This window comes from Phodopus roborovskii, unplaced genomic scaffold (assembly GCF_943737965.1).
Source record: "Phodopus roborovskii unplaced genomic scaffold, PHOROB, whole genome shotgun sequence".
Classification (NCBI taxonomy): domain Eukaryota; kingdom Metazoa; phylum Chordata; class Mammalia; order Rodentia; family Cricetidae; genus Phodopus; species Phodopus roborovskii.
The window spans coordinates 62,718,597-62,790,685 of NW_026126418.1; the positions used below are offsets into that span (position 1 = coordinate 62,718,597).

A 72,089-nucleotide genomic window follows, 5' to 3' on the forward strand; every position below is an offset into this window, starting at 1 on the left:
CAATTTATAGCTGTCACTATAACAATTCAAGTGCAGGCAGGGGACAGCCACTTCAGGAGGGAAATTGTAGAGGAGATACAAACAGAAGACAGAGTTGAATGAGATTATGGTTAATTTTTGTATTCTATCACAGGGAGACTGTATTTTTATTTCCTGGGGACTGTGCTAGAATCCAGAGTTGTTTGAATTAAAATGAAATTTTTATATGGAAAATGAAACTGTAGTTTTAAAGGGAGAAGAAATTGGACTAAATGGTTTCACTGGGATGTGTTTAAGCCAGACCAAATAAGTGAAGAAATTTGGAATCTGTAGGATGTTGCTTAGTGGGATAGGAGAATGATGAGATAATAAACTAATATAAGATTTTCTTTTGGTTTTCTTATTTTTTTATATTTTTTATTTAAATTTGAAACAAGCTTGTTTTATATGTCAATCCAAGTTCCCTGCATCCTTCTTTCCTCCCCTGCTCCCCCACCAACCCCTATTTCATTCCCCTTCTGCTCTCCAAGGATGGTGATCCCTTCCATGGGGAGTCTTCAAAGTCAGTCATAGCATTTGGAGCAGGTCCTAGATCCTCCCCCATATGTCTAGGCTGAGGGATTATATCTCTATGTGGAATGGGCACCGTAAATCCATTCATATACTAGGGACAAATACTGATCAACTACCAGAGGACCCATAGACTACCCAGTCATCCTCACTAACACCCACATTTAGGAAATATGGATCGTTGCTGAGCTGGTTTTCTAGATATCAGATCAGCTGTTTCTATGGATTTCTGCAGCATGTCTTGACCTCTTTACTCATCACATCTTTTCTGCAATTGGATTCCAGGAGCTCAGCACAGTATTTAGCTGTGGGTGTATGCTTCTGCTTCCATCAGCTATTAGATGAAGGCTCTAGGATGGAATAAGAGGTAGTCATCAATCTCATTATCAGGGAAGGACATTTAAGGTGCCTCTCCGCTACTGCTTAGATTGTTAGTTAGGATCTTCCTTATAGATCTCTGGACATTTCCCAAGAATGCTTTTATATATTCACAAATGTAGGAGTTCTATGTGAATAAGCATATTAACAACATGATAATTCTAAACATTTCAGAGAATGAGATTTTAATCGTTATACTTACCTAAGGAACTTTTGATACATTGTATAATATTTTGCCTCATGAAGAAGAATATGCCACGTTTGTATAAATTTAATTATTAAAATCATAACAAATAAATAACATGTGGGATAGTTATGTGGATATTGTGAAATAAGCTCTGCATTTGAGCTTCAGCAAACACACACACACACACACACACACATACAAGCACACACACCCATATATACACACACACACACACACACAGAGAGAGAGAGAGAGAGAGAGAGAGAGAGAGAGAGAGATTATAGTGTCTGAATAAACAGATTCACAGATTCTAGCCTTGCTCTCTGTTCATTTCCATTCTGTGGGGTATCATTTAACATAGGGCATATATGATAGTGTACAAGCACTAAGGCTGTTCTTATTCAAGCCTGTTTTTTCTATCTTCCCCTAAGACATTTCCTTCTTTCCTTTATATCCCACATCAATGATGATTATTATATTGTCTCAGAGCCTGGGCTGCCTGGTACTACATTGCATTTTATATCTTCTTGACTTGGCAAATCTTTGAAGTCCATTATCTAGTCTAAGGAATGCTGTTTTGAAACTTGAAAGTGACTTGAGCTCATTTATAGTGTCCTTGGATACCCTCATGTGAAAGACATTCAAGTGAGGAATGACACTTAAAAACAGAACTCGAAGACAGTGTTTTCACAAGGTATGATCTCTAAATGTTATGTTTTCAACAGAAGCTTTGATAAAAGTTGGAGAGAGAGAAAGAAGGGAATGATGATACATCAGAAGGGAATAAAGTCCAGTCAGAACCTAAGCATTACTGAGCTTCACTTATATTATCAAAGTAACACAAGGAGAGGTGCAGAGGGAAAGAAGAGGAGAAAGAGGAGAGTATTTGTGTGGACACTGTCAAAGTATGTGATGTTCTTGAAGGAAAATATCAATGGGAAACCCATAGCTATGCTCATAATATAGACTTGAGGGCTTCCTCAGTTCATACTAACTTTCAGAGATGTTGTTTTCCTACTTTGCAGATTTCAGAGCTTAAACCCACATTAAATTGAAGATTTTAGTAGTAAAATTCCAGAAGTTTCACTCTGAGAGAAGCATGAACTGTGGTTATTTCAGAGCACAAAACATATACAGACCTCTATCTTTGTTTTACCTATCCACTTTCCTTCTTACTTCTCTCATTTGCTGTTTCCTTTTATTTCAGATGATGAAGGGATTCAAAATTTTTTAAATGCTCTAATTAGATTCCAGGCCAGGGACTGTTAATATTGATGATCAATTTGACACAGTGAATATTCTCGTAGGAAACAAATATTTGCTTATATCTTTGAGGGACATTCCAGAGTAGGCTGATAAATGTAAGAATACTCACCCTAGGTGGAGAGCACAAACCATGGCTTAGGGGTTTAGATGGCTATAGGCAAAAAGTCAAACTGAATATCAGTGACAATATTCGTTGAGTTCTACTTCCTCACAATGGAGACAACGTGACCAGGTATCTCATGCTACAGTTACAATGACTTCATGATTGTGATGTACTTTAATCTTACTTTCATAAGTTGGTATTGCCCAGTACAACTTAAAACTATGAGAGGAGTAAGTAATACCAAGAAGTGTTACTCTTGCTGTGAATAACCTGACCCTGTGTTTTGTATCTATTAAGGACTAATTTGCTAGAGATATGTAGGGAATGTGGGAGAGCTGCAAATCCCCAGGGTGCTGTAAACAGAGATTTATATGCGTATTTGGAAAGCCACAAATCCTAAAGAAGGGAAGAGTAGATATGAAGATTCTGAAGGTTCAGAGAGGAGCAAAGACTTACCAGGTACTGGGTCTGGGCCATCCTTGTGATATATTTAAAAACAGCCTGTCTGAAATCGGCTTTCTCCCAAGAAATTTGAGAGTCTGACTTCAAAAGCACAGACACATTTAGGAGAAGAAATCTTAAAATGAGCTAGTACCAGACTCGGTCAAGGTCATATTGCAATCTCCTAGCTAGGCTTACAGTAAGATAAAGAGGCACAATATGTGAAGATACAAAAAATATTCAGTGTAATGGGAAAGAGAGAACATTTAATGTTTCAGAGAAGAATGTTTTGAGAAAGCAGCAGTAACTGCTGAAAAACACTAGCAGTAGTAAATAAAAATATGATTTAAACTGGAATGATAGGAAAATTGCTCTGAAGGCAAGATCTCAAAATGTGCAAGGGTCTACCTTGAAAAGTTCAAGTTCATTTGACAAGAGATTTAAAACCAACAGCCTTGGGAAAGTTTTCCTTATAATCAACCTTCATGGCACAGAGTGTAATGTAGTTCTGGTCCCAGTTGCCTGTCTCTATGGTGCTGACAGAAAGATTTAGCAGAATTTTATATATGATTCTATTTTTATAATTATAATAAATGAAGGATTATTTTTAGCTAAAAAATGCAGGTAACAGCATTCACTATACAAAGTCTAAGGAAGTTCTTCTCTATGACTAACCATTATGGTACACGGAGGGCAAAGTAATTCTAGTTTCAGAGGCCTGGCTCTGGGATACTGGCAGAAAGATTTCATAGCATTTTTATGTGGTGCTATTTTTACAGTTATTATAAACAAAAGATTAAAGAGTCATGGGAAATTGTCCCATGGTGTCAGAAGGTCCCTGAGGCTGAGCAATTTGTGGCAGGAAGATTCTTTGTATTGAGACCCTGAGAGATTGTTACATGTACTTGTGGAAGAAGCTATATTATAATGGAGACTAAATGGTGCTATAGAAGCCAAAAATATGAGATGCTTCCCAAACAGAGCTGTTCATGCTTCCAAGAGCAGAGATGGATACTTGGCTTCTCTAATATTTTGTAGATCAGATGATTCTGTCGTGACTTCCAAGACCCTAGAAAAAAACAGCATGTTTAGCATTTTCTCTAATGGTTTTCAACCTTACCTTGGCCCAAAATTTCCTAGCCATGCCTACATTGCTAGTTTGTAAAGAATAATGTTTACTCTGTGTTAATGTATGTTAAAAGTGAACCCTTAACAAATTCTGTAAGTCTGTGCAATCCTATGTATATACAAGCATACCACAGTGTGAATGTTGAGGTCACATGATAATGTGTAGAAGTAATTTCTCTCTGATCAAATGATATCTGTATATCAGATTTGGAGACATAAGGTTTGGAGAAAACCTCCTGGATTAGGGCCATAAGCTGCTTTATGTTGACTTTTTAATATTCTCTGGCTCCTGCCAGTCAGGATACATTTCCATCTGAGCCACAATGCTTACAGACTGAACATATTTTGTATCAAAAGATGTCTATAAAACAGTAAGGATAAGATTAGGAGTTTGTGTTTTAAACATGGTATGTTTGCATGCTAAGTTGGCAATAATGGGTGGATGATGGTTAGTAGTAGTTTTGATGGTTGTAGTAGGAAATCTAGGTATATCTGTGAAGAATTTTCTGTATCTGCTATTGAAGTGTATAGATCCACTGTAATTATGACTGGAATCCTGGGCTGAAAAACAAAAGATAAGGAGCTGAGGTCCAGAAATTTTTTCCATAAGTCACTGCATCCTGTTGCCCTGACTTCAGTGCTGTGATTAATATACCCAAAAACTCTGTGCCAAAACATTTTTTCTTCATTTCCTTTGTCTTGTATTTTGTCACCACAATAAGAAAAGTAACAAATACAAGGATTTATACTCTTCTAAAGAAAATATGTGTTGAAATATTAATAGAAATTATACTTTTCATACTCATGAAGAACTCTTTATTCATAATATTTCTGAAGAAACATCCATTTCTATAAGCTAAAATTAAACACATCAATGAATATTAATAGTAGCATTGCTTTTAGTTGATATATGAATTACTAAATTAACACAGTACCTTTGGAAATGATGGTAAAATTAAGCACAATATAATTACTGAAATTTATGAAATTATAAGTTTTGTTTTGAAAATCAAAACCAGAAGATGTGCTGGTTTTAAAAATGAAGTTATAAGAGTTAGCCATTATGTAGCGAGGTGATTTGGACACATTAGACTGTTTTGTGGCATCAGAGGACTGATTAATATTACAGAAAGACCTCAGACCTTACCATGCAGAACTTCTTAGATTGTCTAGATAGTAGTTACAGACACACCCACATTGCAGATCTGTGTGTCATTCTGAGTAATCATAAGTTTAAAATATGAAGCAGAATATTATTTTATGGTAAAATTACTGAAATAGTACTGAAGTACATTAAATTATATAAATGTACAATTGTGTGAACACAGAAGCTACAGACTTTGTTCACTCTAACAGAGATTGTTAGAGAGGTTCTCTTCTGCTTCTTCAAGAATGGAAGAGAGTGATGCATGTTGAGTTGAGTTTAAGGAAATAGTTTCCATCTAGATAAGGCAAATGTCACTAGGAAGGTTCAGGAAGACACCTAAAAGAATAATGGGTTTTTCTGCTCAATAAACATGACAGGAAACAACATTTAACAAAATTATAAATGGAGTGTATACACTAGTAAAAATGAATTCAAATTTATTTCAATTTCTCATAAAATAGAATACATGAAGGTATTTATCTGGATTTATTTCTGACTTGTTAATTGTTGCAAATAAATGAAGTGCTGGCAGCATGTGGAACCTAGTATTATAAGACTATTGTGTAAAAAGTTTTAATTTCCACAGTAATCAGGATAGCAGCTACAAGGAACTGAAAATATACAATTGCCTACATATAGAAATAGATTTTCAGTAAACTTCCTTAAAGCCCTTTCAGGATTAATTCATCTTTCTTCCATTTACAAAATTCACTTGTTATATTTATCATATCCATACACTAAGCATTGAATTCTTCCCCCAAACTTCTCCTCAGGTACTCTCACTCTTTAGAGACTCCCCCATTTAGTGTGCTATTTAATGTACTTTTCTGGAAATTGCAATTGATTCTTCAATATTCTTGACTTCCTACAAAATTCTAGATATTCAAAACTACTTCATAAATATTTTTATTTTTAAAATTATCTCCATCATTATGACAACTTCTGCCTTGTCATAGTTTATAGTCATCAGTGAAATTGACTAGAGCTTCATAGTAACTTGGTGTCTGGTTTGTTTCCATTTATATATTTCTCTGTCAAAAGAGCACAGTCACTAAAACAATAGCTACTTTTGCTAGCACTTTTCATATATAGGACCTTTAATTTTGAGACAAAACTCTTCTTAAAAATTACAGATATCTAATGTCACTTAACAATCCACTATATTTTTCTTGCTTCCAAAGATTCTTTACTTTATCTTCTACCAAGAATGAACATCTTGTGATCAAGACTGTGTTGCAGTATTATAACTCAGCTTCTTAAGCACCTACAGTTTACAAGAGAAACGGTGCACAATGTAAGTAGATTTCCTAATTGCTCAGCTATATTTCAGGATAAAGTAATTGTATCAAATTCTATTCCTTCCCCTCCAGTGCCAAGCACTTCTGTGATCAAGCACCTGGGTTGGGTGCTCTCACTGGCAATCTGAAAATTTCATTGAAGCAATATTGAAAAAGATGTTTTTAAATATCCCTGACATTAACAACTTTGGTTTTTAAATTATAATGGATATTTAAATTATAAAATTCATAAATTTTAATTTATGTAGACTAAAATGGATATAAATTTTTTAATTACAAGAAAATTATAGTAAAAAGAGAGATGTGTTGAGTGATGTGAATAGAATATGTGACCAGAAAGTCAAAAATCCCTGAGTTCCCACATCACTTCTCCAATTACTTTGAACTGAATACTCTGAATACTGACTTACTTGATTGTTCTTATCTCGTCTATATAAAATAAGGGAAACTATATTAACTATTTTGTGCAATTGGATATATGACTGTGTATGAAATCCATTTTATAAAGTTGCCTGGCATATAGTAAATATTCAGTAGGTATTACTGATACTATTATTATTACAAAATGAGAACAATAAAGTTAAAGATGATTTAATGTCTATGATGATACTGGAATAGAACTATAGAAAATTGCATCCTGACTATGTAAAAGACAGTTTAGAATCTCAGCATTCAGAACAATTTTCTTCACTGTAACTGAGAAAACACTACCTCCTTGTGGCCATATTGTGATTGTTTTTACTGTGTATCTGTATTTTGTTTGATTGGAAAAATAAAATTTACATTATCTAGAATTGAAATTAACAATGAAAAATCTCACTAAGTTTCCAAAAAATAGTTGAAAATTCTGGTCTGAAATTATCAATGTACCTTTCTTTATGTGTTGTTTAGTAAGAGTGCAAATTTACATATGCAGCTTGCCTGAGTACAAAATGAAAACATAGCAATGGCATAAAAGGTAGGTCTATGTGATGGCTACTTTTACCTCTTGTCTTTCTTTTGTATCCTCAGAGATATGGCTTACATCTCTATATGAAGGTGAACTATTGACATATCCTGGTGTTTTGCAGGTAGTGTCTGAATACCAAAGTTACAACTCATTGTGATTGCAAGTATATCTAGGACCAGCAGAGACATCTTTATCATCTTTGTCATTGTCTATGAAATTTTGTGCTTAAAAAGCTGAAGAAGCTTGTGATAGAAGGTGTCTCAGGTTATAGTATCACCATTTATGTTTCAGTCATGGTTTTAAGAAGTATAGGATTTGGTGCTTTCTACTGAGATGATGTTTATAAAAGTAAGACTATTAGATGAACATATAATTGTTCAGATGGCCTGGGGTAGATATAGAAAATTACAGGTTTTAATCAAAGCTTTTATTATTGCCAATAATAGATGACAGTCTCTCCCAATATTTATAGCCTGTCTATTATAATTCCAAGATTGCTGTATTTCCTAATTTTTTAATTCATTTTAATTTGTTTTAAAAACTACACTGAAATATAGTATATATTTTGAAATTTTACCTATTTAAACTTTTGATGTTCTAGATTTCTTCTGACTCTGTTAATATACACATCCAACATTCTGTTTTTATTTGCTTATTAGTACTCTTATTGATAACTCATGCTAGTAAATTTTGTTCAAATATCTTCAAAGAAAGCACAAGGCCTGTGAAAACACAAGTATTTTCAGTCCTTACACAATGACATACATATTAGTTAAATAAGAATATATTTTAGGCAAGACAGAGGCTCAGCTCTTCAGAAAATATGTGCTCTTTTATAAGACCAGCATTCCATACCCGGAATCCACACTGTGTAACTCATAACTGCCAATACCTACAGTTCCAGGGAGATCTGATGCATTTGTCCTATCTGACCATCTCCACTCACAAGCATTCATCATTCCACACAGTGTAAACCTTATTTATTAATATAATACAATGAAGAACACCATCAATTAAACAAATAAGTAAATTAAATATATCACCCAGTGAAGGATTCACTGATCATTGTTTTAATCATGCTAAATATCATATTATAAATGTTCATATAGGACAGAATATTGATTATTGAGGATATAATAACTGCTCTACTGTCTTTTGTAATGTTTAAATAAAGTATTAAACTTGTGGGAAACATTAATGTCATTTACTTAAAGAATGCCTAAAAGTTTTAAAATTATATAAATATAAGTTTATATTCTCCATCCTTTTGCTATGGGTAAGTTAGTGTATATGATTAGGGCAGTATGGACTAGTGTAAAATTATTTTTCTTTAAAATATAAAAACATATTTATTGTGCTAAAGAACAGATTTTATTATTTCTCTAAAACACTAAAATAGCCCATGACATAGTAATTTAGCATACAATAAAATGACATATACAATCAGATTGCTCTCCCCCTGCCCAGGGCTGTTTTTTAACTCTCTCTTGGGTAGGGAGCTTTAAAAATGTTCGTTCTTTAAGTGACCTTTATTAAAGTTATCAACAAAACACAAAGGGAGAATTATTTTACAAAAAAGAAAATCTTAAGGTAAAAGAGATTATGAATCCTAGGGTCTGGGAAAAGTAAAACACTTCACTTGTAATCTATGTTCTGTCGGCAGAAATAGTCTCAAACTCTTCTGGGGTTCAAGATAATCCTAAATTTAATATTTCAAATTCCCCAAAATGCTGCCGTTGAAAACTGCAATTCAAGCGGAAGGAAAGAAGCATGTGAGACAGGATATGTGGCTGCAGGTCAGAGAGTCCATACAGTGCAAAATGGCATGACTCGTCATGACCAGAGCGAGAGCAAGACTTACAAGAAGTGGAGGGGGTAGCCTACAGATCTCCACTTCCATCAGATGGCCAGAGGTAAGCCAAGACAGGTTGCATCTGGGATGCTAGCCCTTTAGAATGTGTCTCCATGATAAAGAACTCTGTGCTAATTGGTTCTCATTTGATCTTACGATAGATCAATCATCTCCTTGAAGGGTTTTCCCAGTTTCGAGTCTTTCTGAAACAATTGAAACAGGCTCAAAAATGTCCCTCTGCATCAATCAGTGAGGTGTGTCTCTTCATCAGAGCAGGAACTGAATGGCTGCAGCGTATGCCAGATTTAATGCAAAAGAAACTACAAGACAACCTTTAAGATTAATCTGCTACTGTTATTGTTCTGCTTGTACCTTAACTATGGCATCAGACTTGCTAATCTTGAAGATTGCAGAGTCAGTGACACCACAGCTCTCTGCAGACCATCTGAGGTACTTTTTAAGCTCGAGAAAGTTTCCTCGTATTCTGTTTGCTCTGAAAACACAGGATATAAGTGGTCGAGGAATACACATATTGTTTTGCCTTCTGAGAGAACTTCATAATAGGTATAAGCATATGGCTGCTGGCACAGCTCAAAATATGGGTAAGACAGTTCTGACCTGATGTCCGGCCCCTCGGCGACAGCACTTAGGGATTCACCCTTCAGAAAACCCATTTCCTTTAGTTTTGGATGGTCTGGCCATCCTGACACTGAGGACTCTCTTGTGGGGTACCATCCACAGCGGTCTGTGGCCCTGGGCCTTCTTCCCAGCCAGTCACTTCCTAGTGCATCTCTGATGCCACAAGAAACCCAGCCACATGTTCTCCCAACGCAGATGACAGAACCTTGCTTACAGACCCTGCTGGAACCAAATTTCTTCCCATCGATTCCTTCAGACACTGAAGCACTTTGTGAAGTATGAGTCAGCCTCACTCTGATCATTGCCAAGGATGCCATCACTGTGTCCTGTGACTTTCCATCAGTATCTGCTGCAGGCTATTCTGTCTAGGAAGGCACACCTGCTGGTCTGGGGCTCCCCTTCTGGCTTCTCCTCTTAGGCCACATGATAGTTTGTGCAAGTCACCTCCTTGTGACCTCTTTATATTTTCCAGGCAAGTACCTAGGGTCCCTCTTCCACCCCTCAATCTTTGTGCCCTCTGTTGCAGTGAGCCTGTGTGATGCCTAATAGTTAGGGATGGCCTTCAGTGGATCTCAATATGAACCTGCAGGTGCACAATGAGCATCATGGAATCCACGATATAGAAGTAGGGAAAGTTGATGCACAGCAGCCAAGCCAAGTCAAAGAAGATGAGCAGAGTGCGGGTCAGCCTCTTGAAGGAGAACACATCGGATCAGCGCGACAGCCGGACAGCTAGACCAGACAGAGCCCTAGCCATATATAGAGACCCACAGAGCTCCCACTGCCCACCTGCCCTCCGTCTCCGAGCTGCTGCTTCCAAGGCCTCCTCCCAGGGCTGCTGTTCAGTGCTCAGAGATCTTGGGGAGGGAGGGAGACCTGGTTGAGGCCAGCGGGAGAGCTGGCCTCAGGGCAGCCTAGTGTGAAATTCTTAATTATTCTATTGAGGTATTGCTAAAGGAGAAGATGATAAATCTGTCACAAAACACATGGTATGTTAATGCATCAAGAGGAAATAAGCAGGAGGAGAAAACTGAAAGGAACAATGTCATAGTGGATAAGTTACAAACTCACATTTTCCTTATTTTATCCTTCTGGAAGAAATGCAAGATACTAGCATTCACCAAACTAAATTTTAAGGATGATTATCATTCAAAGACATCTTATTACTGAGCCACAAATCATTCAATTTTTAAAACTCTGCAAATATTTTGATAATTGTGTATTGAATTTGGAAAAAGGCTCAAGTTTTATCAATGATTAGTATGCCTTTAAATTGTAAATATCAGAGTAGAACAAATCTAGTCAGAAAAATACAATCAAGATACAGACCTGACTGTACCAGTTAGACTAAGAACTTAGATGTCCAAAGAGAAGTCAGATATTAAGGATCATTTAGTCTGGACTGAGAAATCCAAGAAAGCTCCTTGAAAATATCATATAGGAGTCTAGATTTTGGGGAAAAAAAAAACAGAAAACAAAAAAACCTTTCAAGTACAAATGAAGTTCAACAAGAGATTTGCCAATGAAGAAATTTCAGATTCTTAGGAAGCAAGAAGCTCAAAAAGGTGTGTTTTGGCAGGAAATCATGGAGAATATATATATATATATCAGGAATATCAGTCCCTCATAATACAACTGGACATTTAGGTCACTGGAACTAAAGTTCTCATTGGTTTAATATGTGACTTTTGTGAATATAGTGCCCACATATACCTGTTCATTAGCATTTATTATGAATCTATTCTCCAGCCTCCTTAAGGCAGAAAATATATCCTTTATGTTGCAGGACTTAGAATTTGGCATTTTTACTCTCCAGCTTAGGCACTTATTAAGTCAGAGGAGTCGATGAGGTAAGTAGATGCAAAATCCCATGTCTGTTTTCAGCATGAAAGCTTATATCACCCCAAAAAAGGCTGTGAGGGAATGCTAGAGTATGTGATATTAAATTACTTGCTGCCATGAACTTAAAAACAGTGATTTAACAGAGCCTAAGCTCTCTGAAAATATAAGATATTTGAAATGATTGGTAGTATATAATACAGTGTATTCAAATATTTGGCAAACATATTTTTTTGCAAGATATTTGCCGGTAAATCTATTTACCAGATTAATGTAACAGCTTTGTCTAGTCTAGTCAACTGTGACTAAATTAAAGTGTGGAAGAAGATGTAGCAATGTGGCAGGAAGCTAAGTTGTCATAAACATTAATGATATGAACAGCATGTACGACAGATCTGCTCAAATCTCATTGAATTAGAGAACCAGTTTCATATACTCCTAACATACTAGTGCTGTGGATCTTTGTCCATATAGTCTAAGGACTAAAATTTGAAATGGGTTTTCCTTCTGTGATTATGTAGGCATATGATAATTGTTTCTACCAATATATCATCTATATGGGAGAAACATATGGCATTACACATGTTCTTGAAATTGCACACTAAAAAAACTACTTCTGTCTAGGCTTCAGATATGGCTATCGTGAAAGAAGCCACTTTCTTAAGACCCCCAAAGGGGATTTTCTATTGAAATGAAGGGTTTCTTTAATGTTGAGTGCTGATAATGAAAGGGAACTTTAAAATTGCAAAAGTATCTGATGTTATTGAATTCTTTTTGACAGAGTAAATATTCCCTTTGATTTTGTGGTGTAACAGCAATAGGAGATTTATTTTTCAAAAAGCTACATCACATTCTTCATTTGATTCTCAAATTAACATAAGCACTGATTCCCATCTTCTTTTATTTCAATAAGCAAAGGAATTTAAAGGATTTGGCTCTGTGTGATACTTTTGCTTTTGTTGGCATCAACATTGAAGTGCATATTTCGAAGGCTAACCTACCATGTAGTACAAAACTTTGCAGCTCTAGATATTGTCTCTGGCACTGAGTACCAATAATACTCCATTTATCCATCTATTGTCCATAGAAAACCTGTAGGCAATTAATTTTGCCTGCACTAGCTCAGTAATCCTTTCATATTATTTCTTTCCATGGCTTTTGCTTCTGATAATTGTCTTCTAGGCAGGAGGCCCTTGAAGTTCTAGATGCCAAATCATTTAAGTGGTATGGAATTATTAAATCATTTAATTTTCTATGTGCATTGTTGCCTGGGTAAATAAATCCTCCAGCTTATGCAAATTTTGTTCATCAGAGATTCCTAGGAAGCCTGTCATTATTAAAGAGGTAGCAACAATTTTTCCAACCATATATGTAATCTTTCACTTTCCTTCTTGGAAAATGTTTCACCACGGAGTGTAGATTTGGATTACTGCTTTCTGGTTCTTACATTTTTAGGTCTTTAGATATACATTAAACTAAAATACTTGGAGGAAATCCAATACATAAGGTGTGCATCAGGGGAATTTTCTCTGCTCACTGCTGTGAAGTGCCTGGAGCCAAAGCTTCATAGTCTTCCATATACTCTTTCATCTCCTGATAAATGCCTACTTGCATCACCCTCAGAGTACCCTACAGGAAACAATTTATCAATATCATTGACTCCTGAGGAAAGACAGAGTTGAACAAAAGAATCAAGTCACCTTGACTGACTAAGGCAGCAATAATATATGGTTTTGTTCATTCACTTATCTAAGGTTTAAAATACCCATGCTTTATATGAAGATGAATGTAACTCCTTATTTCCAGATGGAGTAAACCAAAGAGAGAATGTCAGACTATCAGGGCCCACAGGCACCTGCCATTTGTGTGTAAACCTCTGGTGCTCTTTGTAGTTTAGATTTGATGCTAGATGATGTCAATTTCTAGATTAAAAAACAATTAGAAAGATTAAAAGGAGCAAGTGCTATCCAAAATTCTCAATCATGTAGTAGAGAAAGGAGGCTAGTGAGACACTTAGACAGTGGATTTAGGGTATGGTGCATATGCTGTAGACTAGTGCTGCTTCAAAGGGGATTATAGGATCCCATTCCCTTTGGATGCTTGGTTTATGGTCAGAAAATAATCCTAACATATATAGAGATCTATTATAAAATAACTCTGAGAACATGTTTATCATGTGAATAAAAAGAGCATTTTCCGTCACTGACACTGTGTGAAAAGAACCAAGATCAATTTCTGGTAAACACATGAGGATGGGCATTGTTGAGTTCAGCAGAGTTATTAGCAAGAAAAAGAATGGAAAAGTGTGTATTACTTTATCATAATAAAATAACAAATTTTAAATTATGTTGAAATTCCAATTCAGAAGTATAATAGCATAGTGGTGTAAAGTCTTATATGCAGCCTATGGTCACGTTATGAAAATAAAGAGTAATCTCACTCTGTAGATGAAAGAGAGACCTGAGAAATATTATACAGGCCATAGGTTGAAATAATTGTGTGTTATAGGAAAATATTATAGAGAAGAGAAATATGAAAGAATAAGAAACAGTTAGAGTGATTCTTTAGCTGTCAGATATTTTCCTTAGTTGCTTTAATCCAAAGCTTCCTATGCAAAACAAGATTCCCAAGCACAATGGAGTCAGGAAATAATTTGCTCTTACAAAAACAAAACGAGAATTATATTTCAGAATGGATATGTGTTACTGATGCACTAGGGAATCCTATGGGCTAAAATCAGAGGACTCATTGGGTAAAATATCTGCTGTGAAACCATGACAACTTCAGTTTGTAACCTGAGCAGCTGGTCAAAAGCCAGGCATGGTAGCATGAAACTCTAGCACAGGTGGTAGTCACAGATGATGATTCCAGGGCTTGTGTGGCAACCAGTCTATCTTCTTGGTGACTGCCTGGTTCTAGGAGAGACTTTGCCTCAATAAATAAAGTGGAAAACAATAAAAAAAAAAAAAAAAAAGAAAAAGAAAAAAGTCACACACACACAAACATACACACACACACACACACAGACTCACTAAAGAAGAAAGTTTCTAAGTAAGCATTCTCATATGAAGGACAACAAAGCAAGAAGTTTGTCTTTCTGCTCTTGGTTGCCTCCCTCAAAATAATTATATCCCAGCTTGTATGCTTTTATCTATAATTTTCATAATTTAATTTTTCTTTATACTTGAACACCAATGTTGCATTGTGTATACCTTATTGTATCTTTTTCTACCCATTAATTTATTATTGGACCTCTAAGCTATCCATTTTCCTGATAATTGTGAATAAAGCTTTGGATATATATGATGAAGTATCAGTATACTAGGACATAGAGTCTTTAGCAATATGCCCCCAGAAAGGCTGAGTAGCTTAATATATCATTTTCTAGGACTTTTGGAAACCTACACATTGATTTTTCACAGTCACTGCTGAAGTTCTCATATACCAACCATGAATGTGTGTTCAACTTTTAGAACCACATTTGATGTCTTTTTTGTTTGTTTGCTTTGGGCTTTTTGGTTTGTTTGTTTGTTTCTTTGTTTTAAGACAGCGTTTCCTTGTGCAGCCCTCAGTTTCCTGGAACTCACTATGGAGACCAGGCTTGTCTAAAACTTTAGAGATCTACCTGCTTCTACCACCTGAGTCACCTGAGTGCTGGGAAAAAAGGTGTGTTGCCAGTACTATCATGGTTTAATAAGGATTAGGAGGAATAAATAGGCCAAATAGATGTTTATTCAGGGAGAAATAATTACAAAATAGACAGATGAACAGCAGCAGTTTCCTGGTCCAAAGGATCCTCTCCTGTCTGTGTCTTGCCAGCAAGAGAGTGCTCCAGGCTCCTCCTCAGACCTAGTTCTCACAGGTCACTTATGCCCCTGTCTCCACCCCCAATGGGTGTGGTCAGTGCCACAGATGTGGACAAAGTGAATATCTCACTACAATTCCCCCTTTAGTCTAAAGAAAAGTTTTAGGCTTTATACAAAACTATATACAAAACAGTGAATAACAAGTGTGCTATAAGAAAAAGAAAATCAAGAACATACAAACTTAAGACCTACACATCTAGTCCTAGTGTAAAGGCATACTCAGTTTACAATAAAGTTGTCCTAATCTGGAAAGTTTAAGTCTAGTACCTAACATATCTAACTAAGAAGAGAGAATAATAGTTGTGAATGTTTAACCTTCAACCTCATCAAAGCCCTGAGAAGGAAAATAGAAACACTAGGTTAGATAAGAAGTGTGGATGGGCAACTTCTAAAAGGTGCAGCAAAGACAGAAACAGCACTCTACCTGGACAGTGACCTGAGGTATCACAGAAACATTGGTAGAGCCAGAGCACCTTACAAACCACAACAAAATCAGGGAGGTAGAAAATCTGTATTACCCTGACTTAGAAAGGTTCAGCAGTCTTCTATGTTTGTTTCCTGCAAACACATAGGACTGCATGTCCAAATCAGTGGTCAAGGTGGGGGCAGTTCTTTGCCCAACAGGCCATTAACTCAGGCAAGAATGAACTCCAGCAGGAGCAACAACAGTGCCCAACATATTTTCGGAAAGTGCACTGTGCTGTCAGGAGCAACAGTGTCTCATGTCAACAGAGTACTAATATTAAAACATTTAAATGCCATGTTCTGCAGGTCTAGGAAGTTTTTGAAGATTAAGCATCTATGTATGACTAATCTAATAGGTATAGGAAACATGTGTGAAGAAAATGTAATACTCGGGAACTTTGCTAAAAGAACTGACTGAAACTTCCCTGAGTAAAGCAAGGAAAATACCTAAGCAATATAACTATGTATGTATATATACATGTAAATTCATAAAACCAAGTTAAAGTACAAATGTCTAGACCAGAGGTAAGAGTATAAAGTGCAGCATGATGAAAATATCCTAAATTGTATCAATACACAAAATGTCTTGGACATAAGTACAAGTATAAATACATAGAATATGATAAGGATAATGTGCATAAAACATCATAAATGGAAAGATTTTACACACTATGACAAAATATAATATACAATTTGTTGGGAAGGGAATAAAAGCTTAATTACAATAGGTTACCACATGTAAGAATCTATAACAATGTAAGCTGCATAATACTAATATCTCAGAATAACTGAAATAATTCATAAGAAGATAGGCTAGTCTACCTATATCCCATCTGTACCTTTCCCAATCATACCCTATCCCTGTCTAAAAGAGATACTTGAATTTAAGCATCACCTTCCATACCCAAATCTAAGTAATTAAGACAACCCAAAGAAGATGAATATTCTCCCTAAATGCCCTGAGTAGGGAAAGGGGGTATTGTTATCTTAAGATAACTTCCTGCTGAAATGGGAGGATGATTGATTGCTTCATGGGATCTTGTAGGAATAAAATTTTAGCAACCAAATTTCTCGACAGGACTGGTTGTGAAATATGTAGCTAGTCACTGTGTGGCAGGATGCTTGACTGGAGTTCTATCTGAAAATCTGGCCAGGGTGTAATAAGAAGGTGCACCAATACAGCTAGCTAGTCAAGACTTGTCTCGAGCAAAACACTCAAACTGGTTTTTGGGTGATGTTTGTCGTCCAGATGCATCAGGTTGAGTCAAGGGAAATGACGACATGGGGCCCTGTCTTCTTTCCGTAGAGTTCAAAGATTGCTGTTAGGAATTGTTATTATTTCTCGTGGAAAATTTAAACTTCAATATTAAAGTAAATTTTTCAAGCTTTAACATATACATATAGGGAAAGACAACAATAACCATTAAAATCATTAAAATGTATATGAGAAAATTGGGATTTCATTGCGTATAAGCAAATGAGTCCCCAGATTTTGTTTTCTTCTGCCTTACACCAATCGGCTTCTTGATATAAGGCAGAAACTTAATTTAACCTTAAGAGCATGCTAAATTTAAAGAAAGAAATCTAAATCCAACTCCAAACCAGCATTGGTTTACATGCATTGTGACTAGTGGAATACTAGATATTAAAGAGAGATAGATTTCTGTATAGAAAGAGAATACTAGAATTAAATATTTTTACCATAAATCAGATTCCTCTTCATTGAGTGATTCTTTCTGGAGAGCTATCTTCTTTTCTGTAGGTACCTACATGTTCAGTGTCTTTTGGCTGTTTGAAGATGGGTGTTCTCTGTTTTCCTGTAAAGACAAGAACAGAACATTTCACCTACCTTTGAGAGGTTTCTGCACATCTCATGGGAACCAATTTGTTGGATGACTTGTCATTTCTTTTCATTAAGATATTTCTCTTTTGCAACTCAGATCTTGATCAACTTAAATGGTATTCATAGCTTTTCTTCTCCTGTAGATACAAATGTGAAACCCCTACCCCAATGTAATATATATCCTGGTTTCCATACTGAGGTCAATACATCCTTGAAGTATATCAGCTGGTTTAGTTCAGAAGTTTTTTTTTTTTGTCCAGTGCCTTTCTGCAGATGATTTTACTTTTTCATTAGCATTAAGAAAGTTTAATGTTAATAAAGCATTATGTAATCTGTGTTTGGGTGTCTTAGTTCCTCCTGCCTGTTTATGGAGTGTTTCTTTTAAAGTACAATTGGATCTATCAACTATTGCTTGTCCTGTAGGATTGTGGGGTATCCCAGTTATGTTCTTTATGTTATAATACAAAAAAAAAAGTTTCAATTTGCTGTAGATATATGACAGAGCATTGTCAGTTTTTATTTGTGCAGGTATGACCGTAATGGCAATTACCTCTAATAGGTGTGTGATAACAGTATAAGCTTTCTCAGAGCTCAGGGCAGTGGCCCATTGAAACCCTAAAAATGTATCAATAGTGTGATGCACATATTTTAATTTTCCAAATTCTGCAAAATGAAACACATCCATTTGCCATATATCATTCCTATTCATACCTTTAAGGTTACTGCCTGGTGTGAAAGGAGTTTGGTTATCGAATGAGCAAGTAGTACATTTCCTTACTATTTCCTTAGCTTGTTGCCAAGTAGTAGAAAAATCCTTTCTGAAACCTTTGCTGTTTGCGTGGTGTTTCTTATGAAACTCCAAGGCTTCTAACAAAATTCTACTTATCAATTTAATCATTGTCTTGAATTAGAGGACCTGGCAGACCCATAAGGGATCTGATGTAATATATATATATATATATATATATATATATATATATATATATATATAGAGAGAGAGAGAGAGAGAGAGAGAGAGTTCTATTTCTGACAGTGCCTTGTAACTGTATAAACAATGAAGTTAATTCTGTATTGTCATGAATAAATTCTGCAGTCTCAATGTATAAGACAACCCTCTCTGTGTATTGATAGTCAGTAACTATATTGAGGGGTTCTGTAAAATCCATAATTACCATGAGAATGACATACAACTCTACCTTTTATACAGAATTTTAAGGGCTTTGAATGACTTTACTTATTTTTGCTGATTCATATCCCACCTTACCAGATTTGTTTGCATCAGCATAGAATGTAGGAACTCCAGAGATAGGTATTTTTCTTAGAATGCATGGAAGGATCCAAATGGTTTTCTTTATGAATTTTATTCTTCACTTCTGGGATAATTGTTGCTAATCATTCCCAAAAATTTATTGCATGCTGTCTGCCAATATTCATTATCTTTCCATAAGGAGGAAATTTCCTCATTAGTTAAAGGTACTATAATTTATGGTGGGTCCCTTCCTGCTAGTTGACAAAGTCTTAATTTACATTTTACAATCAAGTCAGAGATCTTTTCTATATGTTTTTAGTGTTTTATTCTGTTTATGTGGTAGGAATATCCATTCTAATATGATATCTTCCCTCTGCATCGAAATCCCTGAAGAATGTATTCTAGCAGGTAGTATAACAAGAATACAGTCTAATTTTGGATCCACATGGTCCACATTTGATTCTAGTATCCTCTTTTCTACACATTATAATTCCTTTTCAGCTTCAGCTGACAGTATTCATGAATTACTCAAGTTCTTGTCCCCTTTTAGGGACATTTTCAAGTTTTTCAAATCATGCCATTTTACTCCAATAATGGTTTGCAGTTGAGAAATCTCACCTATTAACTTTTGAAGATCATTAAGATTTTGGTAGCAATCTCTCCTGAGCTGTACTTTTTGTGGTCTAATTTTCTGTAGACCTATTTTATATACTAAGTATTTGATAGAATTTCCTTTTTTGTATTTTTTTGGGTGCAATTTGTAATCCTCAGTGAGGTAAATCTTCCTTTACTTTCTCAAACATTTTTTCTAATATTTCTCCTTTAGAGTCAGCTAACAATATATCATCCATGTAATGGTAGGTTATGGATTGTGGAATCTGTTTATGAGTTATTTCCAACAGTTTTTGCACAAAATATTGGCACATGGTGGGGCTATTTAGCATTCGCTGTGGCAAAACTTTCTTTTGATATATCTTTACCAGTTGAGAATTATTGTAATAAGGTACCATGAAGGCAAATTTCTCTTTATCTTGTTCTTGTAAAGGTATAGTGAAGAAGCAACCCTTTAAATCAATAACTATAATAGACCATTCTTTAGGTATCAAAGAAGGCAAGGGCATTCCAGGCTGTAGAGAAGCCTGGAATAACTTTCTTGATGGCTCTCAGGTCTGTAAGCATTCTCCATTTACCAGTTTTCTTTTTGATAACAAATACAGGAGAGTTCCATGGGCTGGTAGATTCCTCAATATGTCAATCATTTAACTGTTCTTGAACCAGGTTCTAAAGCTTCTAATTTCTCAGAGGTCATAGGCCAACACCCTACCCAGTCAGGTTTATCTGTTAGCCATTGAAAGGGTAGGACTTTTGGTTCTTCTGTTTGTTTGGCACTTGTATTCTGTTTTTGTACAGCCTGGATATTTGGTGTCTGTCTTGTATAATACTTTATAATATTTTTTTCCACAATCATGATGTCATTTATGGCTGCTATCTAATACTGGAGAAATGTTGATCTGTGTATTCCATTGCTGAAAAGGATCATGACCCCAAATATTTATTGCTATATCAGCCACATATGGTCTCAACATTCCTCTTTGTCCTTCCGGTCCTACACATTCAATTCATCCCATGCTTTGTTTTACCTGAGAAAGGGGTTCAATCCCTAAGCATTGAACATTTACCTCTTGCTGGGGCTATCTTTGAGGCCAAGATTTATTAGTTATGATAGTTAGGTCAGCCTCTGTGCCATAAATTCCTCCAAACAGTCTGTTATTCAATTTAATTGTTAATTTAGGCATTTGACTCTTTATAGAGGTTTGCCAAAATACATGGTTTTTCTTTCCTTCTTTCATGTTTGATTCAACTTCCATCACTAGTTCATCATCCAGAGTGGTATGAGTTTTTAAAAATAGGCACTGGATTTTCTAGTTGTCCTGTGTAAGATTGTCCTTGACAGTGACTGGGGATGTTTGGACCACCTTTGACATGGGGGCCTTTGAGAGCCCCCCCAAAGGAGTTTCTCAATTGTAAATGGTTTCCTTGCTTGTCTCTGGTCGATCTACACTCATTCATCTAGTATCTGCCTTTCCCGCACCTGCTACATAACCCAGAAGGCACAGGTCTTCTGTCCGATTCACTCTTTGGAGTGTTATTTCTAGAAATAATTTGCCTACAATTTCTTTTTAGATGTCCTGTCTTACCGCAGTTAAAACATCTGACATTTTGATATCTTTTCAAACCTTTGAAGATGGCTTTTCCTACCCAAGCTAAGCTTCTATGTCACCATAATTAAGAGCTCTGTTATCTTGATGCCTTCTCAGACATTTGATTTCTCCTACCCAAGCTTCAGTGTTATTGTCATTATACTCAGTGTTGGCTGTATATAAGACACATTCATCCAAGGGTGATGATCTGATTTTTAAAGGCCAAAGCACATATTTGCATTGTAGATTTGCATTCTCATAAGCTAAAGATTCTATGAGTATTCATCTACAATATTTGTCTGCTACCTCTAATTGTACTGCTATAGACAACATTTCTAGGAATACACTAAAGCATTCTCTTGATCCGTGCCTTATCTTGGTATAGTATTCTATCCTCTCCTCTACTTTATGAAAGTCATCCCAAATATTCAAAGCTGTTGTACTGCATAGAGACAAGATGTGTTCATCATAGACAGCTTGAGTTTCTGGGTCAGAATAAAGACCCTCACCAAGACTTTTATCTTGGGGAGCTTTATAACCTTTCTTTAAGCCCTGAAAATCAAGAGCATTTGCTTCCTCTATCCATAAAGTCCTCCATTCTAATTGAGATGAGTTTTCAAGTTCAGCTGATATTAATTGATCCCAATTCTTAGAGGTTACCTTGTTATTCCTTGCCCATGATTATATTAATTGCATCACATATGGTGAATGCATGCCATAAGAGACTATTGCTTCCTTTATACCTTTTAAATCTTTCATGCTTATTGGTTCCCACTGATATGCATTGACACCTTTTGGGTGTTTTTTCGTTGCTGGTTTTTCATTAATAGATACAGGGACAGCTCCTCTGACCCTAAACAGTGTAGAAAATTTTAAATATCTTTCATGCCCTGTTACCTGTAGTTCTTCTTCTGATGTATCAGATTGAAGGTCTTCTAAGGCCTGATATCTATTCACCATTGCTTCTTTGAGTGTCTGAACATCTTGAAACATATAACTATCTAGAGACTTCATTGCATCAGTCAGTTTTTTGCTTTCTACAACTATGAATGATTCCATGTTTTTAGTATTCTAATCCTTAGATATTATCTGAACAGCATGTAAACTGCCTTCCAGAAACAATGTTCTATCCTTTAGCTTGCCATTATCCTCATACATGGAACAGACTCTATCTGCTAATCTTTCCATCTTATGTTCAAGTTTTTTTTTAACCTTATTAGTAGCTTCATCCAACAAGGAACAAGCTGATTCTGCTAGTGTGTTAATGCATTGCATTGTTTCTGTTTTGATTATTAAGGCATCAGACATGGAACAAATTCTGTTTTCTGGTTGGTCATTTTTATGGTGCATGTTTTGTATTCTATCTGTCAGCTCTTTATTGCCATCTTCAATATTCTGAACCTTTCTTTCTAAGCATTCTATGTTTTGCATTCTGTTTTTTATTCTCTATTGTCATTTACAATTTTTTTAATCCTTGTTCCTAAGTCTACTATGGTTTGTACAAGTTCTTTATTATTTTCTCTAATCTCAAACCATTTCTTTAAGAATATCATATTAATGATGAAACCCATTGCTATTACAAAAAACAATGTATATATTGGTTAAGTCATGATTTTCTTCTGCTAAAATTCCTTCTGTATATGAAGTAAAATAATTCCTGGAGTCCTGCATTGTAAGATTATCTGTTATAGATATTGAACAATTGATCTCAGATATTATATCACTTTATATTGTGAAGCATGTTGTAATTACCTTATGTGTAATTCTACTGTCCTGGAACTTTGATGCTTTTAGTTGTAAATTTCAACTTGTGGTAGTTACTCCTGGAGGTGTACCATCAAATAGCATCCTGCAGCAGACGATCCTTCTGATCTTGGTCCCGGTAGAACAGCTCTTAACAAACTAAGGCAAGCAAAATTTTGTTAAATGAAGGAGTGAAACCAGCTTTATGCAAAATACTGGGACCACATGGCTAGCAGGTGCCCCCTCCTACCTGCACTGCCCAGATGCAAGAACAGACAAGCAGGGCAGGCCCAGAGGCCAGGCCGTGGGCGGGAAAACATAAGTGGGACAGGTGCTGCAGGGCTCTGCGCAAGCAATGTGAAGGAATGGGCAGGAGATGAGCAGTGGTTTCAGGGTCTCAGGGAGATAAATAGGGCAGGCACAAACATCTCACAAGCTGCAGTGTGTCCACCTGGTTAGGTCAGAGACCTGCTTGTTCACAGAAGGTGGGGGAAGAGAATGGTGTCTGCCACCTGGGTGAAAACCATGTCCAGTGAAAATCCTGATCCCACTTCAGACACCAGATATTGTGGTTAAATAAGGATCAGGAGAAATAAATATGCTGAATAGATGTTTGTTCAGGGAGAAATAACTTACAAAATAGACAGATGAACACCAGCAGGTTCCTGGTCCCAAGGATGCCTCCGGATCCTCTCCTGTCCATGTCCTGCTAGCAAGACAGCGCTCATGGGCTCATCCTTAGACCTAGTTCTCCTAGGGCACTTCCACCCCTGTCTCCACCCACCAATGGGCATGGTCAGTGCCACAGATGCAGATAAAGGAAATATCTCACTACACAGTACCACCCTGATTGATGTCAATTTTTAAATTGTTATTTTAATCATTCTGAGGACATGAAGACAAAATTATATGGTATAGTGTTAATTTGCTTTTCTTGATAGGTAAGTGAAAATTTGAAAACCTTGTTTTTCTTCTTTGGAGAATTCTCTGCTTATTACATGATTGATTCTTTTTTAACTCCTTTATTTATTCATTGTCAATTTAACAATGTATCTTATCCCATTCATTTCCTGTCTTTTCATATCTGCCTTCTGCTCTTGGAACATCTACTACAAAAAAATGAACTAAAATTAAAAGAAAAACATAAAGACAAAGAACAAAGACACAAAAAATACACAAACAAAAAGACAAAATGAATAAGAGTGGCATGAGTCATTGGTCTAGTTTGAAGCCTCTTGCTCCTGCTACCCCCTCAACACAGGCATCTGGGACTCCTCATGGATAACATGCTATTGTTTTGTTTCATGGAGATCCTGCCACTATGGATCTGCAGGTCCAGCCCCTACATATAACTCCCACAGATCATTGATAAGGTAGATGTTGTGGTGGGCCAACTTATAGCCCTGATTCTTGGCCTTTGTGGTTGCTGGTTTGTCAGCCTGCCAGTCTTCCCTCATTGCCACCACTAGGCAGAGTGTTTCAGAATTCCACTGGTTAATTCACCCACTGTAGTAGCCACAGGGAAAGGGCCTGTTTTCCTGCTCTCTCACACTTCCTCAGTCTCTCCAGCAGTCTTACCAGAACTCACACCACCAAGGCCAGCTCTCCTGTTTTGCCCAATCAAGTTGCAAAGGTGGTTCTCCTGAGTGATGCAATTGGTGATGAGGTAGACTATGTCTCATTAATATGATTCAGGAAGAGTTTTTAAGCCATTTTCCTTATAACTCTATGTTTCAGGGAAGTTGATATGGGATATCTTCCTGTATGCTGTGAATATGTGTTGTTTTTATTATTTGATGAATGGCCAATGGCCAAGCAGAACAGATCCAGGTTGAAAATCCAAACAGTTATATAGAGAAAAATGGTGAAGTCAGGTATATGCCATGCAGCTACAGGGGAAGCAAATGTGAGGTACCAAGTTATGAGCTTCATGGCAAAACATATAGACTAATAGAAATTAGTTAATTTAATTATGAGAATTATTATTCCTGCGAATAATATTCCTGAGCCACTAGACAGACAAATATAATTAATATTAAGCCTCAGAATGATCATTTAAGAAATGGCTATGGGCAGGAGAGAAACTGGTTCAGGGGGAATTAATGGCACAGACAACATCCAGCTATACTCTTTAGGACTGTTATGGAATTTAAAGATATTATGGAGTTTAAAGGAATTATCATAACTCCAGAACCACCATTAGTCATAGTATACATGTACAAAAATAATTTATTATTTTCACTATTTAATGCACATTCAAGGCTTACCACTTTCAGAGTTAGAATTTTAAATCTTTACAAATACAAATAGTGAGACCCACCTTGCAGTTACTTTGAGTTATTAAACCATGTATTCAGTTGTGAAAAAAATCACAGGGATGATGGAATCATCTACAAAAGTGGAGGAATTACAGAGAAGTAATGAGCAACATGGTTGACTAGTAGATGCTGTCTTTAAATTGTGAAGTAAGATGATTATATGAAGCTGCAAAGAAAAATGAGGCTACTCAGTGGGTGGAAGTTTTCTGTGATTCTTGTATGTCTTTAAAAAAAATCCCTCAACACACACACACACACACACACACACACACACACACACACACACGTACACACACACACACGTCAAAACAGGGTGGTAACTAGGAAAATATTCCATTTTCCTTTGCTGTGTGACAATTTGCAGGGGTATACAAACAAATGTCTATTCACTAACAGCCATTTTGTGGCAGACTGAAGAAATGATTCAAGTCTTGCATGGGTGAACATGGATGAGGGGGTTCTTACAGAAGCATGGCTGATGGACAATATATAATAATAAAAGACAATATATAATGTAAGATACATCCACAAAATTAACTGTTCTGCTTATAGAAAGCTCCATAAGAATAAGCATACATCCTCCCCAACCAAGATGCAATTGGGTCTGCCTTATATAACATTGAAGAACTTTCTAAATCATTTAAATATATTTTAATTATTTGATACTTTTATGCATCTGTACAATGTATTTTGATCATATCTATCCTGTATTTCCCTACTTCAACCTCTTCAGAACCCATTCCTTCCATCGTATATTTTGGGGCCAGGCAGAAACCTAAAGCAAGGGAAATTCCTATGAAATTACAAGGAATATGTCAGCTAAGACTCCTAGTAACAGTGGATAAGTGGTCATCTATTTTGATCAGATTTGTGACAACCCTATTTGCCAGCAAAGAGCCTTTGTCCAGGAAGTGCTAGAAGCAGATGCAGAGGTTCACAGTCAAACACTGGGTCTGCCTTTAGGAGTCCCTGTTGAAGAGATGGTACAGAAAGTACTATAGGAGCCAGGGGGATTAAGATGATCACAAGGGAGCCAACAGAGACAACTAACTTGGTCACATAGAAGCTCACAAACACTGAACTGACAGCTAAAGAGCCTGCATGTGACCAACGTGGGCTCTGTATATATGTGTGACAGTTGTATAAATTGGTGTACTTGTGGGATTCCTAACACAGATAGAGAGGCCTATCCATAACTTTTTCAGGCTATCAGAAACCCTGATACTGAAAATCCTTACCAAGTCTTAATATGAGGGGAGGAGCTTTGTACTACCTCAACTTAATATTCCATGCTTTGTTAACACCCATGGGAGGCCCTCTCTTTTCTGAATGAAAACTGAAGAAGAGTGCTTTGGGAGAAGCAGAGGGAAGGTGGGGGAAGAAAATAGAAGAAGAGGGAGGGGAAAACTGTTGTATGGATGTTAAATAAATGAATAAATTTAATTAATGAAAAAGAAAGATGCACACAAAGGCATAGACACACAAAGAGACAAACACACTATTAAAAAAAACAGACTTTGAAGACTTTGAGAGAGATTTTAACATAGTCACTTATCAATAGAGGTTATTTTAAATACACATCCAAAAATATTTAGAATATTCTTTATAATGCATGATTGATACCAATTTCAGTGAATTCAAAGGCTTCTCTTGTAAGAAAAAAGTAAGTTCAAGTGAGGGAGATATTTGGCTATATGATTCCAGTTGCTTTGGCTTTAGAGTGGTAATGGTCAGGAAGGTCCATCAGTATTTCCTAAATTTAGGTTTATGTTTGTAATTTTTCTAAATCTATAGCTAGTTGTCTCATATTATCCTTTCTGATTTATATTTTTAACTTACTTCAACAAATTTCTGTATTTATAATATAATCTAGCCTTTTACTCCCTTCTAGTTACTTATCAAGAATTCTACAACGAGTTTTTTCTTAACATTTTCTCCTCCTTAGTGGTCATGTTTCTCTGTCTATTTTTCGTATTGGAAATGGTGTCTTACAGTGTTTCCCAGGTTGGTCCTTGAATTCTGGGTTCACATAATATTTTGCCATCATTCTCTTAAATATCTGGGACTGAAGGGGTGAACTGGTACTACCAACTATGTATTTATCTTTTGCTAATCATATGACAGCAATGAATTTACAAACGTATGATTCTTAACACAATTATTTTTAAAAGAAAAATTAATTTCTGTATCTGTACTATATAGGAATAAATATTAGAGGACTTCATGGTGATTTAATTTTTTTATTTAATGAAGCATATAAATTTTAGCTGTTGTTGGGTCAGCTAAGGTAGAGAACTGTTTGGTTGGTTTTTCTACATATTATTTCTTTTTATATCAATTGTATTTACATTAGAAACCATCTTATTTTACATATCAATCCAAGTTCTCTCACTCTACTATCCTCCCATGCCCCCATTTGAACCCCCATCTGATCCCTCATCCACTCCCCAGGGAGGGTGAGGCCTTCCATGAGGGATCATCAAAATCTGGCAAGTCAATTTGGGGTAGGTCCTAGGCACTCCCCCTTGTACCTAGGCTAAGAGAGTATTCCTCTATGAAAAATGGGCTCCCAAAGTCCATTCATGCACTAGGAATATGTCTTTGTTTCACTGCCAGAGGCCCCATATACTGCCCAGTCCTCCTACTTAATACTCATATTCTCAGCTTGATTTGGTCTTATGTTGGTTCCTCAGCTGTCAGACTTCTTACTCATTTTGATGTAAGCTACATACAAGTTTTGTTCAGTTATGACTAGTTTTAATTTTCAATTTGACACAATCTAAAATAACTCTAGAAGGAGTCACAATAAGCAATGTCCTAGAAATGGTTGGCTTACAGATATATATGTAGGGGATTGGCTTTGTTTATGTGTTATCTGATGTGGAAAGGCTCAGCCCAATATGGGAAGTACCATTTGTTATCTATGTTTAGGCCCTAATCTGTAAACATAGAATACTTGTGAGTACAACTAAACATATGTAGTCAGTCTATCTCTGCTGTGACATATTATGTTACTGTCCAACTTGCTTTAAGTTCCTGGCTTGAATTCTCTTAATTGGGACTATAAACCAATATAAAGTGAACTTATTCTAAGTTGCTTTTCTAGTTCTCTTGTTTGTTTTCTTTTATCTTTGATTGTAATTTGTTTGTAACAACAGAATGTATGACAATGGTCAACATGCAAATGTTCATCCAGTATTAACACAGGAAGTATGTTACAACCTGTAGAAGTTACTGTTCTGTTAAATGAACTTGATGTCCACCTAAATTACAACCACTGAACTTTTGCCATTTTTGATAAGGGGAATTTCTGTTATGCTTACTATTTCACAAATCTTGTCTTACTGCTGACTTCTAGGTATCATTTTGTTATAGTACCACATACACTTGATATAGCACTTTAACTTTCTCATGAATGACTTGCAGGACTTGTTAAATTTTGGATTCTGTGAAAGAGTCGAGGTGACATTTGAGATAATGCCATGTTAATACCTTCTTGTATACAGACACAATGCTTTCCAAGATCAGTATTTCACAGTAGGAAGTCACAGATAAAAACTGAGCAATAATTTTAATCCATTATTGCAATATTAAGTCAAGTCAGAAAGTCATCAAATTACTGATATATAACTCCTATTAAATTCAAAATGAATTACCAAATCTCTGGGTGGAACACAATAATTAGTAATAGACATCATTCTTGAGGATTTTTAAAGATTACACTGAGAGAATATTCATTAACACATAGTTTCATTAGTGTGCTGTGGATTTACCCATGTTCAGATTAGAATTTCAGAGTCATTCACTGTGTAATTCCCACAACATAACCATATTTTAAAAAACAATGAAACAAATAGCAAAGATGATATCCTCAAAGAAAGGACTGTCACACAAGCGAACTGTAGAATTATGAAAATTTGAAATCTAATGATGTGGTAATGGTTCTTTAATTGACTGATACAGAAAATATGTGAACTGACATTCTAAAATTCCATCCATTTTATAACAAGTTTTAAATAACTGGAATAGTACTTTATAAAGTTCAATAAATTCACTGCATATTTTATGTACCTAATGCATATATACCAATAAACATTTCTTTCTCTACCAAAACATCATTTTCTACAATAAACATGACACAAAATAAGTACTAGTATTCTGAGCAGTATTATCCATGAAGAAATTAACTCCTGGGAAAGTATACTATGTTAAAATCTTTGGTTGTTTTCTGGTATCCTTCACAGAAATGATCTTTAAATTCTTTATGGCTAGTATAGGGTAGCAGCAGGATAATTTTCTCATTACATGGATATCTGCTTTAAGATAAGTTTATTTTCCTATCCCTGTTTCATGACATATGTACTCCCTTGACTCAAGATGTAGAAGACTCTCATATTATGGCTAGATTTTGATGCTTTCCAGTTTGGATAAAATACTAAATCTGATTGCATTTTGAGATCTGGTTCTTACATGTACATTGATTGCATGTAGCGATAAAATAGTCTACATAAATCTCCTTTATGTCTCTTCCATAGACAAGGAGAAGTAGTCAAAGGCAGAAGTAAATGCTGCCTGTACACAATTCAACTGGTCAGATGAGCTGAGTAACAGTGAATAACAGTATAGTATATTGCATGAGGAACCATTTTTTAGATAAAACAGCTTTGGTTCAAAGTAAAAATTATAGAAAATATGGCTTGACTCAAGAAGATATCACATTAGTACAAATTATCCCAACTTCCACATTACCACAGAAAGCAGCCTTAGGTGCTAAAGAGACAAAGTTAAAGGAAATTGGAGATGTAGCATATTAAAGAAAATAATGGAGAAGAGGAGTGGGGAGCCATAAGGTCCATAGTTTAATTTATTGTGAAACACATTAGCTAGCTCCCTAAAAAATGTGTCTATGAGGATCAGAGAGCCCAGTGTTACAATAATGTAAATACTTCATCTATAGGTATAAGACTACAATGCATTCAGTTACTTAAAAAGACTAACAATATTTAAAAGAACTTTTTTTTTCACATACCTCCATAAGTTAAGACTGAAGATAAATATTCAGGAACATGAAAATTGGCACAGGTTAAATATCTACAGCAGGAGTATCATTCCACTGAATTATGCAGAGACAGTCACCAATGAACACAGCTGCTTCAGCCTCAGCCCATTCTCATGACAGCAACTCTGCAACTATAGGAACAAAGAAAAGTTTAGCCACAGTAACAATTGGGAACAGTGCTACATTGAACTAATGAGAAAAAGTAGAATAGCATTGCATGTTTTAGGAGAAAAGTGTTATTATTGTTTCTTGTATTCCTAAGGAAATTCAAGATGGCACATCTATAAAATGGAATACTACTCTGCAGAAAAAAAAAAAATGGAATCTTGAATTCACATGCAAGTGGATGGCACTCGAAGAAACCATCCTGAATGAGGTAACGCAGTCACAAAAAGAGGAACATGGTATGTACTTGCTCATATATGGATTTTAGACCTAGATCAAAGGATCACCCACCTATAATTCACACCACCAGAGGAACTAGGATAAAGGTGAATTCTAAGAGATTCATATAAAGTCCTTCACAGAAGGGGGAAGGGCCAAGTCCCCCAGAGCAAATGGGAAGTGGAGGGACAGTGAATGGAGCAAGAAGTAAGAGAAAGATAAGTAGAGAATAGGAAAGCATGTGGGACTAGGAAGATTGAGTCAGGGTAGGAATAGAAGACAGAAGACAGAGGGAGGGAGGGAGAGAGAGAGAAAGAGAGAGAGATAGAAAGGGAGAACATAAAAGAGGGATACATTATTATTTTGAAGAGAAAACTGAACCTAAAGAAAGGTCTAGAGACCTACAAGACTGCCACCAAATGTGGAAAGGCTACCATAAATGCCCTTCCTGGAGAGTGACATCAACAACTAACTTATCCACCATCATGGAGCCCTCATCTAGTACCTGTTGGAAATAGAAGCAAACACCCATACCTAAACACCGAGCCAAACTAGAAACCAGATGCAGAGGGAGAGGATAAGACCAGGTTGCAGAAACACATAGAGACAGCTCACCTGAACAAGGAGGAGTTAACAGGCCCCCAGACTGATAGTTGGGAATACAGCATGGGGCTGACTCAGGCCCCCCTGAATATGGGTCTCAGAATGAAGGACTGAGCAGTGTAAGCTACCTCAGGCAGTGGAACAAGGATGTATTCCTGGTGCACAAAAGGGCCTTGCAGACACATCGCTCATGGAGAGATACTCCCTTAACCTCGGGAAAGGAGAGAAGTCCTAGTCCCTACTTCAAATGACATGACAGATCTACATGACACCAACTGTATGGCATTGCAGCAAAAAAAAATGCAAGGCTTTTAAAGAAGCACTGCTAACATGTGGAATTGGGGTGGGGGGATGGGAAGGGAGAGTGGTCACGGTGCATGTGAGGGGACAGAGAGGGTAAGAGGGAGGGAGAGAATGAGGGAAGTAGAGGGAACTTGGATCAACATGTAAAATAGTAAAAAAAGATTTAATTAAAATGATTAACTGCACACGGTATGTGATGGAAGATGCCATTCTGTATATGTTTCTCTTACTGGTTAATCAATAAAGCACTGTTGGCCAATAGGAAAGGAAGATTGGAGGGACTAGGAGACAAGGAGGAAAGAGGAAGTATGAAGGAGGAGTCAAGATGGAAAGTCTAGAAAAGGCAGGACCGCCAGCCACCTCTCCCTGGTAAGACCACATGGAAATATATAGAAATGGGTTAATAATTGAGACAGAGCTAGCAGATAAGAAACTAGTACCTGGCCAACAGCATTATATCAAATACAGAGTCTCAGTGTGTTATTTGGGGCTGGCCCGGCAGCAGGACAAGACCAGTGGCAGGCGGAAAAACCTTACTCCTTACATATGGTGCCCACGTGGCTAATAAGAACTCTCACTTAAAATTTAACAAAAGCTTAAAAAAGGGTTTTACAAACAAAAGAACAGAGACAAGCAAGGTTTTTTGGTAGAAGCATTTTTCTTGCTTGAACTCTGCTTTCCCAGAGAAAAGAGAATGTTTACACAGCTCCTTTAAGAAAAGTTTACTAACTCAGCATAAGCAGCAAAAAAAAAAAAAAAAAAAAAAAAGCAAGGCTTGTAAGAAGCACTGCTAACAATTTATTGGTGTATACAAGCTGGCTGTGGCAGTGACCACATCTCCAAGCCGGCAGCTTGCAGAGCAAGGCATTGAGCACAGTTCTCATTGCTGGCAGTAAAATAGCCACCACCATCTTTGATAAACTGCTGCAAAAACAACTATGACTTTCATTCTAGCAATGTTGTTGTTTAACAGATAAAGACTCATGGCCAGACAAAGATAATGATTTACAGTAGAGACAGATTCATATCAAGAAAAACCTCTAAAGCTTTACAGTGTGTTTTAAAATATACGTAGACATTGGAGAGAAAAAGAAAAAAATGTTTTAAAAAGACAAAGAGGAACTGGGTGTGGTGGCATACGCCTTTAATCCCAGCACTTGGGAGACAGAGGCAAGCAGATCTCTTGTGATTTCAAAGTAAACCTGGTATACAGGAAAGATAAGAGTTACACATAGAAACTTTGTCTCAAAAAATAAAAAATAAAAAGTAAAAGAAAGAGAGTATTAATAAAGCCATATAAAGATGAAAAGCTCAGAGAGAATCTGGTTACTGTATGGTGTTATTTTGTCTTTGTATCTTTTGACTGCTGAGGAAGCAACAACTGTTAAAAGAAATGCTACAGGATCAATTCAATTTATATATTTTAAAAATGCTTTGACTTCCAACTTTAAGACTAAGGACAAGTTACTGGGGAAAAGGATTTCTATTTTTGTTTCCACAGAAAATAAAAAGCTGTGGATTCCTTCCAGACTAATGTGGTTTGATCAAGCCAGACCCCCTGAAACAGAGTCGCTGGTGATCCAACATTCAAAACAGCTTGGACAAGGCAGCCTTGCAGACTACAGCCAGGGTTTCATCTTCTTAGGATCCCCATGACAGTGCCCCCATCAACAGGAAGTAGTTTGGAAAGAATGATGCCCAAATTCCCAAATATTGTTTATATATGTTTGTTTTCATTTAGTGGGCTTGGTTATAAATGGTTAATGACCAGAACCAATCTCTTTTTAAAGGTAAAAAGGGAATTATGGTATAGATATGCATACTTTGTTTTGGAATGGATTTGCATTTATTGATACAATTTAAGGTCAATTTTATGATAAGTATATTTCTCCTCTTGTTTAGGTATTGTGTTTATATAGCTCATTTAAAAATGTAATTTAAAATTTAGTATAGATTATAGTTACCTATAATAGTCAAAACCTAAGTTATGTTTTACCTATAATAGTCAAAACTTATAGTTAAATTAGTTAGGTTTTCTAGATACATAGACATGTATTTAAGATGAATAGGCAATCTTCAAACCTTTCAAAGGCCAACAGAATATGGCATTTAAAATGGTTTAGGATTTTCCTTGACAGTGAGACATAATTCCTCCTGGCAACACCATCTTCGTCAATAAGGAAGATGGACATTGAAGAAACTCGTTATGGAGTTTACTTCCAATATGGCAAGACTAGCCATTTGGACAAGATACTGCTCTTGTCTGGACTGTTTGACTTTATGCTGTATAAACTGGACATGCAGGGCCCACAGAAAAGTGACTGCTGATTCAAGATGGACATTGCTACAGAATTCTTGCTTCATGGAAGAGTATGCCAGACATTCTGCAGGACACAGAGAAAAGTGAGTGACAAACTGCCAATACAAGAAGACAGTTTAAAGTTTCCTGCTTTGCTAAAGAGTCTGCAGACACAGTATGGCCTATGGGCTAAAGATGGAAGATTACAGAAAAACTTCGGGTGACTGACAAAGCAAGATGTCTCTGTCATTTCTAGGGTTTATATACTACCCTTCTGTGGTCTTTTAAGGAGTTGAGACAAATAGTTATGGTTATAGTTTTCCTTAGTTAGGATTAGGATTAAAGATAAGTTACATATAGGACTTTGGACACATAAAGATAGGATAGATGATGGAATATTTCTTAAAACTTGCTAAATGTTAATGGACTAAATATTGTTTACTGTGATTCTTATTTGATAACTGTTGTGTGTTATATTTTGCTATGTTAAGGTTAAAACCCTTCTTTTTATTTAGACAGAAAAGAGGAGATGATGGGAGATGTCATTCTGTATATGTTTCTCATATTGGTTAATGAATAAAGCACTGTTGCTAATAGGAAAGGAAGATAGGAGGGACTAGGAGATGAGGAGGAAAGAGGAAGTAGGAAGGAGGAGTCAAGATGGAGAGTCTGGAGAAGGCAGGACCGCCAGCTTCTCCCTGGTAAGACCACATAGAAATACATAGGAATGGGTTAATAATTAAGACAAAGCTAGCCGATAAGAAACTAGTACCTGGCCAACAGCAACAGCATTATATCAAATACAGAGTCTCAGTGTGTTATTTGGGGCTGGCACGGAGGTGGTACAAGACCAGTGGCGGGGAGGAAAAACCTTACTCCTTACACGTGTGTGCATGTATGCCTGAGTGTATACTTTATTCTATGCAGGCGTGATGAATCAAATATATTAATATTTTAAGAATTATAAATATAGTTAATTTGAAAAGGATCAGGACTTTAAATAGTGGATGGTAATAGAAATAAATGGTTTTCAGTGTCTTTCTTAATTTTTGGCTTTTCCTTTCCTCTTATCAAAATATCATTTTTTTATCATGTAAAATATTTAAAATTCATATGCATCAATAATTACTTCTGTCCAAGTCTTAAATTCTACTCCATATTTGATTTTGAAAACTACAAATATTTTAGAGGAAAATTCATGAGATTTTTATAACAAAAATAAAAACTTCTCTCAAGTATCGGTCATTACTTTTTTCCCAATAAAAATATCACTACAAAAAATACTGTAAGTAAACAGGAATGCAAAGAATAGGAGAAATGGTCATCCCTAAGGAAGATCACTTACAAAAAAACTGTAAGTAAACAGGAATGCAAAGAATAGGAGAAAGGATCTTCCCTAAGGAAGATCACATCAATTGCTTATCTAATACCAAATAAGGAAATCAGACAGCATGAATACATGTAACATACACAGACTTTACAGATTGTATTTAGAAATATATATGCATGGAAAAACAATGAAAAATAATTTGTAAAAGAGCAAGGAAGAATATAAGGAACTATTTGGGGGGAAGAAAGGGAAGTGGAAAATGGTGTGATTAAGTGGTTTTGTTTAAAAGCCCTAGGAAGATTCCCTGTTGATTTCATTTTGAGATTAGAGTTATAAGACAAATTAGTGTCTCTTGGTATCTTGTATTCCACAGTGTCCAGAATTGCTTGAAATAAATGACAGATATTTTGACACTAAACAGAACATTTAAAAACTCTTATGATCTACTCACTGAGATATCCTAGAACTGTTGTCATTTAAAAAAAATGCATTTTTATTTTTCATGAACTGAAGCTATTTGAAATTGAAGAGGTACTGTTAAGGCACATATATACTTTACTTCCTGTCCTCCACTTCCTTCTTCTCCCTCTTCCTCCCACTCTCCTTCTCCTAGTTTTAAACCCTCTCTTCCCCCTTCTCACTCTTTTCTTCAAAACTATTATTGTTTATGAGAAGGAATATAAATTCACAAAGTGAAAAACATAAACATTCAGAATTCTACTCCTTATCTCCAAGACTTCTTATCTAAGCAATCTAAGAGCTGTAATTTCAGGGAGCACAAAAATAATTTCTCTTAGAGAGTCACTAAGCAAGTAGTTCTCTTGGCTTTGCGGTATTTTCTTCACCTTTATGAATAATCTAAGCCAGTTATGCCAGCATGTGGCATTTTTAGAGACCTCCAAACTGTCCTAGTAATTCCCTTCTTATCTGGATGCTGATGTCAAAGTGCTTCAAGAGATTGCTGGTATATCATTTCACTCTCTCCTGTATTGAGATGCTGCCTGGCAAAATTAGTCTCCCTTACTTGTAGGGAACAGTTGGGACCCACCTGCAACCCAGATTGAATGAATATATACAGTGTTCTAGCTTTCTTTTTATCATGATAATGCTTTCCAGATGGTAGTGATAAAACATAATGAATGTGCCATTGTGCTTCTTCTCACCTTTCTTCCTGATCAGGTAAATGCCTTGCTCTTTAGTTCTTCCTTTTGTAACACAGTGGATGTCCACCTGCATGCTGCCAGTCATGTAGCCTGCTGCTTTGGAAAAAGAACTTATATATGGAAGACCGCCTCCAATTACCACACCCACATGTTATTCTTCCTTTCTTCTATATGTGGAAATAGACTGATTCTCAAAACTCCCAGAAAAATCAGGGTATTTGTATTCTGCAAGACTCAAAAACAAGTGAAAACAAAGTCCCCAAGACCATAATATTAAGATCTTTGTGTATATTTATGTGTATTTGATCTTCTAGGTTTAAGAATAAAACTAGAAGATAGAAAAAATGGCAATATATTAAAAAATATTTTAATGCATGTTGCACTTACTTCAAGAGAAAAGCAAAAATAAGTGTTGTGTTGGGGGAAGTATTGGAGAGAAGTTTGAATGACCCTGAACACTTCAGTGAGCTCTCACGTAAAATATTTCACAAGCTTTTACATATTCATAAATGCTGGCCAGATATTTCTGAGATTCTTCACAAAGCTACTTTATTATATACCACAGACAACATTGAAAATAACATAGCCATACTTAATAGTAAGTCATTTTGACCCTCTTATTCTTAGAAGCTGTATGTGGAGTTTGTGATCCCCAGTCACATCGTTGTAAGAATGGAATAAAGGAACAAATACTAAATAATCATACATTTTGAATAGTGAAGAAAATATAGATGATGTGGCAGCTATCAGCAAATAAATCATTATTAACAGGTTTTTATTTTTCTATCCAATGTACTTAAAATTATTACCAATGCAGTTATTAATAATGTCAAATTTCATAAAACTTTATTTTTTTTTAACATTTTTTATTTTTTTCTCATTTTGCAAACCAATGCCAATTCCCACTCCCTCCCCTCACCCAGCTCTTCCCACCTTATCCAGAACCCACCCCTTCCACTCCTCAGACAGGGCAAAGCTTCCACTGGGGAGTCAACAAGTTCTGGCACATCTCTTTGAGGCAAGACCAAGGGACTCAACCCTTTATCTAGGGTGAGAAAGGTATCCCTCCATAAGGAATGGTCTACAAAAAGCCAGTTCAAGCCCTAAGGAGAAATGTTGGACCCACTGCCAGTGACCTTACAGACTGCCCAAGGCATCCAAAAGTCACCCTCATTCAGATGGCCCAGTTCAATCCCATGCAGATTCCCTGGTTGTCAGTGAGCTTCTAGTAACTCAAGTAAGCTGTCTCTGTGGGTAGTCCCAAAATGGTCTTGACTCCTTGCCTATATTTTCACATTCTGTCTCTTTGACTGGACTATGGGTGCTCCGTCTAGTTCTTAGCTGTTGATCTCCACATCTGCCTTCATCAGTTACTGGATGAAGGATCTATGATGATAATCAGGGAGTCTTTAATCGGATTACAGGGGAAGGCCTGCTCAGGTACCCTCTCCACTAATACTTAGGGTCTTAGTTGGGGGTTGTCTTTGTGGATTACTGGGAATTTTCTTAGTGCCGGATTTCACTCTAGCCCCATAATGACTCCCTCAATCAAAATATCATTTTCTTTTGTCTCCCACTCTTTCCTACCCCCATCTCCACTATCCAGTTTCCTCATGTTTTCTAAACCCTCCTCTTTTTCCCCTTCCCCTCCCCCTTGTTCCTTCCTTTCTCCTCTCCTCAAATGTTCTCCCAATTTTCGCAGGAGATCTTGTCTACTTTCCTTTTCCAGGGGCATACATGCATGCCTCTTTTAGTGATTATCTTAGGTAGATTCTCTGGTTCTCTGGGGTCATGAATTATAGGATAGTTATCCTTTGCTCACTCCCAAAGTGAGAAAAACTTTACCCTGTTTGTCTCACTCTGTGTAGTTTTTTCTAGTTCCATTCATTTGGCTGGAAATTTTATTATGCCATTCTATTTTTTTTTTTTTTTTTTTTTTTTTTTTTTGTGCTGAGTGGTATTCCATTTTGTACACGTACCATATATGCTTTATCCATTTTTTTTTTTGGTTGAGAGGCATTTAGTTTCTTTTCATATCATATAAATCTTGTGTCTTTCAGAAAACTTTCTTATAAAGATAATTACCTTATGCATCATATGTCTGGTGCTTATTTTTTAAATTTTTTATTCTTTAAATGTTTCTGTACAGGTATGTATTGAATGTCAGAAAAAAAAATTTTATACTCTGCTTCTACAAACTGGGCCATCTTTTTGGTTGGTAAATACTTGAATTAAACTCTTAGTGTGGAGACCTTAGATACTAACCAGATCTCCTAGCTGGGTATTATTTTTTTTTCCTGTGGTGAAAAACCACAAATGAAAAACAAGCTGGGAAAAGAAATGGTTTATTCAGCTTATTCTTTCACATTATAGTTCATCATCAAAGGAAATCAGGACAGGATCTCATGCAGGTCAGTGACCTGGAAGAAGGAACTGATGTAGGAGCCCTCTGGGTGTGCTACTTGCTGGCTTGCTTCTGGTGGTATAACCAGTCAACTTTTAGAACTCAGAGCCAAGAAGTCCTAGGATGGTCCTATGCAAGAAAACCTGGACCCTCCCCCACCAAATCACCAAATAAGAAAATGCCTTACAGTCTCACTTAGAGCCTAAGTTCATAGAGGAATTTTCTCAATTGTGGCTCCCTCTTACCTGATGACTCCAGCTTGGGTAAAGTGGACATAAAACAAGCCTGGCCAACAAAATTGTCTATTTCCTCATTCATGGGTTTTAACCCAGAGAATTATAAAATTTCAATTAAAGATAATATAATATTTAATTTTTTCCTAATATAAATGATAATGATTTTATAATGACCTCTACTTCAGATGTTTTATATTTTTCAAAATGTATAAAATATACCATTTAACATACTGCAGATGCAAAGATTCTTTAAAATTTTTAGGTTTCTACCAATTGGCAGATAAACTAGAGTTTTGATGTTGGAATTGTAGGAATCATTAATACTCCTCATGATTGATAATGATGTTTACTGAAAAGCTTGTGTGAAGAAATAAATCAGAGACTCTAAAGGTAACATATTTGATATCTGTTTTAATTTAATATATCTTTTTAAGTACACTTATATTTTTTGCCAAAGGAAATAAGCATTTGAGATGTTTTCCTATGACTTTCATAATGAGGAAATAAAAGTAGCTTTGATGGCAGCACTAAAGAATGTAAAAGTATTTCATGTGGCACTGAAGGCAAAGAAGAATAAAATAATAATAATAATAAAAATAATAAGTTAAAATCAGCAAAATTTCTGTGGTCACACTCCTCACTTTGACTTGGCACTGTGTCTCATTCAAACATTCACAAATATACTGCTTAGCGTATCTCACCATACTTCCCCCATCCCTATAATAGTGAAGGTAATAGAATGTATTCATTAACTGAAAAAATTAAAGAAACCTCATGGGACTAGCACAACACTTTGAATACGTGAAAGTCACAATCAATATTTTGGTTCTGGTTATAAAGTTCACAGACAGAAAGGACATAAACTGAATGCTTTAAAAGGATTATGGGGGATAAAAAGGATACCTGTTATGCTTCACAAAATGGGACTAAGTAGTCAACATTGTTTAAATATGACTCTTGTCTATATAAATCAGAGATTTATATAAAAAGCAAAATAATAGTTGAAGAAGCACACATTTGTTTTAAACAATTTAAACAATATAATTTTCTCTAATAGCATGAAGACAAACAATAAAATTGTAAACTGAATTAACTTCATAAAAAAAGAGATAATGAGTGTTGTTTGGGTCAAGTCTTTAAATAGAAAATAAATGTAATTGTTTATAACTTACTTGTTTATTCAATAAATCTTTACTCTGCTTTTATTATTTCTGTTTGTAATTCTCTCTTGATTTGGTAAAACACTTTACGTATGTTTGACATCTCCCTCATTGAAACGTTTTACACTCAATCAGTTATAAGTGAGATCTCAATTCTGATTTATTAATACAAGTTTTCTTCTTCCCAAAATTTATTCACTGAAGGGGGAAATTGTTTGTGTGCTCCATATGTGAATATACAAAAAAAATATTTTCATTCCATTTCAGACCATGAATGTGGATTGCTATTAATACTCACCATTAGATTCACAAATTGTTTATTATATAATGATTTGAAATTCATTTTGGCTTGTGAACAATCTTCTTTGCTCTATTGCACCATTAAATGCAGACTAGTTGCACATGTGAGAAGCAAATAGAGGTAATTAAGGCACACAGAAGAAGAAACTATTCAAAGTATTTCTGTGAGGAACATTTCAAATGGATGAAGCCCTATCCACAATTGAACTCCAGAGTCCAACAATTATACTTACATAAGTGAAGAAAAGAATCATGCTATCTCTGCGGTCCTATGAATATTGCTCTAAAATGTACATCACCACTGTACCAGATACTATACCTCAGTCAGTTACAACTTTAGGTTTTCTTTATTTTATCCAAAAGTTCAATTTGTCTATGTTGTTTACTCATACATCAATATGTATTTGGTGGGATATTGTAAACTTCTTTTCCTTCTGAAGCAATTCAAATACCATTTGAAGAATTAATATATAACTAATGATGAATAATCAGTTAATATATTTTATTAAATAAATGCATGACAAGAAGAATGAGTAAAGATAAAGTTTTATTTCAACAATGAAAATTGGGCAAATGAGAACAACATGAGATGATTTAAGTTTGAATGTAGAAAAGAAGTTAAAATATGGAAATACTGATGCCTAAAAATATCATGTTTTTTACTATCTTTTTCAGGGACTAGCTGTACATGTTTTCTTTCTATCATCTATGACCTTGTTATTATACTTATAAGTTTATCTTTGTACTTGAAAGCATCTACATTATTTGACAGTATACATCATGTTATCACAGTATAAACCCATCCCCAGAACATGATGGAATTATCCCTTTAGAACTTTCAGAAGTCTAATATACATGAATTTATATTGGTAGGCTAGCAAAGTGAGAGTAATAGAGGGATAAGGAAAAGGAATGATAAACAACCAAGAAAGACACAAATGGAAACAGCATGGGAAGATGGATAGAAAAGAGAAGCAGAAATAATATAATAAAGCAAATGTTTGAGAAATTATAAAGAAATTCATTTATTCATTAAAGTTGCCAATAGAGTTGATTAAATGAATTACTAGATTCATACTATAACGATGAATAAATGCAGTTTAAACTAGAAAATGATCAGAAAAAAAGATACATGGAAGTTACCCACCTAATAACTAACTAATATAAGAAAAGAAAGTGAGAGACTGTATCAATAAACTAATCAATTCCAGATGGTTAAGTCAATTCTGCTTCATCTCTTTTATTTATGCACACAGTTCTACTAAAATTCTGATCACTCACATCCTTCTGAACATTCTTGCTCATTTAATATGTTCTTTTATCTTTCCATATGAATCCTTGATTTTCACATAGATCTTTGTTTCCATAAGGAATAGTGATAAGCATATGCAAATTCTTTAATTGTTACAATTTCAGAATTAGTACCTGCAACTACACATTGGAGTGTCAAAATCAAAGTTCTCTTCCTCTCAGAAGATGGTTATTATAATCCTCCCTCTGCTGGAAGAATATACCCTTCACTCTGTTCATGTAGGAAAGCACATATGATTATACAACTCATAATAGAGGTAAGCATGCATGTATCTTATTATCTTGCATATATTACTGAAGTTCTCATTGCCTTTACAATTGCATGTACTGTTTTTCCAAATCATGATGTTAAAACTTAATAGCCAATGCAATAATGTTAAGACATAAAGGTTTTCCCATAAAATACTTAAGGTATTTTGTCAGAGAAACAAAAAATCATAAATAATTATGGAAATGCAAAACATGCACGATAGCCAAAGCATTTCTGTAGCAAAAATACTGTTTGGAGTTTGCCATCACTGACCTCGAATTACACTAGTGAGTCATAGTAAGAACATGGCAGGATACTGACACTTGTAACGTGTACGGTTTTTCTGCCTGCCACCGCTGGTCTTGTCCCGCCGCCACACCACCAGCCCCAAATAATACACAGAGACTCTGTATTTGATACAATACTGTTGGCCCGGTTACTTGTTTCATATTGGCTAGCTCTATCATAATTATTAACCCATTTCTGTTGATCTATGTATTTCTCTTACTGGGGAGCCGGCGGCATACTGCTTTCTCCAGACTCTCCATCTTGACTCCTCCTTACTACTTCTTATTTCCTCCTTGTCTCCTAGTCCCTCCTATCTTCCTTTCCTATTGGCCAACAGTGCTTTATTATTAACCAGTCTGAGAAACATACAGAATGACCTCTCCCATCATCTCCTCTTTTCTGTCTAAATAAAAAGAAGGGTTTTAACCTTAACATAGCAAAATATATTATACAACAGTTATCAAGTAAGAATCATAGTTAACAATATTTAGTCCATTAACATTTAGTAAGATTTGAAGAAAATATTTCATCTTCTATTCTATCTTTGTGTGTCTAAAGTCTAAGTAACAAATCTTTAATCCTAACTAATGAAAACTATAACCATAACTACCTGTCTTCAACTCCTTCAAAGACCACAGAAGGATAATATATAAGCTCTAGAAATGACAGAGACATCTTGCCTTGTCAGGCACCTGAAGTTCTTCTGTAATCTTCCATCTTCAGCCCATAAGCCATAGTGTGTCTGGCAGACTCTTCAGCAAACAGGAAACTTTAAACTGTCTTCTTGTATTGGCAGTTTGTCAGTCACTTTTCTCTGTGTCCTGCATACTGTCTCGCAGACTCTTCCATGAAGCAGGAACTCTGTAGCAATGTCCATCGTGAATCAGCAGTCACTTTTCTGTGGGTCCTGCATGTCCAGTTTATACAGCATAAAGTCAAACAGTCCAGACAAGAGCAGTATCTTGTCCAAATGGCTAGTCTTGCCATATTGGAAGCAAACTTCATAATGCATTTCTTCGATGTCCATCTTCCTTTCTGGTGCAGGTGGTATTGCCAAGAGCAATTATGTCTCACTGTCGAGAAAAACCCTAAACCATTTTAAATGCCATATTCTGTAGGTCTTTGAAAGATTTGAAGAATTCCTATCTATCTCAAATACATCTCTATATATCTAGAAAACCTAACTCACCTAGCTATAAGTTTTTAGTATTATAGGTAACTATCTAAAATCTGTACTAAATTATACATTACATCTCTAAATGAGCTATACAAACAAGAGGAGAAATATACATATGACAAAATTGACCTTAAATTGTATCAATAAATGAAAATCCATTCCAAAACAAAGTATTCATATCTATACCATAATCCCCCTTTTACCTTTAAAAAGAATTGGCTGTGATCATTACCCATTTATAACCAAGTCCATTTAAATGAAAACAAACATTTATAAATAATATTTGGGAATTTGGGCGTCGTTCTTTCTAAACTACTTCCTGCTGGTAGGGGGCACTGTCATGGGGGATCCTAAGAAGACACAGTAATCCTGGCTGTAGTCTGCAAAACTGCCTTGTCCAAGCTGTTTTGAATGTTGGATCATCAGGAACTCTGTTTCAGGGGGTCTGGCTTGTTCAAACCACATTAGTCTGGAAGGAATCCACAGCTTTTCAATTTCTGTGGAAACAAAAATAGAAATCCTTTTCCCCAGTAACTTGTCCTTCAACTTAAATTTTTGAGTCAAAGCATTTTTAAAATATATAAATTGACTTAATCCAGCAACATTTCCTTTATCAATTGTTGTTATTTTCTCAGCAGTCAAAGAATGCAGAGACAACACAATAGCATACAGTAACCCGATTCTCTCTGAGCTTTTCATCTTTACGTGGCTTTATTATTACTCTGTTTCTTTTATTTTTTATTTTTTGAGACAGGTTTCTCTGTGTAACTCTTATCTGTCCTGGAATTCACTCTGCATACCAGGTTTACTTTGCAAATCACAGAGATCTGCTTGCCTCTGTCTCTTGAGTGCTGGGATTAAAGGCGTGTGCTACAACACCCAGTTCCTCTTTGTCTCTTTAAAACCATTTTTTTTCATGTCTACATATATTTTAAAACACACTGTAAACCTTTAGAGGTTTTTCTTAATATGAATCTGTCTTTACTGTAAATCTTTATCTTCGTCTGGCCACAAGTCCTTTATCTGGTAAACAACATTGCTAAAATGAAAGTCATAGCTGTGTCAGCTGCGGTTTACCAAAGATGGTGGCGGGTACTTTTACCCGCCAGCACAGAAAGCTGTGCTCACCGCCTCGGTCAGCGCTGCCACCCAGAAAGCATGCTGCCTGCTTGGAGATGTGGTCACTGCCATTGCCATCTCTCATACACACCAATAAATTGTTAGCATTGTTTTTTTTAAGCCATGCGGTTTTTTGCCGCTTATGCTTAGTCAGGAATCCTCCCTTTAAGGAGCCACGCAAATATCTGTTTGTCTTTAGCAAAACAGAACCCAACCGGGAAAAATGCTGCTACCAAGAAGCTTTGCTTGTCTCTGTTCTTTTGTTTCTAAAACCCTTTTTTAAGCTTTTGTTTAATTTTAAGTGTAAGTTCTTAGCCACGTTGGGCGCCATTTGTAACGTGTACGGTTTTTCTACCTGCCACGGCTGGTCTTGTCCCGCCGCCACACCACCAGCCCCAAATAATACACAGAGACTCTGTATTTGATACAATACTGTTGGCCCGGTTACTTGTTTCATATTGGCTAGCTCTATCATAATTATTAACCCATTTCTGTTGATCTATGTATTTCTCTTACTGGGGAGCCGGCGGCATACTGCTTTCTCCAGACTCTCCATCTTGACTCCTCCTTACTACTTCCTATTTCCTCCTTGTCTCCTAGTCCCATCCTATCTTCCTTTCCTATTGGCCAACAGTGCTTTATTATTAACCAGTATGAGAAACATACAGAATGACCTCTCCCATCAATACTGTTTGGAGGCCTTGCCATCACTGACCTCGAATTACACTAGTGAGTCATAGTAAGAACATGGCAGGATACTGACACAAACACAAGCAAGTAAAATAATGGAATATTATAGAGAAATCATATTTAACTGCTGACACAAGATAATACTAGAAGAAACAGAATTTTCAAATAATTTTGCTGGAAAATTGTATGCCCACATATAGAGAAATGAAACTAGACACTCATCCTGCACAAAGTTCACTTCCATTGCTTTTCAGGAGGCCTGGGTAGTCAGTCTATGGGGCTCCTGGTAAAGGAACAGCATTTGTACCTATTATATGATTGGATATTGGGAGAACCTTCCCCATAGAGGGATGCACATGAGGAATTAACTAGGCCCTGCCAAAAATGATATGGTAAACATAGATGATCCCCAAGAGAATGCCTCACCCTTTCAATGGGGCAGAAGAGGAATGGGGTGGAGGTTGGAGGAGGTCATGGGAGAATGGTCCAGAGAATGAACTGGGATTGATACATAAAATAAGATATTTTTTCTCATTTAAATAAAAAAGAAAATACTTTAAATCGCCTGTAATTCAATGGTCCAGATATGATCATTGTAGTGACTTGAATAGGAATGGTTCCTATTGACTCCAGTGTTTCAATGCTTAGATGGAGTGGCACTATTAGGGTACTTAGCCTGGTTGGAGTAGATATGGCCTTGTTGGAAGAAGAGAGAAACCACTGTGTCATTGTCGATGTTTGCTTTGAAGCATTACATGTTTAAGTTGGGCTAGGGTGGCAGTCTCCTTCTAATTTTTGCACGTTGGTCTCTCAGCTCCTTCTCCAGTACTAAGTCTGCACACCATAATTCTTCTTGTCATCACAATAATGGACGAAACCTCTGAATTTGTAAGCCAGTCCCAATTAAATGATTTCCTTTAAAAAAGATTCACTTTCAATTTGACCAAAAGCCTCAACATAAAATGTAAACACATGGGCCCAGGAGACTGCTTACTAAATATAATGCAGGTAGCATAGACACTGAGAAAAACAATTAATAAATAGGACTTCCTAAAACTTAGAAGCTTCTGTAAAGCAAAGTACACAGTCAATAAGACAAAATGGCAGCCTACAGAATTTGAAAAGATATTATTTGCTTATATGCAATTTTATCTCTGAAATCCTAATTTTCTCATATACATTTTAATGCATATTGTTGCCTTTCCCTAAAGCATACCTTAAAACTTAACTTGACATTGATGTTTAAGTTTTCCACAAGGAATAATAACAATTCCTAATAGCAATCTTTGAACTCTACAGAAAGAAGATGGGGCCCCATTTCATAATTTCCACTTGACTCAACCTGATGCATCTGGACTACAAACATCACACTAAAACTGGTTTGAGACTGTTTTGCTCGAGACAACTCATTATTAGCTAGCTGTAATGATGCACCTTCTTATTACACCCTGGCCAGAGTTTCAGATAGAACTACAGTCAAGCATTTCCAGCCAAACAGTGACTACCTACATATGTCACAGCCAGTTCTGTTGAGAAATTTGGTTGCTAAAAATTTTCTTCCTACAGGATCCCATGGAGCAATCATAGTCCCATTTCAGCAGGAAGTAATCTTGAGATAACAACACCCATTTCCCTACTCTTAGAATTTGGGGATAATATTCATCTTCTTTGGGTTTTAGTTACTTAGGGTTGTGTATGGAAGATTATGCTTAGACTCGGGTTTATTTTTTGGACAGAAATAGGGTATGGTTGGGAAAGGTATGGTTTAGATGAGATGTAGGTAGATTAGCCTATCTTCTTGTGAATTATTGTGTTTTGTGAATTGCTTGTCTTCCAGATATTTTATATATTGATACAATTTGGAATATTTATCATGGTGCCCTTTATAGTTCTACCTCTTCTCTAGACATTTCTACTCTAACTCTATTTTAGGGATTTATATGTATGTATATGTACATAGTTATATTGTCTAGGTATTTGTCCCTGCTTTACTCAGGGAAGTTTCAATAAGTTTTTTAGCTAAGTTCCTGAGTATTACAGATTATCTTCATTCATGTTTCCTTTACCTATGAGATTAGTCAGATAGATGTTTAATCTCTGGTCACTTCATAGACATGCAGAACATGGCATTTAAATGTGAGACACTGTTGCTGCTGACAGCATGTGCACTTTCCTGAAAATATGTTGGACACTGTTGTTGCTCCTGCTGGAGCCCATTCTTGCCTCAGCTAATGGCTTCTTGGGCAAAGAACTGCCCCACCTTGACCATGATTTGGACATGCAGTCTTATGTGCTTCCAGGAGACAAATATAGAAGACTGCTGAACCTTGCCAAGTCAGGGTAAGACAGCCTTTCTACCACCCTGCTGATGTTGTGGTCCGTCAAGTTCTCTTGGCCTTGGCCAAAACTGGGAGTATCAATGTTGCTGTGAGACCTTGGGTGACTGTCCAGGTAGCTTGCTTTTTCTTTCCTTGCTGCACCATTTGGAAGTTGCCCATCTGCCTCTCTGTCTACCCTATTATCATTATTTTCCTTCTCAGGTCTTGATGAGGTTGAAGATTAAACTATCACAACTATTAGTCTCTTTTCCTAGTTAGATATATTAGGCACTAGACTTAAGTTTACCAGCTTAGGACAACTCTATTGTAAACTCCGTTTTACCTTCACCCTAGGACTAGATATGTAGGTCGTTTTGTGCTTGATTTTCCTTTTCTTAGAGCACACTTGTTATTCACTGTTTTGTATATAGTTTTGTACCAAGCCTAAATCTTTTCTTTAGACTAAAAGGGGAATTGTAGTGGGTTATTCTTTTTTGTCTCCTTCTGTGGCATTGACCATGCCTGTTGGGGGTGGAGCCAGGGGCAGAAGTGACCTGTGGAAGGAGGTCTGAGGAGGAGCTGGGGAATGCTCTCTTGCTGGCAGGACACGGACAGGAGAGTATCCGGTAGAGCCTGCTGGTGTTCATCTGTCTAGGTTATAAGTTATTTCCCCCTGAATAAATATTTATTCAGATGATTTGTTTATCCTGATCCTTATTAAACATATATGCAATAATATATGAAAAAGGAATAATCTCCAAAATATATAAAGAACTCAAGAAAATAGACATCAAAATAACAAATAATCAAATTTAAAAATGGGGTAGAGATCTAAACAATTTTCTCAAAAGAAGAATATCAAATGATCCAAAGACACATAAGGAATTTCTGATTATCCTTAGCAATCAGGGAAATGTGAATCAAAAGGACTTTGATATAGCATTTTTTTTTAAATTTTATTTATTTATTTATTTTTTAAAGATTTTTTTTATAACCAAGTCCATTTAAATGTAAATAAACATTTATAGACAATATTTAGGAACTTGGGCGTCCTTCTTTCCAAACTACTTCCTGCTAGTAGGAGGCGCTGTCATGGGGGATTCGAATAAGATGCAGAAATCCTGGCTGTGGTCTGTCAGGCTGCTTTGTCCAGCTGTTTTGAATGTAGGATCACCTGGTACTCTGTTTCAGGTGGTCTGGCTTGATCAAACCACATTAGTCTGGAAGGAATCCATATCTTTTCATTTTCTGTGGAAACAAAAATAGAAAACCTTTTGCCCAGTAACTTGTCCTTGAACTTAAATTTTGGAGTCAAATCATTTTTTTTAAGTTTAATATATTATTTTATAAGTCGATCCCAGTACCCTCTCCCTCCCTCCCAACAACCCTCACTCCCTTCCTCCCTCCCTCCTTTCCTCCCTTTTAATCTCTCTGCCCTCTCACAAGTACTCTAACCACCCTCCCTTCCCATCCCCCCACCCCAATTCCATATGTAGGGGAATGCCATCCAATTGGGGTCATGTAGAACTGATATGCCATGTGAAGTAGCGACTAGGGCTTCTCTCCTAGTGGCCTTTAGCTCCTCCTTGTTCAGGTAAGCTGTCTCTATGTGCTTCTGCTGCATGGTCTTGTCCTCTCCATCTGCTTCTGGATTCTAGTTTGACTCAGTGTTTATGTATGAGTGTTTGCTCCTGTTTCCAACAAGCATTAGTTGAGGGCTCCATGGATATGTTAGTTGTTGATCTCACTCTACGGGAAGGGCATTTATGGTAGCCTCTCCAAGGAAGCTCAAATTGTTATTTGGCGGCAGTCATGTAGTTCTCTAGACCTTTCTTTGTGTTCAATTTTATCTTCAAACCAATATTGGCTCATTCTTTTATCCTCTCTCTCTCTCTCTCTCTCTCTCTCTCTCACTTTCTCTCTCTTTCCTGTCTTATATTCATACCAGGCTCAATCTTCCTGGTCCCACATGTTTTCCTTTCCTCCCACTTGTTTTCTCCTACTTCTCTCTCCGTTCACTGCCACCCCCCTCCAACTTCCACTGAGCTCTGGGGGACTTGTCCCTTCCCAGTTCTGTGAGGGACTTTATATGAATCTCTTAGAATACACCTTGTATCCTAGTTCCTCTGGTGGTATGAATAATAGGCTGGTGATCCTTTGATCTAGGTCTAAAATCCATATATGAATGAGTACATACTGTGTTCCTCTTTTTGTGACTGGGTTACCTCATTCAGGATGGTTTCTTCAAGTGCCTTCCACTTGTCCACCTCCTACTTTCTCTTCTAAGAGGTTTAATTTCAGGAGGTATCCCTTATTGACTGTTGTTTCAGTGTTACTGTTGTTATATTTAGAAAGTACCAATGAGATCAAGGCTACTTCCCACTTTTTCTTCTATCAGGTCCATTATTGCTGGATTTATGTTACAGACCTTGATCTACTTGGATTTGAATTTGTGCATGGCTATATATATATAGATATATTAGTAATCTTTTACATGATAACATCAAGTTATGCCAGCACCAATTATTGAAGAGGTTTTCTTTTTTTCTATTGTATCATTTTTGGTTCTTTGTCAAAAAATTAAGTGTTCCTAGTTATGTGGATTGATGTCATTGTCTTTGACTCAATTCCATTGATCCACCTGTCTGTTTTAATGCAAATAGCAAGCTGTTTTTATTACTATGGCTCCATAGTTGATTTCAAACTCAGAGATCATGATGCCTAAGGAAGTCCTTTATTGTACAGGACTGTTTTATGTATGCTGTATTTTTCTGCTCTTCAGTATGAATTTGAGTATTAGTCTTTCACCATCTGTGTAGATTTGTATTGACATTTTCATTGAGATTTCATGGAATCTGTATATTGCTTTTGGAAGGGTTGCCATTATTATTATGTTGATCCTACCTATTCAAATGCATGAGAGATGTTTCCATTTTCAGACATTCTCTTCAATTGCTTTCTTTGGGTACTTAAAGTTCTTGTCACACAGGTCTTTCTCTTATTTGATTAGTGTTAAGTCAAGATATTTTCTGTTTGTGGCTATTGTAAAGGGTGATGTTTCTCTGACTTCTTTCTCAATCTCTTTATCATTTATAAATAGTAGGGCTACTGATTTTTTTTTTTAGATAATCTTGTACCCTACCACATTATTGGGGGTATTTATCAGCTCAGGCATTACCATGTAGAGACTTTGGGGTCACTTATGTATGTTCTCCTATTATCTGAAAAAAGTGATAGTATGACTTCCCAATATGTATCCCTTTGGTCTTTTGTTTTCTTAATGCTCTATCTAGAATTCTGAACACTATATTGAATAGACAAGGAGGAAGTGGGCAGGCTTGTATTCTTCCTGATTTTAGTTGAATCTTTCTGAGTTTCCATTTAGTTTGATATTGGCTGTTGGATAGCTTTATATTGCCTTCAAAAATGTTTAGGTATATTTGTTTTATTCCTAAACTGTCCAAGAATTTTATCATGAAAATCTGTTGGATTTTGTTCAAGTTGTTTTTCAACATCTAATGAGATCATCACGCAGTTTACTTTTTCTTTAAGTTTGTTTATATGGTGAATTATATTAACAGATTTCCATATGTTGAAACAACCCTGGATCACTGTGATGAGGCCTATTTGGTCATGGTGGATGATTTTTTGTTATGATTTTGGATTCAGTTGGCCAGTATTTTATTGAGTATTTTTGTATCAATATCCATGAGGAAAATTGGTCTGTAGTTCTGTTTCTTTGTTGCTTCTCCATGTGACCAGGTTTATCACATATTACAACCTCAGCTTGATGTTTGTGTGGGAATTCTATAACTGCATTATGTAGATGCTAAGTGCTATGTAGATGCTTAGCATTGCTTTTATAGTGTCCCATATGTTTGGGTATATTTTACATTAATTTTCATTGAATTCTAGGAAATATTTATTTATTTATTTTTCCTTTACTTGGAGGTGATTCAGTTGTGCATAATCCATTTTCATGAGTTTGTACGCTTTCTGGAATTTGTGCTGTTGTTGAATTCAACTTTAAGCCATGATTATTTCATTTCATTTTTTATCTGTTGTAGTTTATTTTATAATGGAGTATGTGGTCAATTTTAGAAAAGGTTCCATGGGTGCTGAGAAGGAGGTATATTCTTTTGCATTTGGGCGAAATGTTCTATAAATGTCTGTTTAAGCCCATTCGAGTTATGACATCTGTTAGTTCCCTTATTTCTCTGTTAATTTTCGGTCATTCAGACCTGTAAATTGGTGAGATCTGTGTGTTGAAGTCTCCCAGTATTAGTGTATGAGGTTTGATGGGCAATTAAAGCTTCAGTGAGGTTTCTTTTACAAAAGTAAGTGCCCTTGTATTTGGGGCATAGATGTTCAGCATTGGGACTTTGTCTTGGTAGACTTTTCCTGTGACAAATATGAATGATCCTCCATTGTCTCTTTTGATTACCTTTAGTTTGAAGTCTATTTTTTTAGATATTAGGGTAGCTAAACCATTTTGCTTCTTGGGTACTTTATATTGGAAAGTCCTTTTCCAACCCTTTATTCTGAGGAAATGTCTGTCTTTAAGTTTGAGATTTGTTTCTTGTATTAAACAGAAGAATAAGTCCTATTTTTATACCTATTCTTTTAGCCTTTGTCTTTTTATAGGCAAGTTGAGTCCATTGATATTAAGGGCTGTCAATGACTTTTGATGGTTGATTCTTGTTATTTCCTGGTGGTAGTCTGTGTGTGTTTTCATTGTTTTACTATTTCCTGGTGTGAGATTATCTATTGCCTTTGCTTTCATGGGTACCAATAATTTCCTTGGGGTGGAATTTTCCTTTTAGAGCTTTCTCGAGAGTTCTAGGTAATGTTTGTATCTGGTTTTGTCATGAATGTCTTGTTTTCTCAATCTATGTTAACTGAAAGTTTTACTGGGTATAGTATTCTAGGTTAGTATCCACAGACTCTTAGCTTCTACATAATGTCTGTCCAGTACCTTATGGCTTTGAGAGTCTCCATGGAAAAGTTGGGTGTTATTCTGTTGGGTGTGTCCTTCACTGTGTGTGTTCATGGCACTGCTGAAGTCTCAGGGGCTTACATGTGTCTTGTGGATTATAGTGTCTGATGGGGGAGGCAGAGCATCCTGTCTCTATGTGGCTTACCTGTTGGCTGGATAGTGTAGCTGAGACAGATGTAAGAAGGAACAAGGGTTTTGCCACAGTTTATGGGGCCTAGAGATTGGGCTGTTTACCGTAGAGGCTGTATGCTTACCTCTTGGTTCAGTCTGTGTAGTTGCTGTCTATCCCAACATCCCAACATATTTTTAGAGACCTCAAAATACTCAAATTCATATGGAAAAAAAAAAACAAAAAACAAACAAACCCAGGATAGCTCAAACAATCCTGTAGAAAATGAAACTCCCAGAGATAACCACCATCCCTGATTCAAGCTCAATAATGAGAACAGCACAATATTGGCATGATAACAGACATGGATGAATGGAATCAAATCAGAGACCATGAAATAAATCTAAACATATATGAATGCATAATTACTGACAAGAAGCCAAAATTATACATTTTGAAAGGAGAACATCTTCAACAAATGGCGCTGACATAACTAGATATTGCTACACAAGAAATGAGAATGGATCCATATTTATTGCCCCATACAAAACTCAAGTCACAGTGGATCAAGGACTTCATTGTAAATCCAGTTAAACTGAATCTGGTAAAAGAGAAAGTAGGAAACAACCTTGAATGCATTGTCACAGGACGCAACATCCTGAATAGAAAAGCAATAGCACAGATATCAAGATCAACAATAAATGGGACCTTCTGAAACTAAAAAGCTTCTATAAGGCAAGGGGTACTGTCAATAAGATAATGTAACAGGCTACAGAATGTGAAAATATATTCACCAACCCCACATCTGTCAGAAGACTGATCTGCAAAATCTACAAAGAACTCACAAAATCAGGTATTAACAAACAATTAAAAAGTAAAGTACAATGCTAAAGAGAGAATTTTAAACTGAAAAATTTCAAATGGCTTAAACACAATTTTTTTTTCAAAATCCTGATCCATAGTTGAAATGTAAATCAAAATGACTCCTGCTTTCCATCTTTACACATAATAGAATGGCTAAGAAGAAAAAGACTAATGACAGCCTATGCTTGTGAGGATATGGAAAAAAGAATAACACTCTTCCACTTTTGGTGATAGTGCAAAATTATACACCTATTTTGGTAATCAATATGGCATTTCCTCAGAAAATTGGGAATCAAACTATCTCAAGACTTAGCAGCTTCATTTATAGTAGCCAAAACATGGACAAAACCTAAATATAATTCAACTGAAGAATGGATAAAAAAATGTAGTATATTTACACAATTGAGTATTACTCAGGTGTTTAAAACAATATCAGGATATTTGAAAGAAAATGAAAGGAACTAGAAAGAAAATCATCCTGAGTGAGTAACCCAGACCCAGAAAGAAAAGAAAAAAATAAAACATGTTATGTACTTACTCACAGTATTATTTTTTGGCTGTAAAATAAAAGCTAACCATGTTACAATGCACAGCCCCCAGAAGGCTGGGTAATAAGTAATAAGGAGGGCCCAAGAAGGAAACATGGAAGTAGAAGAGTTGGGATGGGAAGATGACACATCTTGTTGGTGTGGGATAGAGGAAGAGGGAGCAACAAAAGAGATGTATTGATGGAGAAGGCATTTTGGAGCCAGGTAGAAGCATGGTACAAGGAAAACTTTGTGAATCTACAACGATGGCCCCAGCTAAGACTCCTAGCAAAAGAGAATAGGAAGCCTGACCATTTCCTGTAATGAGATTAAGGACAACTTTATTTTGTCATCAGAGAGCCTTTGTTCAGTAACTGATGGAAGTAGCGGCAGAGATCCACAGCAAAGCATGTTTCTAATCTCCAGGAATCCTGTTGAAAAGAGGGAAGAAGGCTTGGACAAGCCAAAGAGGCCTAGATCTTCACAAATAAACCTACATAGATAACTAACCTGGGCTCATAGGAGCTCACAGGCACAGGACCAACAGTTATGGTTTTTGCATAATACTCACCTGGGTCCTCTACATATATGTAACTGTTGTGTAGCTTGAACTATTTGTGGGAATGAGAGGCAGGCCTGTCCCTGACATTTTGTCAGGTATTTAACAGGAAACCTATTCTCCATACTGGGTTGCCTTAGAGGACCTTAATAAAAGGGGAGGAACTTAGTTATAAAATTGATATGCCATGCTTAGCTGACACCCACGGGAAGCAGGAAGCTGGCCCCTTCTGAAAAGAAAGAGAGAATGACAGCAGGACTGGTGGGGTTGCAGAGAGGATGTAAGTGGAGGAAAAGGGAGAATAGGAGGCAGGGGAAACTGAAGCCATGGTATAAAATAAATGAAAACATTGAATTAATAACAGAATTTTAAAAGGTAGTTTAGTACATTATCTGTGCTTTAAGACATAGTCAATGTTCATTAATTTTGGAACAAAATTCATTGTTACAGAGTGTTGTTCTTTTTCAATCCAATAAGAAGAGGGAAATCAAGTGGCTAGTGGAAACAAGACAAGATTTATGCTTAAAATGTTTGTCTCCTGAAGTTTCAACTTTTAAAATTTCCCTTTATATATAGGTCAATGAATAAAGATTTTAAAAAATAAAATGTTTTGAATTAATATGACTGAGTAATTGTGATTAGTTCAAATTTACTCAACATTTTCTCAAACAGCCACCAAGAACAGTTACATTACTCCATAACAACTCTGCATGAGGAAATAAAGTGAAATCTAAAGCTTTTGTTAGAAATGCAGACATAAAACAATGTCACAAGAAGGTGATGATATTTTAATAAATATTTAAATATAACACATTTATTCAAAGACAAAGAATAATCTGCACATAGTGTATTAAAGAGTATTGGTTTAAATGAGCTAAAATATTTTAACTGCTCAGTCAATGCTTTCTCATAGCCTCATATAAGTGCATATATGAATAAATGCCATTTGTGGCTCTCAAAATGTCTGACTTTTGTGTTTGGTAGTACAGTTATAATGTTAGAAGTTCTGTTTCATGAACAAGTGCTCTATCTAATATGTGCATTTAGTGAATTTTTCTGTCTGGCCAGCCAGCTCTGAAGTAATGACACAGATATTTATCATGACTGGTCAGCCTAGGGCTTAGTTTTTTTGCTATCTAGTTCTTATTAGTTAAATCAACCCATTTATGTTAATCTACATTCTATCAAGTGTCATTACCTGTCTTCCATCTTGCACCTTCTGTTTCCTCTTCATTTATCCCGGCTCCTCCCTCACACCTATGTTCCTCCTTTTCTTTCTTTCACCAGAAATCTCTCCTATACATCCCACCTAGATATTGGTTGTATAGATTTTCTTACTTTAATAACAGCAGTAAACCTTCCAATAGTGCACAATTAACCCACCACACATAACATTAAACAATTATATATATAATGTTACTTGAGTTTTAGATCATGTTAGGAAAGCAATTATTCTTATTGACTCTTTAATAGTTGCTAAATTTCTAAATAGCAAAAATCAAAACTAATGTGAAAATTAAAATTCTATGTGGTTGTCTGTCAAAGTCTTGGTGACATAAATTAATGTGCATGTGTAATTATATCTTGCTAGACCATAAAAATGGAGAATAACTTACATAGATGAAATGGCAAGTAAGTACCATAGTGTTTCTGAAGTACAACAATGTGCTTGGCAATTATTATTAAAATGACAAATGGAGTTTATTATATTTAGCTGTATATTAGAAATTAAACAAAAATCAACATATACCAATATAGGTAATATAACTAAGAAGAATATCTAGGTCAAAATATGATAATCTAAATGTGATGATTTGAATGTATTTCTGAATCAAGTTGTAAGAAATAAAAGGTAATTCATCTTTTAAAATATATATTTTAATTATTTGAACATGTAATATGTGCATGCAATATATTTTGAACATATATACCTGCCATTTCTTGCAAGTTCCCTCCATACCCACTCCAACTTCTACAAAATTCCTTTCAGTTTTGTTGGAAAACACATGATATTGAGTTTTTGCTGCCCATGTGCTCAGAGATATGAGACATTGAAAGGTATATTAGCTATGAAAGGCCACAGCCTTAATAAATACCTTTCTTCACCAAGAAGACATTAATGGTCACTATCTTCTCAGATAGTGATTGAAGCTCCTGAACAAATTCCTTTTCAATGCTATGATGTTTACTGGATTAATTTTAGCAGATTTTTTTTAATAGGCATCAAAATTTGCTGGGTTAATGAGTGAAATGGTAGAGTTTCTAATGAAAATTGTTTCTGACTATCCTCCCAATACCAGTCACTCACAGTCTTTCAGCACTCTGTCCTGTAGTTGTCCTTGAGTGGTGGTGGTGATGGTGGTGGTGGTGGTGTGTGTGTATGTGTGTGTGTGTGTGTGTGTGTGTGTGTGTGTGATTGTGTGATAAGATGTCTCAATTAAGGTTCAGTGTTCTACAGACACTTACAGTCTCTATTTAGTAGGTTATGAGTTTCTGTGTTAATTGCTGTCTACTACATAAACAGGCTTCTCAGAAGATTCCAAGGATATTTGTGCCACTATTATACCCATGGGCATACCATGTCACTGTAGTCTTGTTATATTTCCCAGAGTTTATATCTGAGTAAGACTGATAGTCATCTTAAAGTTTGGAAGTATATAGAGGTCTTTCTATCATTATTAAAGCTATCTAATGGTAATAAAATTTTCAGGTTAGGACTGACTTAGATTCTCCATGTTCTATGACTCAAGTATATGCTCTCTTTAGCAATATAACATCACAGCCAAACTACAAAGGATAATCAAGGGAATTGCCAATATCCTGCAATAAGTAGAGGTCTTTGGGACAGCACTCCCACAATTCCAAAGGAAGTAACCTATTCTTGGTATTGGACTTTTCATTTGTTGACTTCTGGTGTAATTTCATAGCCTTTGATGCTCTATTTTATGATTACACAATTTTATGCATGTATATACTTATTTTTCAGAAATCTACCTTCTATGTAACTTCTATGTCTTTTTGAAAAGTCTTTAGTATTATTTGTCTCTCTCTGCCATTCTCTTCTATCAATCTCTCCTTTCTAATTATAATTTATTCTTGACTGTCACATAATCCCTTTTAATGTTTCTTATAGCAGTTCATTACCTCTCCTCTCCTGTCAATGTCCAGCTATTTTAGTCATTAGTGATTTACTCATCTCTCTGGGTATTTGAAATGAAGCACACATATCTGAAAATTCAAATGTAGTATCCATTAAAGAGAAAAAATATGCAATGTTTGTCATTTTCCATTTAAGCCACACTTTACACAATGGAACCAAACCTAGCATCATTATCAGCCAGGAAATTTTGATCACAAATTTAATAGACTCTAGGAGAGAAATGGCAACGATTATTCTTCCAAATGCATAGGGTATTAAAAATGAACTCCTAATGAACTATGATTAGAGTCAAAGTTCAAGGAACCTCACAACCCTCAGTAAAGAAGCTTCAGCATGTAGTAGACTATGATTTTCACAGAGAACCTCAACAAGGCTTATCCAGAAACCAAAAAACTATGAAATACACATCCCTACATAGAACACATACATGGCATTACTTCCTGAAAGGTCAAGAGATAATTGCAATATATCACTAACTTACAGGTTAACTGTGTTATCCAACATAACAGTATAGCAACAAGTATGAAAGGACAGATTTTTAAGTATAAAAACAAATCCCATTATTTAATACTTTCTCAAAAGAACTACTGTAGAGAGATAATACATTTTTATTATCATTATTGTTGATACACACACACAAGCCCACGTGTGTGTGTGTGTGTGTGTGTGTGTGTGTGTGTGTGTGTGTGTGTGTTTTGTTTGCATTATGTCAGTGAGCCATATGATAGGCACAAACAGAGGATGGAAGAGGTTTTTGGATGCCCTTAAATGGAATGGTTCTGAGTCAACATGTTGGTGCTTGGAAACAAACCATGACATGAAAGAGTATCCAGTTCACTTCACCAGTGATCCATCTATCCATCACAGGAAGAAAAGAAAAACAAATGGTTTCTGAGACTTTTGATCAAAAGATGCTAGGTATAAAACAGATATAACATTTGAAGTTATTGACTAGAAAGGTCATTCTAAATCCAGACCACTACTGCTTATTATGCATTAAGCTGAATCTGGTACTGTCTGAGACATTGTAAAAATATAAAGTGATCATCACAAAAGTAAATGAGGCAGTTTGTAGACAAAACTCAGGTATTTTTAAAGGATAGATGCTTTACTAAGTAAATTATTATCAAAGTAAAATGATGACTTCTAAAAATATAAAAACTGTGTAACCGATAAATTAATGTAATAAAGTGTCTTCATTTCTTTAACCCTGTCTATGAAATAGGAAATGAGTCATTGAAGAATAAAATGTTAATGAAAAATGAAACTTCTTGATTCTCAATGAGAAGTCAGTATTTACTCATGCAGGTAGAGGGTGGAAGATTACATTACCCATCAAAAATGAAAGCAATAACATTGGGAGAAAATTAATAAGGACAGATATGCTTGAGGCTCTTTTCTGTTCTGAATTTCCTCTCTAGGTGTCATTATGACATATCCAAAAGATGGCAATGCTTTATCAGAAAGTGTACTCATTTCTGTTTCTATGGATACACAGACAATCCATGTCTTTTTAGTTGCTGGACTGAAACGAAACTCTAGTAAAACCTGCATGAATGCTGATGCTGAAAATTTGAAAAGATAAGTTATCAACTTTAACAATTTGGTTTAGCTTCACTGAAGCAAAAACATAAAAGCTGTAAGTTCCATTGTGGGTCTTTTCATTCTTGACATTGTATAGAAATATGATAGAAAATTCAGTTTTGAAATTATTATGCACTAGGAACATTTTATGATGTTGACCTACATAGTTTCTTGCAACACTTTTGATTTTTGATAATCAATATTTGACAAGTATACACAGAATTTAAGATAGGGCCAGAAGAAACTCATTACAGTTATATACAGCAGGGGAGTATGTTGGTGCTGTATGGCAGGCAAATGTGGCACACACAGCAAATATATGGTCAGTGTGCCCTTCTAAAATTAATCAACTCTTCTACATCATTGATCAAAGATATTATATTTAACTTTGTCTTATTTGTTATTTCTTCTTTTGTTTGTTTTATTTTTTATTAATATTTATTTAAATTAAAAGCAATCTTATTTTACCTACCAATCCCAGTTCTCTCTCCCTCCCATCCTTCCATTCTCCCCACTGTCTACCTATTCTATTCCCCCATCTACTCTTCAGTGTGGGTGAGGCCTACTATGTGGATCATCAAAGTCTGTCACATCATTTGGGGCAGGACCTAGGCCCTTCCCAATGTAACTAGGCTGAGAGAGTATTCCTTTATAAGGAACTAGCTCCCAAAGCCCATTCGTGCATGAGAGATAAATACTGGTTACACTGTCACAGTCACCATAGACTGCCCAAGCCCTGCAACTGACCCCAAGTTCAGGGGTTCTGTTTTGGCCCTATGCTGGTTCACCAGCTGTCAGACTGGGATCCTTGAATTCCCAGTTGTTCATGTCAGCTCTTTCTCAGGGTTTCCCAAGCATGAACTTGACCCCTTTGCTCATCTCTTCTCCCTCTCTATAACTGGATACCAGGAGTTCAGATCAGCGCTTATCTGCGAATATCTGCTTTTGCCTCTATCAATTACTGGATGAAGCCTCTATGATAGCATTTTTAGAGTGATTAGAAAACTTAAACACTACTAGTTTTTTGGTAAAACTTAGGAATGTGAGTTTTATTTAGAGTGCGCTTTTCTTCTTTGTCATACAGATTGTTTAAGGAAAAGATTTCCACATTTAGATAGATTTCATGTCAATGACTATTGTAATTTGCCTAGCTAGTACATGTCAGGCATGGTGTCCTGGTTCCTAAAGAATACCTTCACAAAACTCTTTGAGTAGGTACCTCCCTTTTACCCTCAATTATCTTTGTTTCTTTTGCTTCATAGTATAGAACACCTTGTCTTTCATGGTACCACAAAAAATTGTAAATTCCTGCGGGAGATGGAGGAGGGTATAGAGAGCCAAATATACACCCAAGCAGTTCTTTCTTCCTACAGTACATCCAAGCTTTGAGAATATAAACCAATGTAATTGAGCTAATTGGTAATTGCCTGAAGACCTTTATTTCTGTGCATACATGTATTTAATTTCCTCAAACTAGTCCCAAGTAACACTATAGTGACTTGCCAAACCTCATCAGAAACTATCATGTTTCTTGCTTCTTGCTTCTTGTTTCCTATATTTTGAATTAATAGCTAAATTTTCTTTTGCTTCATTTCTGAATGCACACAAGGAGGAAGAAAGGGAGGTTGTTATCTATATGTTAGGTTTAATTATAATCAGCATATAATCATTTTTAGCAATTTATTGTGTTATGATGTATATATATGTATATATTCTTGACTTTACCATTTTTGTCCATAACATGAGGCAGCTCTCACTCCTTGCTGTAGAGATCAAATTTCTTTGTTTCAACCAGATATTAAAATAGATTCCTCCATATTTCTAGTAAATTTACTTACCAAAGTACTTCGAGAGAAGTATAATTCCAAGTAGAAACTTTTTTCCCAGTCTTCTAAAAAATGAAACCAAAATCTTACTTCCTAAATACATTATGTGGTATGTCTGTATGTATGTGTGTACGTGTTCCTATTTGTATTCTGTAACTCACATGATTCAGGCTATGGGAACACTTTTATTTACTTGTGGATATATGACATAATGTAGCCTATATTTTCTCCCTAATATAACCTTTGTTTAGAACTTTGATGTGATTATTTATATGTGTTTGTTGCATTTTATTTGAGAACATAAGATATGAAATCTGTGCTGGCAAGTTTTATGTCAAGTTGACACAAGTTAGAATCATTTTTGAATACTTGACCTTAAAGTACAAAATTTGCCCACCAGACTGTTCTTTGGTCAATCAAAAAAGTGTACTATAAGACCTTCCATTCCCTCCAGAGTGTTCCGTTTATCTGGAAACAAAACAAACTAAGGCATTTTAGGGTTGACAGTGCTACATATAATACCAAAAATTAAGAATAACAATCCCAAAATTTATATATAACATTCAGAGAAATGCATTTATACACAAGGCTTATAAATTAACTAGTAAATGGCACTTTTAAATTTTCCAGGCCTTCTATAAATTTTAAAGAAGGCAAGATAGAGTATTTAGCAGTGTTTGTAAGGAAGAATAGGGATAAAGTGCATAATTATATAATAAACACCAAATTAAAAGCACTTTAAAAAGCTTAATATAAAAAGTGAAAATGAAAATATTTAAAGGCTTTATTGACACTTAACATATATACAATGAACTATTCATTTTAATGAATTTGATGAATCTGTGAATATGTAAACACTTGGATGCCATCATCATAAACAGTGTGGTAGGCACCAAACATTCAAAACGTATTACCAGTTACAGATGCCATGTTGGAAATATGTCTCTTAAACTTACTCTTCCATCAAAACCAAAACTTTTAACTATCTACCAAAATTCTCTTTCTCTTCTATGCTTTGACAACTGTTGCATGAATAATAGAAACCTAGAGGCAGAGATTGGGGTTCAAGTTTTAAGATGAAGGTCAGAAAAGCAAAGCAGGCAAGTCAGTAGCTATTACATGTACACAGGCTGAAAGGGCTGTTCCTGTCTCCAAAAGCTCTCCACTGAGCCTCAAATTGCTGCTTCTCCTCAGTGAGGCTGGAAAAAATTAATGCCTTCCATTCTCAATGTTACTGGAGAATGAATCTGAGCTCTGAGAACATGTTCCTGTCTTAGATATCTTTCATGAGTCCTGGGATTAAAGTTGTGAGTACTGTTATCCTTTCAGACTGATTCAATCTCTTATACCCTTAGTATTCTGCCTATGTCTCTTGGGTCCTGGGATTAAAGGTGTGTACCACCACTGCCTAGCTAGCTAGTATGGCTGCTGTGATTAAAGGAATATATCACCACTACCTGATCTCTATAGCTCATGGCTGGCACTGCTTTCTGAATCCTAAGGCAAGCTTTAAAATTTATAAATAATATACCAGCACAGACAACTGCTTTTGTTCTCTGCATCTATCAATTTTTATACACCAAAGAAATAGAATCACCCTATGTTTATCCTTTTGGGGCAGGTTTATCTTCCTTATCTTTAAGCCTCTAAGAAAATGTGTAAAATAACAAGTATACAGTTTTCTTCTTTTGAAGGACAAATGGCGTTCAATAATTTGAATACACCACATTTTCTTTTTTTAATTATTATTTATTTATTCATTTTTCTTATTTTACATATTGATCCCAGTTCCTTATCTGTCCCTCTCTTCCTCTCTTCCATCCTTCCAACTTATCCACCCCCTAACTCCACATTTAGGCTGATGTCTTCCTGGAGGGGTCGTCAAAATCTATCAAATAATTTGTAGTAGGGACTAGGCTCTTCCTTCTGCCTCTAGTTCAAGGGATTATCCCTCCATGGGGAATGTGCTCCCAAAGTACTTTTTATACCACATTTTCCTATCCATTCATGTGAAAGCAGGCAATGTGATTATTGTCCATATATTGAATATTATAGTTCAGATTTCAAGTCACATGTGAGTACAAGTATCTCTTCTCTTCCTGATTTTGATATATATATATATATATATATGTGTGTGTGTGTGTGTGTGTGTGTGTGCATGTGTGTTTGAGTGTGTTTGTGTGTGTGTGTGTTTGTGCGTGTATTTATAGAAATGAGATGGATAGTCCTATGGGTTCATTAACTTTGATTTTTTTGAGAAGTTTCCATACATCCCATCTATTGTACCAGATTTTATATGCTGAATTTCTCCACATGTTAACCATATGTATCTTGCTAACATCTGTGAAGTAATATCTCAAAATTTAATAAGATTTCCATGACTAAATATTATTAAGCATCTATAAATCCTGTCAATCAGAAATTCAATATCTGATAAATAGCAATCATTAAAATATTTGAAGAAGTCCCTCAATCCAACAACAAAAATTATGTAACCTAATTTGGGTTGAATAAAAATATTAGACATTTTCCAAAGACTATAAACATGCAGAGTTTTATTATTAAACTCAGTTGTGTTTTTAACAAAATTCTAACATTTTACAGGCTTTGCTTCTCAAAATACATTTTATTGCCATTCTAAACCATATACTTAAAACAATTTCAATGTTAGCTACTAGTATAATGAAGATAAATGACTTTGAAATCCTTATTTTATGTTCCCTCAACTTGATCAGTTCATATTTGTGTTTACTCTTATTGCTCCTTTTGATACACACAATAGCCAGAGACTCAATTGTAATGTTGTGATACCATTATTTTTCTGAAATTTTTCTTCTTTCAATCTCTCAATATATTATCTAAGGTACAATAATGTATTCATTGCAAATTATAGTTTCCATAGTTTGATTAATTCATTAGTTAATCTTAATTACTCATATATCATGTTTACTATTATACTTGATTGCTACTTAGATAAAAATAGAAAAGACTGTGACATCAGCAGGTCATTTACTCCAGAGAAATAAAAGTATGAAGTAAAGCAACAATAAAACTATGTAGTTCATATTATCAGGGTCATTGAACATTTTTATATTACATGATCCAACCTAATTCATAACAAACAGTTTTATACAGAGAGAAATATGATCACAAAAATCTACTTTTTTGCATCAATTATTTGAAAAATATCATCTGGCCAACCTTCTGTGTATCCTTAATTTTATGAAAATTAACTTTTTGCAGTACTTTCTTTTAAGGTTTTATAAAATAAACAGATATGAATGCTCTTATGATCAATGTGGTAATCCCATGACATAAAAGTTTAAGTGGTTTAATCAGGCTACTAGATTAGGGACACTCCACCCAAGAGCATGTGGGACTGTCAGGGGAAATGACAAGGTCACCCATTAAATATATATCTAATAGTAGGAAAGGGTAGTGTAGACAGGTTATATAAACAACCTTGATATTCACCCTCCATTATTGACTAAAGTATTTATAGAAAGCATTTGTTCCAGATTCTTCCTGGAAGAGGCTCAAGTCTAAACATAGCAAGGCAATGGGAGTAAAAGACTGCTACAATATGTATACATTGGATTTGGTGTCACTGGAATTAATCAAAAAACATCCATTTCTCTAGATAAAAGTCACATAGTATATCGTGAGACATGCAACATATACCAACTGAGTAAAGCTCATATTAATTTACAGAGAGAGAAGCAGCATGCACAGGACCTACATGGGTTTATACCAGGCCCTCTTGTGTTTATATTATAACTTTCACCTTGGTATTATTATGGGTTTCCTGTGTGTGTGAAAGAGTGTGTCTCTGATTCTTGTGCCTGTTCTTGGGGCACTTCTTTTTGTTAGATTGCCTTGCCCACACTTGATATGATATTTTGCTTTTTGTCTTATTGTAATATGTTTGATTGTCCAATCTTTGAAATCTGTTCTTTAATGAGAGACAGAAAAGGAATAGGTCAAGGAGAATGGGAAAGTGAGGAAGAACTTGGAGGAGTAAAGGAATGGGAAGTGTAATAGATTTACTATTGTATGAGAAAATAATCTATTTTCAATTTTAAAAAGTAATGAAAGTATCATTCAACTGGCATATTAAAGATACTGAGCTTCTGATGACATTTATACCATGCAATGTTTATCCTAAAACAATGATACAAGGATGGACATTCATAGCCTTTCTTAAGGCTGTCCATATGCAATTGCAAGTATGTTGTGCTATGGCCCATCTAAAAAGAAATAAAGTGAGTTACCACTAATTGATGGGATTACTTGCCAGGGCCCTTCAGTCTGAGATACATTTTCATGTTTGTCATACTTCTCTGAGATTGATTCTTCAAAATCAAATAGAGGAAACATTTATGTTTGTAACCAAGTGAAGAGCATTAGTTCATTATTATTTGGTTTGTGCAGCTGTTGCCTTTTCTGCAATTTCTTTTCATCTATGTTCAAGTTTGAACCCAGAGCCTTGTGCATGTTAAACAACAGACTTACCTTTAAGGAATACATTCAACTCATTCTATAATTTGTAATAAATTAAAATTATATAGCTGTATTTTAAGAAGTAATGTTAAAAATGCAACTATAATCATTCAGACTAATTCAGTTGATGGTATCTCTCTCTCTCTCTCTCTCTCTCTCTCTCTCTCTCTGTGGGGGTGTATGGTATGTGTGTGTGACAGAGAATTTATGTGTATAAATATGGGTGTTCCTGTGCTATGGAACATATGGAGGTTAGACAACTGAAGATGAAGACTCCTTCTTTGCTGTTTGCCTCTATTCTAATGGATGAACTAATAGAATCTTTCCTTTAAAGTCAAATAACAGAAACCAGCCTTCGAGAATATATATATATATATATATATATATATATATATATATATATAACCACATACACTGAATATGCTTTGATATCAGATGCTCATCAATAGTCACATAGACAGACATCACTAGAGTATAGTCCAAATAGGCACTGAAAAGTAAATGTGTGAGACAGGTAGCCTTTTTGTTCAGGTCTCTGTTGCATGGCTCTCATTTAATGTTTTTGTTTTGTTTTGGATGAATTACTCTGGAGAGTGTAGAGAAAGGACACAAGGCCAAACCAGCAAACAATGATTGACTAATAAATAAGAAATTCTGATGTCACTTGTGGAAGAATTTGAAGTAAGTGTACATATCTAGAAGAAGGTCCACTACATAATATACATGACTAAAGATTTATTCTGTTCAGAGGTAGGGCATGGACTCACTCAATCAAAAAATCAATATAGAAATATTTTTAAGACTAAAAGTAGTTCATGTGAGAAATTTTACCAAAAGTTTAAATTTTGTACCTTATACATTATGATTCTGTCATTAGTTGAACATTTAAAAAAAAACTTTTATAACCAATCTGGTTAAATTGTAATTATTTTATAAATTATAATTTGTAAATACACTCAGTTTTGCTATAATTTCAACAGGAAAATTGGTCACTAATCTTCCACCTTTAATAATGCGTTTAACAATTATGTACCAGTTGTTTATTCTGGCAGGTAAGAAAACTGAGAGATATGGTAAAGAAAATAAAAATGAGATCAGAAAAGTAGGCATGTTGAAGAAAATGTTATTGTATATTCAATACAAAATTCCCTTGATAATGTGTGCATTAGGTAGGCTTTCCATAGCAAAATAATAGAATGAAAAAATTTCATATTTTGGTAAAAGAAAATATTCCCTGTATTAGTACAAAGAATTCATGAGCCAGGCAATTGTCTCTCGTGCCTTTAATCCCAGTAGATGAAGGCAGATCTTTTAGAGTTAAAGGCTACCTTGGTCTACAGTGCAAATTCCAGGACAGCCAGGACTTAAAACTCCTGTCTCCAAAAAAAAAAAAAGGCTTATATATTTATTACTTAAAATTGGTTCAGTAGTTGTTTCTCAACGTGTATATATATACACGTTATTTTCTTTAACTCTTTAGAGTTTCATACAATATACATGTATAAAATAAAGTATAAAATATATTCACCCTCCTCCCCAGTATTTTGCATCTCCTTTTTTCCCAACTTTACATATAATATCATTTTGCTCCATCAATAAAATTGAAGTAATGGCCTTAGGGTGTTGCTTCAGCGTGTATAATTACAGAATATGCCATTTTATAGCTCAAAGCAGTTGCCCATTGAAATCTTGAAAATGTGTCTATTATTATGGTGTACATATTTTAAGTTTCCAAATTTTGTAAAATGAAATGCATCCATTTGTCAAATTTCATTGTATACATACATTTAGGGTTACTTTCTGCAGGTAAAAGAGTTACAACCTGGTGAATTTTTTTTTATGAAATTCTGAGGCCATATATATATACATATATATATATATATATATATATATATATATATATATGTGTGTGTGTGTGTGTGTGTGTGTGTGTGTGTGTGTGTGTACACATATACATATATATATGTGTGTGTGTGTAATTCCGTGATTCCTCTTACTAATTATTTTCTTTAATTATATAAATAATGAAGTTAATTGTGTATTTTCAGGAATAAATTATGCTGTTTCAATGTGAAAGACAACTTTCTCTGAATATTGAGAGTTGGTAACTATATTGAGTGGTCATACAATGTCCATTAGTACCATTAGAATGACATACAATTCTGCCTTTTGCCCAGAGTTATATAGACTTTAAACAACTTTACTTATATCTCTTGATTTATATCTTGCCTTACTCAATTTCTGTGGGGAACAGGACACATTGGGTGCCAAAGCATGGGAGCATTAAGGCAGTTCACAAACATCTGACAAAAGGAGTAACATATTTACTTGGGTATTGCAGTTTAATAAAGATTGGGATAAACATACAGGCAGAATAGATGTTTATTCAGGGCAAAATAACTTACAACCTAGACAGATGAACACAAGCAAGTTCCACTGGATGCTCTCCTCTCCGCATCCCGCCAGCAAGAGAGCCATCTCCAGCTCCTCCTCAGACCTCCTTCTAAAGGTCACATCCATCCCTGGCTCCACCACCCAATGGGCGTGGTCAGTGCCACAGAAGGAGACAAAGTGAATATCGCACTACAGTTCCCCTTTTACTCTAAAGAAAATATTTAGGCTTGATACAAAACTATATACAAAACAGTGAATAAGAAGTGTGCTCTAAGAAAAGGAAAATCAAGAACAAAAAGACCTAGTCCTAGGGTGAAGGTATAACGGAGTTTACAATAGAGTTGTCCTAAGCTGGTAAACTTAAGTCTAGTACCTAATATATCTAACTAGGAAGAGAGAAGAATAGTTGTGATAGTTTAATCTTCAACCTCATCAAAACCTGAGAAGGAAAATAACCATACTAGTGTAGACAGGAAGTACAGATGGGCAACTTCCAAAAGGTGCAGCAAGGACAGAAAGAGCAAGCTACCTGGCACCACAACTTGGCTACTAAGAACTTCCACTTAATAATTAACAAAAGCTGTAAAAAGGGTTTTAGAAATAAGAGAACAAAGACAAGCAAGGCTTCTTACTAACAGCATTTTTCTGGGTTGGACTCTGTTTTGCATAAGACAAGCAAAGATTACCATGGCTCCTTTAAGGGAAATTTCCTGACTCAGCACAAGCAAAAACAAAACAAAACAAAAACAAAAAAAACCAAAAACAAACAAACAAACAAAAAAAAAGGCAAGGCTTTTAAAAAGCACTGCTAGCAACTGACTAGTGTGTACAAGAGCTGGCAATGGCAGTGACCACATCTCCAAGCCCACAGCATGCTGCTGGATGCAGCATAGATCAAGTGGTGAGCACAGCAATCGCTGCTGGCAGTAAAGGTACCCGCCGCCATTTTTGATAAACCGCAGCAGAAACAACTATGACTTTCATTTTAACAATGTTGTTGTTTACCAGAGAAAAGAATCATGGCCAGAAAAAGATAAAGATTTACAGTAAAGACAGATTCACATTCAGAAAAAGTGCTAAAGGTTTTCAGTGTATTCTAAAATATATGTAGGCTTTGGAGATAAAAGAAATAAAATGGTTTTAAAAATACAGTGAGGAAAATGGACATGAAAGAAATGTGTTATGTAGTTTGCTTTCAATATGGCAAGACTATCCATTTGGACAAGGTACTGCTCTTGTCTGGACTGTTTGACTTTATGATGTATAAACTGGACATGCAGGACCCACAGAAAAGTGACTGCTGATTCAAGATGGACATTTCTACAGAGTTCCTGCTTCATGGATGAGTCTGCCAGACATTTTGCAGGACACAGAGAAAATTGACTGACAAACTGCCAATATAGGAGGACAGTTTAAAGTTTCCTGCTTTGCTGATGAGTCTGCCAGACACACTATGGCCTATAGGCTGAAGATGGAACATTACAGAAGAACTTCAGGTGACTGACAAGGCAAGTGTCTCTATCATTTCTAGAGTTTATCTACTATCCTTCTGTGGTCTTTGAAGAAGTTGAGGACAGATAGTTATGATTATAGTTTTCCTTAGTTAAGATTACAGATAAGTTACATATAAGACTTTAGACTCACAAAGATAGATTAGATGATAAAATATTTTTTTTAAATCTTGCTAAATGTTAATGGACTAAATATTGTTAATTTTGATTCTTACTTGATAAGTGTTGTGCTATATATTTTCCTTTGTTAAGGTTAGAATCCTTTTTATTTTGGACAGATAAGAGGAGATGATGGGAGAGGTCATTCTTTAAATATGTTTCTCATAGGGTCTAATGAATAAAGCACTGTTGGCCAATAGGAAAGGAAGATAGGAGGGACTAGGAGACAAGGAGCAAAGAAGAAGTAGTAGGGAGGAGTGAACATGGAGAGACCAGGGAGAGCACAATGCCAGCCCATTCCCCTGTGAAATGTGGAAATACTTAGATTAACAGAAATGGGTTAATACTTAAGACAGAGCTAGCCGATAAGAAACTAGTACCTCGCCAACAGAATTTTATCAAATACAGACTCTCTGTGTGTTACTTGGGGCTGGCACTGCGGCGGGACAAGACCAGCGGTGGGAGGAATAACCTACTCCTTACATATCCTTATACTTTGGGAGCACCCACACAATGGTGGTAATGGGCTGCTGCATTCTTCTGTCCCTGGAGGCATAGGATCTACAATGCAGGATTCTCAGACCACAACCTAAGTGTGTAAGCAAGACTGTTTCTCCTTCTCATAAGGGGGCAGGTACACGGACCAAAGCCACAGCCAAATTATGTTACTTCAATTCTATTGGCAGAAGAAGATACTATTACATTCACATCTTTTATTTATTTAATTAACTCTTCTTAGTGATAGTCAAATATGCATGTGGGATCATCTATTGGTGAATGGGAAGTGTATTATTGGTCAAATCCTCAATGAACAAAGCTTCTTCATCACCCATCAACTGTTATGCTTTAGTTACTTCTTAGTAAATGATAGGACTTGAAAACTATCTACTCCATCTCAGCCAGCATTTGGTAGGATAAAACTTGCCTAGGTTTTATGGAGGTAGTAATTGCTATTTAACATCTTATGTCCAACAGGTTTTCTACCTTCTAAATACAGTCTTTCATCTGCAATATTCCTTCAGTGAAAATGGTCTCTGGTTAGTTTTGGTTCAAAAAACAACAGTAATGCTTAAAAAAAACAAAATGGTGTAAGATAATCTCTTTTCATGATTCTCTATCCCAATTAATTCTTGGGCCAAGAACTTGTCAGAAATATATAAAGTGTAATCTTCCCCTTGTATAGTAGAAAAGCTCATTCAAATTTAACCTAAGGAGGGTAGGGAAAGAGTCATTCCATTTTTTTTTTCAGTTGAAAATACACATATAAGATTTATTGAGAACATTCAAGCTGAGGAGGCTACAAAAACTGGGAAGCTAACTGATTGCCATCCCCACTCCCATTCCTCCAAATCCAACGAGTTAATCTCATCTCTTCCTCTACAACAAGATGCCTGATGTGTACTTCCTTCTTTGCCTACCATGACATCTCCTCTGTGTTATGAGCAGTTTTCCCACCAGCCTAGTCTTGGAGCTGCATCAGCAGCAAATAAAACACAGAGACGCTGTATTAGATATTACACTGTTGGCCTGTTTATAGTGTTTCTTATTGGCTAGCTCTTTCTTAACTATAAACCCATTTCTATTAATCTAAGCTTTTCCACATGGTCTTATCTTAATGGAGAGGGAGTCTGGACCTCTTCTTTCTTAAATCTCTACAACTTGAATCTCCTATGTACATCTCCCAGTATCCTCCTTGTCTCCTAGTCCTGCTTATCTTGTCTTTCTATTTGCCAACAGTGCTTTATGCATTAACTAAAATAAGAGAAATATATTTACAGAATGACATCTCCCATCACCTCTGGATCCCAATGACCTTTCCTTCCTAGGGTCCACACAACAAATTGTTTGTTCTAATCCCTAACTCAAATGATCCAAATTTGCTAAGCCACTCCTAACAGGGAAGCATGAAGGCTGATTTCAAATATTCACATCTCTTTCCATCCTCCAGATGCAATCCCTCAGTTTCATCCCAAGAACAATAGCAGAAACTTTATGGTATTCTGTCTTCACACTCTGACCCATTCCAAGAAAACGAAATGAGTAGA

At 35.7% G+C, this 72,089-nt stretch overlaps 1 pseudogene; it reads right to left on the bottom strand.

Annotated features, from left to right (window-relative positions):
* Positions 1–9,675: 9,675 nt before the first annotated feature.
* Positions 9,676–13,390, bottom strand: LOC127221903 (protein FAM220A-like; annotated as a pseudogene).
* Between the last annotated feature and the right edge of the window lie 58,699 nt (positions 13,391–72,089).